A 70,708-nucleotide genomic window follows, 5' to 3' on the forward strand; every position below is an offset into this window, starting at 1 on the left:
CACTGCTGCCACACGGACTACAGTAGTGTAACGGGGGTGCTAGGATGATACACGACCGTGACTTCGATCTGACATAGAAAGGGTAAACGGGCAACGATGGATTCATTGGGCTCGTTCAATCGAAAGATGGAGTTTATTTGTTTGATCGTATTTGTAGTCTAAAAACTTAATAACTTTAAGGGGTCTCCTCGCTAGTAAAGATTCCATCACTCCCCGAGTTCAAACTGGGGGGCAACCGAGTACTTTTATCGAAGTTCCGCCCCCTTTTTTCCCGCTTTTTTTCTCCCTAGACCCTTCGTTTTTTCCCCTAGTCCGGGGACACCGCGACTTTTTTCTATGAGGGGCGAGAGGAGTTGCTGCCACCCCTCGGACGAACTTCCGCCCGAGTCAAATCACGCAATCTCTGCCAAGAGCTGGTCGGGATCCTAAGAACTAGCGGAAACAACCGACCAGATAGCAATTGCTTATTCAATTTGTTTTTAGAACAGATTTGGTGTTTTTGTTTAAAGCGAGGTTTGCTTTTAGTAGCTTGGGTCGTACTCCTACTCCCCCTCAAAGGTGCTCCGGGCTGAAACAGGAGGGTTCCGGCGGTTCGACGCTCCGGGGGTTATTTTTGGGGTCTAAAACGTGTTTATTTTGCAGTGTTTCCTCAACTCCGCAATCCGTTCATTCTACCACCCCAAATGGACCGGAGCATCGTCAGGATCCTTCCTGACGTGGTAAAGCATATTTTCCGAGCATCGGTTGCTAAGTTATTGCACCTCAAAAGTTGACTTCCAAGGTAGGGTAACTTATGTTTGGGGTTACCCTTCCGTATTTGGCATGCTCATCCTTCTGCTCTAGTTTTGGTCCAGTCGCCTAGCTTGACTTATAAGACTTCTTGCTCGCCAGGATCCCTACCCTTCATACCAATAGAGGTAGGGGTCATCTGCCCTTATCTTCACCCATCGATGAAGAACAAGTGGTGATTACCCTAGGGTCGTATGGCTTGACTGGTAGAACAGTTACTTTTGTAACAGCCCTACTGTGGCTCTGTTACAAGTAGGTTCCCTGGACCAACAATCGATCCATTTGTGTCTGCACTTGCCGCACTATTGCACAAGTCAGTCTATGCACTCTACCAATAGGGAGTACCGGAAGGTCATACCTTCAAGTATACTTCTGCTTTCGTTCTTTCTTCTAGGATATCCCCCGGGATACCCTTCAGTTCCACCGCTTTATCTTTGGAACTTGGTTCCTTCTGAGTTTTTGAGGAGCTTGCAGCTTCTCTCTTCCTCCTGGGGTGCCGTTCCTTCTCAGCAGGAAGATCCTTCTCGGTCCTGGCGGGTGTTTTCTCAGCTACTACCGTCTGGTACCTCTCATGGGTGTGCCCTAACTCTCTTAGAGCAGCTATCCGCTCCATCAAGGACTTTGGCTTGGGGGTAAAGAGGGCCCAACTCATGCCTAGGTCCGGAAGGAGGGAACTGAGGATCTTATCATCCACTAACTGACCCTCATAGCCAGTCTTCCACATCAGCTGAATAATACTATTCAGGAAGGAGTCTATTCCTCCCTTAGCTGTGTGGGTAAGTGCATTCCATTGGGCTACAGCATCATCCCTAGAGATGGCTTCAGCAAAAGTTGCTCTGAGAGCATCCACAAAAAAATCCCAACGCTTCCATCTCTCATCCAACACCACAGGCATCCCAGCTATCCGGTTGGCAGAAGCTTGGTCAATCGAGTTGTGGTAAGGTTCATACCACTAGACTGGAGCATCTCCTTCCATCAGCTTGCCAGCATAACGGATCCTAACCTCTTCGGAGGTAAAGGACTGGCTTTCAATGGAGAAGACATTTTCACATTGACGGATGAAGGTCTCCTCATTGCCTGCTTTGCCATTGAACTTGGCCGGAGGGGGTGCCTTGGGTTCTCGGGCCCTAGAGGCAGCGGAGGGGTGCGAGGGGGCCGGAGGTCTCATGAACTGGGCCATGGAGCTCAGCAGTTCTCTCTGCTGCTTCTACAACTTCTTTCTGAGGTATCTCCGCCATCCTCTTCTGTCTCCATCCTCTGGCTCCGAGTCTGAACTGTCTGAGTCCCCTCCTGGGTTGGGAGAGTCACCAACCGGGGGGACAATTCCGTCTCCTCCACCATTACGCGCCGATTCTTGTTTCTGGATTTCTCCACCAGGGTTTTTTTCTGGCTGGAGGTTCCTCCTAGGTGACTCCGAAGGTGGTGAGCCTCTGTGGGATTCTGGGGATAACCCCTGGTGGACCCAGGCTGAACGGAGACAACAGGGACTACTCCTGACCGGTGTCTGGGAGTAGTAGTCGTCGTCTCCTATTGGTTGTCGGGGGGGCCTGGCTAGGCCACCTGCCAAAGGGCTTGCTGGAGATCTTTGAGGAGGGAGAGGAGAGCCTCCAATAGCCGATGGCATCATCAAGGGAATAGTTCTCTGCCTGATAGACCTGACCGGAAACGCTGCAAAGTAGTTCACCCTTTGGTGGAATGTTCTCAGGGCCGCTCTGGATGAGGCCCTGGAGTTCTGCGGAGGAACAGGGTTGGGGACAGGTACTGGTGTTGGCATCCTGGTGATCGAGAGCCTTCCTTCATTGATGGCTCCCTGGATATCCTCCATGAAGTTTGGGGGCATCGCCGGGTTTGTCTACTCAACTTCCTCCATCTCATCCACTCCTAAGATATCTCTCCAGGCATAACTCTGGAGTTGGGCCTGGACTGGGGAGACTTGTTCCTGCATGTAGCCAAGTGCATCCCTAAGCAGGACTGCCTCCGCTTCTTGTCTTTCTTGCACCAAGGCTAGCGCATTGCCGGCTTTGATGATTTCCTGTTGCAGGCTGTGCTTGAGGTAGCGCTGCAACTCCGCAAAGAAGTCCTGCAAGGTGACTTTATCGGTATCTTGCCAGTTGGGCTCACATACAGGGATGTAGGACTGGAGCGCCGTCCTGGGCTTGTGGATCAACTGTGTCTGACCCTCCTGCAATTCTAAAGCTGCCGGTTGCCATTCAATTTGAAGAGGCACTTGGGGAGCCGGGAGGGCAGACATGTTGTAGGAGGAAGAATAATCTGAAGGTGATTTGAGCACTAAAAATTATCTGTAACGGGGGCAGTCTGTCTATGTATCGCTAGAATCCAATAGAATAGATGCGGCCATGCAAGATAGAAATCAGGTGCAGATTTATTCAAAGATACTATCGCTGGAACTCAATACTCTTTAAGGGCTCTGCTACCGATAACAGGAGATGATTCTCCAAAATGAAGATGAGGATTCGGACAGTTGGGCGGGAATGATCCTGAGTACTTATACTCCAAAGGACTCTATTCTCTGCTCCTCCTTCCTTACTAAGTTCCGGTGCTGCCTTCTAGCGGAAGGGAAGCAATACCATCGCTACCCAGCTTCTCTCTAAGCGTCAGCGAGTGCTTCCGGTTCCGAAGGCAACCACCCTTAGTCAAAGCCTTTTGTAACACCTGCAGTCTTGGTTGACGCACAACCGGTACCTGCATGAGTGAGCTGCCGCTCAGGTGTAAGCCTAATCATTGCTGTAGAGCCTTCGCTTATTGTAGACTTCCCAGGCATAGTCCCTTCCACTTCCGGCGGACTTCCAATGCTCAGAGGACGTAGAGGATCGCCGAGCACTCAGGGCTTCACTCTCCCTGGCCTTCTAGTCATTGGCGAGGCACAGACTCGTCAGTCATTGCTCCCATGAATAGATCCTCTTCCTAGCGCTCAGAATGTAGTTACTCTGACAGCTAGTAGCTAACCACACTGCCGGTACTTGCATGTCACTGTCCAACTGGCTTCTAACAATAACTCTCAGCATGTAACTGTGCCCTGTGTGTACTTATACTCCAGATAGTTGGAATGGCTCCGTTACAGTTGGTCTTCCTCCGAACTGATCTTTACTGAGGGTCTCCAAGATGGATCCGGCGGTGCATAGTCTTGTTGCCACTATCTTTTCAAGTACTTTGCTGAAGCATTGTAGCAGGGAGATGGGTCGCTAGGCTCTGGCCGATGAGTAGTCTGATTTTCCTGGTTTCGGGATTGGTATGCATTTTGCCACTTTCCATCGATCCGGTTGGACTCCATGTCGGAGCATGGCTGAGAACATGTCCTGGAAGAGTTGAGTGTTTGCCTTGATTGTTGCTTGTATGAAAGGATATGGGATGTTATCAGGGCCAGTGGCAGAGTGTGTTGGGCATGACTTGATTGCGGATGTGATTTCTTCTGTTGTTACCTCCTGAAAACCGTCACTGAGGTCAAAGGATGGGGGTCTGATTTGGAGTGGGGGGTTGTTGGGGCACGTCCAATTTGTGGGGAAGAGTTGGGCTCTTAGAGCTTGGCACTTCCCCGCAAACGTTTCTTCACCTTGAATAGTTGGGATTGTAGTGTCCCTTCTTTTCCCCGTGTTGATTAATTTCCAGATGGCACTTCCCTTGGGCTCCGTGAGTTCTTTTTCCCTCTGTTCCGCCTTGGCTTTCCGGATTGCTGCAGTCCATTTTCTGCTGGTTTTCCTGAAGGATTCACTGTCCTCGTTTTTTTGGGTGTTTCTGGCCTTTCTTTCTAGTGTGTTCAGGGTTGATTTGAGTTCTTTTAGCTCTGGGGTCCACCATTTCTTGGACTTGGGATGTCCTTGGCTCCATGGGGTGACTTGATCTATTAGGTTGTCTATATGTTCGAGTATGAAGTCGACCGATTGTTTTGTGTGGTTCTGGCATTCCCATGCTTCGGGGGGGAGGTGAAGGCCTGAGATATTTTTTTCCAATTTTCCCCAGTTCGTTCGGTGCCATAGTCTCCTGGGAGTGTGAGGGGGCTTCTCTATTCGTAGTTGTAGGATGGTCTTCCCATGATCGGAACCTGCTCCATGTCGGTCAATGTTCCAGCGGACGTCATGGTCCAGTATTGGTCCTTTGACTAGTGTCAAATCGATGATGATCGGTCTATTGTTATTTCTGGGGAAGTGTGTGAATTCGCCTGGTTCGTTAAGTAGAGATAGTCTTTGCCTGTCAATCCATCTTTTTAGTTTCCTGGATCCGGGCTTGTCTGTTCTGATGTTGTTGGTGTAATGGTGAGATCTATGTCCATACCAGAGTTAGTGGTGGCTGTCGAAGTCTCCCATTACAAGGCAGTTTTGGATTGTGGTTATCTGGCGAGAGATTTCTGCAAAGGGTCCGCTTTTCCCTGGTGAGTATATATTGAGGATCTGTGTTTTCTGGTTTTGGATTTCCACCGTGATGGAGACCAAAAAATTATTGTGGGTGTAGTGGTGTTTTGGTTTCAGGTTGGCGTGTTTCCTGATGTATGTGGCGGCTTTAGTGTCTTTGTTGCTGGCTGTAAATAGGTAGAAAAGAGGGGATTCCGGTGGGTGGCCGTCCTTGTTATTCCATGGTTCTTGTAACAAAAGAAAGAGTATGTTGTGGTCCTGTTCTGCTTCCTCCACTACTGACTTTGTTGTAAGCTCGTTTTTCGCGCAGTTCAGTTGCTGTGCGATAGCCGTGGTCTTTTTGGTGTGGCTCATTGGGTGTTATCCATGGCTGCATCTTCTTGTGGGGGGTCTTGGGCCTGGATAACTATGGGTATTGGTAGCGGGCTTGCGTTTGTGTCTGGTCCGAGTTTGTTTGTGATTCGTACCTTGGTTCGTTCTGGGCAGTTGGCGTCTGTTGCTTTATGGAGGGCCTTGCAATGGTAGCATCGGATGGGTGTGTGCGAGCATCTGAGGCCTCCGGCGCATTCTATGCATAGGTGATTTTTGGTTTGGTGTTCCTCGGCGCAGTGTCTGCATCTTCCATTGGTGTGGGAGCAGCGTTCTTGCCTGTGGCCGTACTCAAGGCATTTGGCACATTGGGTTTCTGGGTTTGCTGGGAGGTAACTGTCAATTTTGCAGTTCCTATCGAAGAGGGTGAGGTATCGGAGGCCGAGGTTCTCTTTGGTGAATTTTCCGGGGAGGGCGATGATCATGGAGGAGTGGGATTTTCCTATTCTGGCTTCTAATTTCGATAGCCATCTCGGGATTTGTGCCAGTTCGAAAGTGTTGCCGTAATTGTTTCTGATTTCCGAGTCTAGAAATTGTCCTGCGTCAAAGGCTTCACCTATAGAGGTAGGGATGCCGTGGAGGATGAATTTCGACCATCTGGAGTTGACCCGGATGTCGACGAAGGGTACTTTCAGTTCGTTCAGGGCGGTTTCGATTTCCTTTTTGTATTCAAGGACCTTTGTTGCTGGGGTTGCGAACTTTGATTCCAGGATGATGTTGTTCCTAGTTGTTTTTCGGGCGGCGATTAGTTGGCAGTCGGGGTCTTGGATTTTTGCATTTATCTTGGCTCTGATGTCCGATGGGGTAACTGGGAGTTCCTTGTTTGTTTCGATTACGATTTCCCGGTTGAGTTTGGTTATTTCAGGTTTGAACAGGGGGTCTGCTTTGGGTTTGGTTTTCTTCATGTTGGTGACAGTCGTGAATTCGGGATTGGTATTTCCTGCCACGACGGATGCATATGATTTCGGTGCTGGTGGGGTCGGTGTTTCCTTGGCTTTCCCTCTTGGTTGTTGAGCCTGGTTGGGGTTGTTGGTGGGTGTGGTGGGGGTGGTGATGTTGGCAGCGGCGACGGCGGCAATTGTGGCGGTTCTTCCTTCGGTAACTGCCTGGTTGCTGGGCCTGCTGACGGAGAGGTTGGTGAGCTGTTGTTGGAGGCGATGGAGTTTTTCGGATGTTTTGTCCTGGTTCTTTGTCATTTCAAACATTTGTTTGGCCAGGATGTCGACGGTGTGTTTGAGGGATTCGTTTTGGGTGGATAGGACTTCGATGGTGGTTTTTAAATCCTTATTGATTTGTTCAGTTGTTTGGTTGAGGGGTTCAAGTGCTACTGTAAGTGCGTTTCTGACTACCCAGGTGACGTAGTTTAGGTCCATTCTGGCGTGGGTTTCTTGGGGAATGATGCTGGGGTGAATATAATCGTATTTTGGTGCGTATATCTCGTTATATTGGGTATGTTCAGCGAAGATGGAGAAAGGTTCGTTGCCGAGTTGGGTCTGTTCTACCGTAGTAGACTGTGTTTGTTGGGTAGATTGGGTGTCAGGGAAGCGGGGGGGGGTGCGGGAGTTCCTGGTGCGGGGGCTCCTGCGAACCAGGAGCTCAGAGAGGCTTGTTGGGACATCACTGATGTTCCGGATAGAATTGGGTTGGGGAAGACTTCTGATAGAGTTCTCTTTCTGCCCGCGACGTTTGGTGGGTTGGGTGGGTTTGGTGAGGCCAGGTTGTTGTTTTCGCTGCGGTCGCGAGGCTTAAGCGAGGGTTGAGGGGTGGAGAGTTCACAACTCAGGAACTAGAGCGTGGATAACTTCGCGTACGAACAGATGTGCGATAAAATACCAATAGATTACGCGGTCTATTGACATACAGGATCGTGTTCGAGTAAAAGTTTTATAGGGAGTGCAGGCCAAAAGTTATTGTTGTTCGAAAGTTTTGGTGTTGCGAGGGTAAATACAAGATAGATAGATTTTATATTGCTTCGAAGTACATGACTTATCGCACACCGGTTCCTCCGCCATTAGACATAAGAAAAGACAAAAGGAAGAAGAAACGAAAAGAAAAAAGAAAAACCGCGCCGAAACATAGAGAGAGGAACAGAAACGGAAAAGGAAAGAAAGAGAGAAAGAAAGGGTCCGTCCGTCATTCTTCCAGGTCTTCTCCGTCCATTTCGTACCAGTCGAGCAGGTTAGTTTTTGCTGCAAATTGTAGGACCGAGTCTACGTTGAGGTTGGTGAATAACCAATTTTCCCAGGTGGGCGGTCCTGGGACTTTGTCCATGAATGGTCTTCGTATTTGTGTCCATCGGGGGCATTCGATCATGGTGTGTTTGGAGGATTGTTCCCACCCGCATTGGCAAGGTTCGGGTTCCGTGAATGCTGCGTGTCTGTCTATCCTAGTGACTTGGCATCGTATGCGGTGTATGAGTTTTGCTTTGGATCGGGAGAGTTTTGCTCGCTTGGGGTGGATCTTTAGCGTTCCTGGTTCGTGGTAGTTGGTGCATGGGATGGAGTTCCACTCTTCCAGCATGCGTTTGGTAAGGATGTCATTCTGGATCCATCGCACTCTGTGGTTGCCTGGTTCCTGAAAGGGTAGCATAAATAATGCGATCCGGTGTAGACCTGTGCCTTTGATATTTTTTAGTCTGGTGGGGAGGAGCTGTATGAGTTCTTCGTTGAGTGGATGGTCGGCAGGGTGGCAGAGGATGCGCGTCCCATATTTCAGTGATTTATAGTTGAGGAAGTGTTCGAGTGGGGGGAGTACTGCCTCGTTTAGCAGTCTTTCGGTTTTTGTCCAGCGGGGTAGGTCTGTTATTATCCTGTCGGCTTCATTATAGAGTCGGGATAGTGATCGGAGGATGTGGTCAGCTCCCGTCCACCATTCCTCTGATCCCCATAGGATGGTGGGGAGGAAGCCTTGGACGATGAGGTGGTGAATGGATTTTACTGTTGATCCGGGGAGGTATGCGATGTTTCTGATTCTGCTTAGGGCTTTGAGGCCTTTGGCGATGGTTTCTTCGATGTGTGGCCGGAAGGAGAGTTTTGAGTCCAGCCAGACTCCAACATATTTGAGTCTATCCTTGGGGTGGATTTCTTCTTTTGCGATTGTTACCGAGTTTTTGGGGTTCGGGGTGCTTGATGTTGTGGGTTTGAAGAAGACTAGGTCGGATTTTTGGGGTTCGTATTTGATGTTGAGGGGTTCTGCTTTCTTTATTCTTTCCTCCATCCTTTCGTTAAGTCTTTTGGTGATGAAGAGAGGGGACTTCGCGAGTTGTACGAGTGCATCGTCATCGATGTAGGTGGTATTGGTTTCCTTATGCGAGTTGGTGGGGTCTGTGATTACCCCTGCGTATATCATGAATAGTACTGGGGATAGGGGGGACCCCTGGGGCAGCCCCAAAGTATACGGTTGTGGTGGTTTTAGTTCGTGGTTGAATTGGAATTGGAGTGTCCGGTTGGTGTTGAATTCCTTGCACCAATTGGTTAGGTATGATGGGAATTTCTGTTGGGTCATAATCTCGGCGAGTAGGAGCTGGTCGACGCAGTTAAAGGCTCCTTGTATGTCATTTGTAAGGAGGGCTGATCTGTCTGGGGTCATTCCTGTAGTCCGTTTGATTAGGAGGTTCTGTTCGATAGGCGTGAAAGTCTGAATTAGGGCATCAATCGCTGAGATTGTTGGTCTTCCTCCGAACTGATCTTTACTGAGGGTCTCCAAGATGGATCCGGCGGTGCATAGTCTTGTTGCCACTATCTTTTCAAGTACTTTGCTGAAGCATTGTAGCAGGGAGATGGGTCGCTAGGCTCTGGCCGATGAGTAGTCGGATTTTCCTGGTTTCGGGATTGGTATGCATTTTGCCACTTTCCATCGATCCGGTTGGACTCCATGTCGGAGCATGGCTGAGAACATGTCCTGGAAGAGTTGAGTGTTTGCCTTGATTGTTGCTTGTATGAAAGGATATGGGATGTTATCAGGGCCAGTGGCAGAGTGTGTTGGGCATGACTTGATTGCGGATGTGATTTCTTCTGTTGTTACCTCCTGAAAACCGTCACTGAGGTCAAAGGATGGGGGTCTGATTTGGAGTGGGGGGTTGTTGGGGCACGTCCAATTTGTGGGGAAGAGTTGGGCTCTTAGAGCTTGGCACTTCCCCGCAAACGTTTCTTCACCTTGTATAGTTGGGATTGTGATGTCCCTTCTTTTCCCCGTGTTGATTAGTTTCCAGATGGCACTTCCCTTGGGCTCCGTGAGTTCTTTTTCCCTCTGTTCCGCCTTGGCTTTCCGGATTGCTGCAGTCCATTTTCTGCTGGTTTTCCTGAAGGATTCACTGTCCTCGTTTTTTTGGGTTTTTCTGGCCTTCCTTTCTAGTGTGTTCAGGGTTGATTTGAGTTCTTTTAGCTCTGGGGTCCACCATTTCTTGGACTTGGGATGTCCTTGGCTCCATGGGGTGACTTGATCTATTAGGTTGTCTATATGTTCGAGTATGAAGTCGACCGATTGTTTTGTGTGGTTCTGGCATTCCCATGCTTCGGGGGGGAGGTGAAGGCCTGAGATATTTTTTTCCAATTTTCCCCAGTTCGTTCGGTGCCATAGTCTCCTGGGGGTGTGGGGGGGCTTCTCTATTCATAGTTGTAGGATGGTCTTCCCATGATCGGAACCTGCTCCATGTCGGTCGATGTTCCAGCGGACGTCATGGTCCAGTACTGGTCCTTTGCCTAGTGTCAAATCGATGATGGTCGGTCTATTATTGTTTCTGGGGAAGTGTGTGAATTCGCCTGGTTCGTTAAGTAGAGATAGTCTTTGCTGGTCGATCCATCTTTTTAGTTTCCTGTATCCGGACTTGTCTGTTCTGATATTGTTAGTATAGTCGTGAGATCTATATGTAACGGAGCCATTTCAACTGTCTGGTGTATGAGTACACACAGGGCCCGGTTACATGCTGAGAGTTATTGTTAGAAGCCAGTTGCACAGTGACATGCAAGTACCGGCAGTGTGGTTAGTTACCAGCTGTTAGAGTAATTACATTCTGAGCGCTAGGAAGAGGATCTACTCATGGGAGCAATGACTGATGAGTCTGTGCCTCCCCAATGACTAGAAGGTCAGCCAGAGTGAAGCTCTGAGTGCTCGGCGATCCTCTACATCCTCTGAGCATTGGAAGTCCGCCGGAAGTGGAAGGGACTATGCCTGGGAAGTCTACAATAAGCGAAAGCTCTACAGCAATGATTAAGCTTACACCTGAGCGGTAGCTCATTCATGCAGGTCCCGGTTGTGTGAGAACCAACACTGCAGGTGTTACAGAAGACTTTGACTAAGGGTGGTTGCCTTCGGAAGAGGAAACATCCGCTAAGGCTTAGAGAGAAGTGGGTTAGGGGTGGTATTGTTTCCTTTCCGCTAGAAGGAACCACCGGAAGTTAGTAAGGAAGTAGGAGCAGTGGAACGGAATCCTTTGGAGTATAAGTACTCAGGATCCTTCCCGCCCGACTATACAATTTCTCCAGTCTTCATCAGAACTATCAAGTGTTTTTTACTCGGTAGCAGAGCACTTAAAGATTATTGAGTTTTATGGGAAAGAATCATTGAATAATCTAAACCTGATTTCTATCTTGCACGGCCAAATCTTTCTATCGGATTCTAGCGATACGAGGAAAGACTGTCCCCGTTACATGTTCTATTCCCAAGCGATGATATAGTAAATATATTGTGTTGTAGTCTCGCAGGGTTCGGAAGTGTCTTGTAGCAAATGTAACTTTGGCAGAGCACTTACAGACCAGCTGTTTCGGGTCATAAACCCATCCTCAGTGTGCTTGGAAACAATCAAATAGGCGGGAAACACAATAGTTTATTCAAGAGAAACAAAGAAACAAGTCCCGAAAGAAAACTAGTAAACATAGACTCTAACAGACACATTTTCTATCAGATGATTTCATTGTCCGAGTCTTGCTTAGGCTGCACGACGGAATCTTCTGTAACCTCTGGGAGTACAACAAGTGATTCCTCTGCTGTAACAGCAGCTACTTTAGCCTTCTTCTGAGGATTGGGCTTGACCTTTCCTCGTTTCCGCTTTTGTACCCGTACTGCTTCCACTCGGACTATAGTAGGTTCCCTGTATGAACAATCGGTCCATTTGTTTCTGGACTTGCCGCACTATTTGCACAAGTCAGTCTATCCACTCTACCAATAGGGAGTACCGGAAGGTCATACCTTCAAGCATACTTCTGCTTTCCTTCTTTCTTCTAGGATATCCCCTGCAATACCCTGCAGTTCCACCGCTTTATCTTTGGAACCTGCTTCCTTCTGAGGTTTTGAGGAGCTTGCAGCTTCTCTCCTCCTCTTGGGGTGCCGTTCCTTCTCAGCAGGAAGATCCTTCTTGGTCCTGGCGGGTGCTCTCTCAGCTACTACCGTCTGGTACCTCTCATGGGTGTGTCCTAGCTCTCTTAGAGCAGCTATCCGCTCCATCAAGGACTTTGACTTGGGGGTAAAGAGGGCCCAACTCATGCCTAGGTCCGGAAGGAGGGAACTAAGGATCTTATCATCCACTAACTGACCCTCATAGCCAGTCTTCCACATCAGCTGAATAATACTATTCAGGAAGGAGTCTATTCCTCCCTTGGCTGTGTGGGTGAGGGTGTTCCACTGGGCTACAGCATCATCCCTAGAGATGGCTTCGTCAAAGGCTGCTCTGAGAGCATCCACAAAGGAATCCCAGCGCTTCCATCTCTCATCCAACACCACAGGCATCCCAGCTATCCGGTTGGCAGAAGCTTGATCAATGGAGTTGTGGTAAGCTTCATACCACTTGACCGGAGCATCTCCTTCCATCGGGTTACCAGCATAACGTATCCTAACCTCTTCAGAGGTGAAGGAGTATCTCTCAATAGAGAAGACATTCTCACATTGCCGGATAAAGGTCGCCACATTGTCTGCTTTGCCATTGAACTTGGTCAGAGGGGGTGCCTTGGGTTTTCGGGCCCTAGAGGCAGCGGAGGGGTGCGAAGGGGCTGGAGGTCTCATGAACTGAGACATGGAGGCCAGACGCTCCTTCTGCTGCTTCTCTAACTTCTTCCTGAGGTATCTCCGCCATCCTCTTCTGTCACCATGCTCAGGCTCCGAGTCTGAGCTGTCTGAGTCCCCTCCTGGGTTGGGAGCGCCGCCAACCGGGGGGACTATTCCATCTCCCCCACCATTACCCGCTGGTTCTGGGTTCTGGTTTTCTCCACCAGGGTTTCCTTCTGGCTGGAGGTTCCTCCTAGGTGGCTCCGGGGGTGGTGAGCATCTGTGGCATTCTGGGGATAACCCCTGGCGAACCCAGGCTAGGGGGAGCCCAGAAGGACCACTCCTAACCGGTGTCTGTGAGTAATAGTCATCGTCTCCTATAGGTTGACGGGGGGGCCTAGCCAGGCCTCCTGCCAAAGGGCTTGCTGTAGCTCTTTGAGGAGGCAGAGGTGAGCCTCCAATAGCCGATGGCATCATCAGGGGAAGAGTCCTCTGCCTGATAGACCTGACCGGATACGCTGCAAAGTGGTTCACCCTCTGGTGGAGGGTTCTCAGGGCCGCTCTGGATGAGGCCCTGGAGTTCTGCGGAGGAACGGGGTTGGGGACAGGTACTAGTGTGGGCATCCTGGTGATCGAGAGCCTTCCTTCATTGATGGCTCTCTGAATTTCTTCTAGGAAATTCGGAGGCATTACCGGGATTGTCCACTCGATATCCTCCATTTCGTCCGTTCCTAGGCCATCCCTCTGGGCATAGTTCTGAAACTGTGCCTGGACTGAGGAGACCTGTTCTAGCATGTAGCCGGAGGCATCCCTGAACAGGACTGCCTCCGCTTCTTGTTTTTCTTGCACCAAGGCTAGCGCATTGCCAGCCTTGATGACTTCCTGTTGCACGCTGTGCTTAAGGTAGCTCTGCAATTCCGCAAAGAAGTCCTGTAGGGTGACTTCGTCGGTATCTTGCCAAGTGGGCTCACATCCTGGGATGTAGGACTGGAGCGCCGTCCTAGGCTTGTGGATCAACTGTGTCTGACCCTCTTGGAATTCTAAAGCTGCCGGTTGCCATTCAATCTGAAGGGGCACTTGGGGAACCGGGAGGGCAGACATGTCGTAAGAGGAAGAATAATCTGAAAGTGACTTGAGCCTTCAAGATTATCTGTAATGGGGACCGTCTTTCTACGTATCGCTAGAATCCGATAGAAAGATGTGGACATGCCAGTGCATGATAGAAATCAGGTTTAGATTATTCAAAGATTCTTTCACTTAAAACTCAATAATCTTTAAGGGCTCTGCTATCGAGGAGAAAAATACTTAATAGATTCGATGAAGACTTGGGAGAAACGGATAGTTGGGCAGGAAGGATCCTGAGTACTTATACTCCAAAGCATTCCGTGCAGCTGTTCCTACTTCCTCACTAAGTTCCGGTGATGCCTTCCAGTGGAAGGGAAGCAATACCACCGCTACCGCGCTTCTCTCTAAGCGTTAGCGGATGCTTCTGGTTCCGAAGGCAACCACCCTTAGTCAAAGCCTTTTGTAACACCTGCAGTCTTGGTTGACGCACAACCGGTACCTGCATGAATGAGCTGCCGCTCAGGTGTAAGCTTAATCGTTGCTGTAGAGCGCTTTGTTTATTGTAGACTTCCCAGGCATAGTCCGTGCCACTTCCGGCGCACTTATCATGCTCAGAGGATATAGAGGATCGCTGAGCATTCAGAGCTTCACTCTGGCTGGCCTTCTAGTCATTGGCGGGGCATAGACTCGTCAGTCATTATTTCCATGAATAGATCCTCTTCCTAGCGCTCAGACTGTAGTTACTCTGACAGCTGGTAGCTAACCACACTGCCGGTACTTGCATGTCACTGTGCAACTGGCTTCTAACAATAACTCTCAGCATGTAACCGGGCCCTGTGTGTACTCATATACCAGACAGTTGAAGTGACTCCGTTACATGTGAAGAGAAAAGGAAAGAAAAGGAATCAAGAAATAGCAAAGGACAACACCCCATTATATATCCAATACCCTTGTCCGATGGTGACTCATACTTCTGCGTAACAAAAACTGAAAGAACATACTAGAAATATTCATTACAAATCCTAATCCCCCTGCGCAATACCTCCTCTTCATATTCCAATATATTGCCTAGCCGAACTACATAGCTGCCGTTACAGACAGTTGGATTGGCTCCGTTACAAAACCGGTTTTTTGCTGGCTGATGTACTCAAATTTCTCATTTGATACCCATAACATTTTAATTTCGAGTGACCATAAGTGGCAAACATGGAGATGGTAATGATAGAAACCAACTAAAAACATCCAAATTTGAAAGTGGCCTCCTGCAATGGTATTTTAGCTGTAGGTACTGTCATTACTGAGGAACCCATATATTAGACTCTTTTTCTCTATATCCTTGTGTTTGCGGAGAAATAAGAGTTTAAAGTTGCACTCTCATACATGTTTTGGTTGCAACGTTAATGTTCGCTTACTTATGGAGACCAATAATCAATAATCAATGCCGCTTTGATATTGGTTCTACATTTTTTTTTTCCGACTGGTTCCCCTGAACACTGGGGGTATCATTACGGGAAGAAACACGCACTGATTTCCGCTATTTTATCTATCTATCTCTTATTATTAACACCATGTGAATTCGATATCCCATTTCTGTTTTAACAATTGTTCCCACCTGTGGTTCTTTAGTGCTCCTATCAACTTTTGCCGCTCTCTTTTCCTTGTAACTCTTGCGCCTGGCAGGAAACGTCTATTTTCACCCGCAATACACAACAAACCTCACTTAAAATCCCTGAAATCTAGCATCACATATATCATTATAGAAATAGTTGAAGGCTGAGAACTCTAATAAGAGTTAGGTACTTGAAAATAGCTCAACTAAACATACCGAAACTAACCAAAATTCCACCCTATTAGAGCTCTTTATCTTAGCTGCGTGGCATTTGGCCGTATTTCTACAAATTAGTGACCAGTTTCCAGAGCCCACCGAATGTCCTTTTCCAGGTCTCTCCATAAGCTAACTCGATCAAGCCTATTTATAAGATGTAAGTACGCAGCTAAAACAAAGGGTTGTGAGCATAAAAATAACGCACCTGTAGTGAAGTTCAAACCTCTATCTCCATTTCTAATAGGATAATCCACCACCGGTGGAATCGCAGTACTCAACAAACCAGGGAATATGTCCTCGCAAACTGCCTTCAGATTACAAACCGCCCGTAAACCTTCCTCGCCGGCAAATCGTCCATAACCAGAGCCTTTAACTCCGCCGAATGGGAGTGACTGGTTAAGATAATAAACTCCAAAATCGTTTACTGATACCATTCCGCTTTTCATTTCTTGTACAACCTTTTGGAGATCCCTCTTGTTTCTTCCAAAGACAGACCCGCCAAGACCAAATTCCGTCCCATTCGCGATATCTATGGCATCATGAACATCACCAGCCTTCATTAGCACGAAAACTGGGGCAAATGTCTCATTTTGTGCAATCAACATGTCAGGAGTTACGTCGATGAGAAGTGTAGGTGAAAAGTAATGTCCTTTAGGGTGTTTGGGATGCAAGTATCGTTTCCCTCCTACAAGACACTTTGCACCCTTTTGAACAGCGTCGTGTATCCATTCTTCAAGTTTATCAAAGCCGGCCGATGATATCATTGCACCGCAATCCACTTCATCGCCGTCTAAGATCGATCCGGGCCGGAGAAGCTTTATTCTCTCTTCTAAGATATTAACAAGCCGAGGATAGACCTTTGGGAGTGCGATCACCCGCTCGATACCCACACAGTTCTGAGAAGCACTCTGGAATACACCACGCATGAGGATTGAAGAGAGAATATTCACATTCGGAATATCGTCAAGGATAATAGCCGCATCCTTTCCGCCAAGTTCAATGCAGAGAGGTATTAATGATTTCGAGGCCGAGGCAGCCACGTGGTGAGCCACCGGGCGTGATCCGATAAATGTTATATGGGATATTCCAGAGTGAGATGTGAGATGCGGAGCCACGTCAGGCCAACATGTAATAGACTTACGTAGCATAAGTCAACTGATGATTGTGTCAAATACATAAGGCTTGCGTATATTACCTCTACCAGATCTGAATTGTGTCCGCAAGCTTCAAGCGCACCCTTTACAATTGAGATAAAATAATGGGAACTCCATGCTGTATTTTCACTTCCTTTGACTGTATTCCTTGTTATTTCACAGACCCTTGAAGTACTCGATACAAGAGAACTTACCAATTATTCCATTACCAGCAAAAATAGAACTGACAATAGGACAAAGCAAGTTATGGAACTGCACGTGAGTTAGATACTCCAACGGTTCTAACTATACGTCTAGTGTAAAAACTCACCGGATAACTAAGTGCAAATAGCATGTTAGAGCTAACTCCAGTGGTTATATGTGATATAATAGCATGACTGATCTATTATGAAATATGAAAGAAACGTACTTCCAGGAAACGCAAGCACAGACAACTCCCAAAGGCTCATAACGTACTTCTGCCTTCTTATAGCACATCAGTGGCCATGAAACGGACCTTCTCTCGGGTTTCAATGCGCTCTCTCCGTAACCTAATATCCACTTGATTTTCTCAACTAAAACCAAGATCTCACCCAAGGATGCATCGATACGCGTCTTGCCTGAATCAAGACACGCTGCTTTGATGATTATATCCCTGTTTGAAAGTATATACCTACCGATCCATTAGATTATCAAATACCCAGTAATATATGGATTTAGCTGCTCTATAGACTTACTTTTGGAGTGTCCTGAGGACTCTTTTCCGTTCTTCAAATGATGTTCTGGCCCATTGTTTCTGAGCTACAGCGGATTTTGCAATCGCGTTGTCAATATCTTCTGGAGATGCCGGTGTAACCTCTCCCAGAAACTTTCCATTAGCGGGACAGTAGCAATTGATGTTGTTATCTGTAGTGGTCTTTTATTCGTAAGTTTTGGTAACGTCATCCGGGAACGAGCTTCACTGACCCTTATAGAAGGATTGTCCAGGATATCACCTGTCCATTCTTCGCTGCATTGCTTTGGTATTGGAATTTCGTAGGATACTGCTGCATACTTAAGAGATCGCCAATAGCGAAATACCAAAATCGACGTAATTATAGTGATAACTGAGACTGCGAGAGACTGGGTCGAAAGCAAGGAGTCATCGAAGGAAGATAACGAGAAATTATCCCGTGAGATTGAACAGCCAACCGTGAATCCACTGACGAGAAAGTCGAAAGAGACTCTCATGTTCATTGATTTCTGTATCCTGTGAAAGTACTTTTTCTTGAGCTTAGCTAGACTATCCGTTCTTCATTTAGTACGTGTATGCCGCTAGCTTTGAACCCTGCATCTGGTCCCATAGTTTTCCGGGTAATGTTATGTGTTTAATTACCCTCTTGCTACAATCGAGGAGAAGATCGAACCACTCCAGAAGAACCCTAACCCCTCCTTGATACCTATCGTTACTATCTAGACCAACAACAAGCGATCCCGAACTATACGATAAGGATACAACGCAACGTGAACTTGCCTGCGCATCGAGAACGTGCCTTAGAACTTCATGGATGATGATCTTGCTCGCCGCCTGGCAGCGTTGAGGCACTCTCTGGAGTCAGAGTAAGTAATTGCATACAATACATTATATTACTATTGCTAGCACAATCCTAAAAAGAGTGGGACGCCAATCAATTCCTTTATTAATGAATATTTATAATATAGAAATACCGCTGCACCCATCACTCGGGATTCTGAATCACAATCAAATAATGATCATGACGTCGATGTGTTGGTCATGCGTTTCGAGAAAATGTCCCAGAAACCACCAGTCTCTCGAAGGAGCAAGGGCCTATCGGAAAAGATCGCAAGCGATAGATACTATGGATTTAATAAGGAGTTACCCATACAGGTTTGAGTACCAATTCAGAGAGAATTTGAAGACCTGACACTCTAATCTCTAACCCACCACCCATCACATTCAGGAACTTATCAACGCATTGAGTTCGGAAAGTGAATCATGGACATTGGATGAAATCGATGAGAAGAAGATTGAACAGCTACTCGCGGATATAAAGACACCGACCTCTATACCAGAAGTTAGGAGTAGAAAGGAAGCTAGCGTTGAGGTGGTACCAACTTGGCTGCAAAGCAACATATCTGAAGAAGGCATTAAAAGCGATACAAACGCGGAGGAGGATATTTTGAAAATGATCAAAGATGAGATAGAGTTTGAAAGGGCACACGGAATCAGCATGAATGACTTTGATGAGGAGAGATCGCAAACGCGCGACCGGGAGAGACCCCCTACCCCGAAAAAGACCGAACTTGATGAGGATCTTCTCAAGCGATTTGAAGCTCTGGGGGGGTTGGAACTCCCGCCTGCCCCTAGAATGGATCCGAGAACGAAGCAAAGGTTCGATGTAGACCCAGTCCTGGTGGAATCTGATACATGGTGCTGTAAGTCTTTTCGCTATTCCATATTACAACAGTAATAGGCTTTAAAGGATTCTCACCATATATTTTCTAAATTTGCAGGTATATGTAATGAAGACGGAGAGTATCGGTGCTCAGGCTGCGAAAATGATATATATTGTGCGAGTTGCCTATATGAAGGTACCGCACACGTGGACACCTTGGTGGTCTCCCTACAAATTTATTTTACTCACATGACATGTTTGTAGCACACACAGGGCCGAACGCTGGCTACGAGGAAAGAAAGCACAAATGGACCAAATACACAAAGCCAAAAAAACTCGCACCTTGCTAGCTCTACCCTCACCTAACCGTGGCACCCATTGTAATCCTTCCATCACCTGTCAATCTCCATCTTTTTTCCATTCTAATTTTTAGCCATTGACCAATATGTCGATCATATCACCTCACACGAGATACGTGAACCCCAACCCTAATAAATATACTGGAAGTAAACAAAAAATTCTCTTAATCATATCTATGCGCACACCATCACAACGAAGGTTCGTTGATTATTTTTGCATGTATTCTGTGTGTAATCAGTCATAACTATCATACCAAGTACATCTAGATTGATTTATTAAGCGGGGATTGAAGATTTGGTTGACTGCAATTTGTGTAACAGCCAAAATAATAATGTGTCTCTATAAAAATAAGGAAATTATGAAAAAGGGAGATGCAAATTGATCTTGTTTTGCCGCACAAGTTCGAACAATATGTCAAGTTCCGACTTATGTAGTTATAGACTGGTTCTGGTAGTACCAACCTAGCTATCTTTTTCTAGAAAACCGATTCTTTGTACATGTGGAAGTACATAACTACATTTACCTCGTATAGCTTCTTAGATGCACACTTATGGACCCTTTACCAGGTGCTGAGACATGCATCTTAATATAAGCTTGTCTTATCTCAAACAGCAACAGCAGCACATACGTGCAGGAGGGTACATATTTCTCACCCATACACGTACATACATGTGTCTCGAGACGTTCTATTGATCTGTTTCTAAGTTGCACGGGTCCTAACATATTGAAAGCTCCAACCAAGCCAAATATAATGCGATCATGGATATAAGCAAAATTTGAGCTACATAATTAATTACAGATAGTACTGGCGGTTTGGATGGATCTAGAGGAAAATGGGGTGATTGATTCATTTCAAGGGATCGGGGGACGGCTTGCAAGTATAATTTCTATTATTACGATCGGTCCACGGGGGCGAACGCTAGCGTCCTCGTGTCTTTGCCCCGAGGACATCGCCTCGGGGGTATATATACACGGCCAGTATTCTATGAGGTGGATTTAATACCACCAAGACCAGTATACTGTCACGAGCACTGTGGTTGGACAAGATTTCATTTTGACACTTTTTTGTGAGAACAGGGTGCTCCTGACGCTGACGAAATGCTGGACAAGACAAAAAAATGACTGACAAATACATTTTAAAATGGGACAAACTCTGCTGTGAGTTTTTTCTTTAACCACCGGATTGATCGCTTGCCTAATGAAGGTACAGAGGGCGTACGAGACGGAACGCAGGAGAAAATCCCTAGCCATGCACCCATGAGTGTCAAATATAATGGATTTCCCTAATCCTAACTACTGACAAAGGAGTTGGGGGACACAAAAAATATGGGACAGACCCCCGCTAACACTGACGAAAGACCTGAAAGTCTAAGACAATCTGAGGTCGCTGACAACTGACGTCCCAACCACAGTGCTCATGACAGTATATGCCCTATACATGGCCAGAGACTTTGTGTTTTTGCTAATCATAATATTAATGTTTAGAAATTGTCATATGGACAATATGGATTAGGCCCTTGGAAGAGAACAAGATCATGCTATGTACTAAGCTAAGATCAAATCTACTGGGAATTCTCTATCAACAGCGTGCTTCCATAACTTAATCAATCCCCAGTTTGTAATATTCATAAACTCAATATACAGGTCAGCCTCAAGAAATAACGGCAATAAAACAAAATGCAAACGCTAGGGGATTTGAACTAGAGTCAATCTCACTCAATATCCTATTATGCAATTAATGAATTAAACAAAATCAATATCCTATTTATTTACTACGTCATCACTTCCAGAGATCAATGATTAGTATTGCAAGATATTCCGGATCTTCTACCAAGTCAACGCAGCACGTGACCCACAAAATTGTCGGCATTGCTAGTATCAAGTCGCAATTCGAGCTTACTTATAGGCCGCCTGGAATTTCGGTCACGTGTAGGTGAAATAATGAGAACAGAACAGTTAATTGTCTTGGCGCCCGGACCGAGTGATCAATTCGGCTTGACTCCGAGCTCTCGAGACTTTCCCCAAGCTACATTACCAAAAAAGCGGGTGGATCCAGTACCATATCTGGCAAAAACCGTAGGGTTACGGTATTGTTGTGGTATTACTACGGTATATAATATTTAGTACTCCGATTTAACTCGGAAGTTTACATAATTCCAAGTACTATAAGCAATTGGGATCGCCTAAAGATCGCGATGCTTGATTTGATTGTCTTTGCTTGTAATTTTATACAAGTCCTATCAGAATTCAGACAATATAGAAATTAATTCCGGATTCTTATATAATATAAGTACTTTTTATATATATCAACTATAAGCTATAAAAGAATACATTGAAAAAGTTTTGCTAAAACCTAACCCTACACCTAGCGCCCTCACTACTAATTAGATTCAATGGATACAGCAGGTATCAATCTCATGGGTAACATACAAAAAGGATAGGTGAGGTAGCCTCGGAGCTGATGGGAACGTCTGCTTCCATAAGGGCCCGGGCATCTGTACTCATGTTGTAGGAAATCAATCACATGCACAGGTACTAGAAGGGATCTGAATTCTGCTCCTCGTATATATATGCATACGTACCTATGGACCGGGTCCTGGCATATGGTCCGACAGCGATCTCCCAGAGCTATTGTGAGATATTCTTCATTCACTGGCAATTAGAATTACAAAGATCGGCTCTGTGTGGTGTCTGCCTTGTACGAATTGTGAGGTCTATAAATCACTTAGAGCTAGCGGAGCTACCACATATTGGAACATCTAGGTACGGTATATACATGTAGTACCGATATTTCTGGGATATACGCCCATGGGCTTAAAGCAAAGTGGTAGGAAGAAAGTCAAGGAAAACCGGTGGTGTATGCATATTCCCGTGACTTAGGCCAATCAGCAAGCATTTTTCGACCAGTACTTTGCTTTAAGCCCACGGGCGTATATCCCAGAAATATCGGTACTCAAATATTGTATCCGGTTTTGAAGTTACCCGGGCGGGGTCTTCAAGCTAGCCTAGATCGTGTATGGAAATTATGAATTATAATTAGAATGTGCTAATCTCATTGTCGAACCAAAACCCAAGACCGGACCCCATATGACCTGGGAAATACCGGTATGTCAAATCTTATTCCTGGGATTCGTAGTCTTGACATGCAGTGGCTTCTTCGGCGTTTACTTCCTCTTGCGGCAACAAGCATCAACAGTGGCAATTCTTTGCATGCAGCGGTACGGAATTAAACAGGATGAACCAGCACCTCGGTACCTAAGAGATCTGGTACTACTCGACAGGGCTGATAAAACTCGATCGGATGTAGCCTTATGGAAAATGATGAACGGCCCCCAACTGTTTTCGAGTGGGGGCGCCGAATGCTTCACGGACATGGTCGATTAATTGGGCCCCTCATTCAAGGGGAGTACTATGATTACTACATGCTATTTTCCATTGAACCTAATATAAATATCACAATGTTATCATTCGACCCTCCAGATAACTATACCCTATTATAAATAGCCACTCATTTTAAGTAAAAAAAAAAAAAAAAAAAAAAAAAAAATAAGACATAAAAAGATCTTTCATTAATGCCGATCCCCAACAATCCACAAAAGTTTGAGAAATAAAAAAAGAAAGAAAGCCGGGAGGATCAAGGGAAAAATATTCTTATAACGATCAGACAAACTAGCCCCCTTAAGAGAAAAAAGCGAAAAGGATTACCCCATATAGTAAGATCTGGCGCTCGAGCAAGCAAAGAGAAGGAAAAATCATTCCAGTAACTGAAAATGGAGAATAACAAACCAAAAAATCAAGGTCCACATAAAAAAAACACCTTCCAAAAATACATGTTTATACACACAGCCAGCACGCCAAACGCAATGGAAATCGAGCAAAAGGAAATAAGAAATGGAAATATCAGTGTTGCGGTCACCGCATATTGGGATTCAAAGGTAAAGAGGGATTTAGGAGACAACTTATGAGATTTGTTTCAAGTTCCTCGATAATGTGTAAGGATACCTGTGAAGCATTTGGCATACTACCACATCTTGGTTTGGTGAAGATCTCGAAGTCGTCGATGCTCGTTATTTCGGGGGTTAACGACTTCTTCGGCCGGCCTCTGACCGCAGGGCTGTCGATGGTGGTACAGTCTCAGGTCGGTCTTGCGACGGTCCTGGAGTGTTCCATACAGTTTCCCCGCCAAACGGGAACGGTCGTTTGTTTGAATCGCTGAAAACGGCGGCCGCAGCTACAGAATCTTGCCACATACCAGGGGACACGAATGAGTGCGAAACCCCTACAGTTGTAGGCACATAGGAGCTTGATGAAGGTGGACGCCCACCGCCAAGCGGATCAACCAACCCACTTTCATGATGATGTCCGGCTATACCAGAAGGTATAGCTGACACGGAACCATTTATCCCAAACGCAGTATTCCAATTACTAAGAAACCATCAGTATCCTACAACAGTCATCTTTTTTAGGGGAACGAACTCGAATAGTCTAGAAGGATTCCACCCCATGTTGTCTACGATCGCGGGGGGGTTCTGAGTTCCTTGACCTGCTGCTAACATCACTAATGACTGGACAGCTGCCGGGGATTCCCCTTTTGACTCGCCGTCGCCTGTGGAATGTGGTGGAGACAAAGGATGCGAATAATTCGCTGGGCCACCGGCTGTAAGGGTCGAGTGTGGGCTTTCCCCTTGAGTGTAAGCTCGAGTGATACTTGGATCAACTGCTGCTGAAACGCCTGGGTAAAAAGGAAAATTTGGATTCAAAACAAAAGGTCGACTTAGGTCGAGTGAAAAAGCTTGACGCAAAGTCTCAATTTGACCTTTAACCTCAGATGAGGCCGAGCTATCAATGCAGTTTTCTAAGATCCTCATTGTTCTCGTGAAATAATCTTTCGCATCTGAGTTGAATTCTGGGTCCGGGCACGTGGCCGCGATCTGTTAAGGAAGGTCAGCCAAGACATTGGAAGAGCCTATAATGGAATTTCAATTCACCAGATGTATCATAGCACAAGTGAGCAAAGCATATATGGTGAAATTGACACCCCGGAGCATGCATTGTAACCCCAGCATCCCATACTGCTCAAAGACTGTTTCTTCCAATCTAAGCATAGATTTCGCTGCGTTCGTACATATCATCATGTGTGTCTTCCACTCTCCACCCAAAGAGAAAGTCTTTCCGAAGGCCAGCGCGGGACGATGGAGCATTATCCGAGCTAAATGATAATAAATCTGAAGATTTCCTGTGAAGTGGGAGTCGATCTGAGGACCAGGGTGACTAAGATCAGTGACTACCACCACATGAAGATTCGGTGGGAGCTCATAAGCCCAGGTATCCAGGCTTGGTCCGGAATCTAAGAATTGAGGGTCATTCCTCCAGTTTGGTGTAGCCTTAAGCTTTGCATGCACATCATTCATCCGACGAATATTCTTGATAAGCCACACAAAGTATATAAAGTTGCGATATATAGTTACTTCATTCTCATCCAAATCTGGTGAGCCAAGTGGTGTGGTGAGATCAATGCTTTCAGGACTGATCTGCATAATGTCACGGCCTGTCGAGTTGTGAGAAAATGACGGTCCGAATCAAAAATCAAGGGCATACCTTGCGGAGCGCAAATCATAAGTTCGAAAACGAAGCATGCTTGCCAGACACGAGTTCGCGTCATGCAATCGAGGGGGCTCTCTCCGCATCCTACTCCATGCTTATGCAAATCACTGTGTCTATCAAGGCCGAGATCACGAGCCATCGCTATTATACTGACTACGCTCATCCAGGAGCGGAAGAAATAACCTCTTTGCGGCGCAGATTCTCTTGCTTTGAGCAGAAGCAACAAAGCTTGAACCGTACTAAGCCGCGGTACATCGAAAAAACAGTCAACATGTCCTGGACACAGAAGGGTGAGCAATTCGCCTCCCATCTAATTACAAGGATTAGAAACCAACTTGTTGCCATGCTTATCCACTTGAGTCCCTTTGCTGGATCTGTTGTCAATCTGCCAGCACATGCAAAGATTGTTTCAAGAAGTAAAGGTGATATTGAGTCACGCGATGCACTCCATTGTCGATAAAATGCTGCCTTATTGACGATCGGTATGTACGGGTGTATGTGGTTAAAGAATATGCCAAACATTTCCATAGCCTCATCGTCAGTAGGCATGTCTTCAGGCCTTATCTTGACTGCAAATTCATGCTGTCCAGGCATAAACGACGGATTCGGCTCAATTTCCTCCGTCCATGGTTCATATGCAGGTGTCTCCGCAAGTCTTCTTCCTTGGGCCGATATGTAGTTTGCTGATCCGGATTTAGTGTTACACGATCACTCTTTTAAACCAGAAAGACGTAACATACCCACACCGCTATCGTCAATTTTGAGCTGCCCCAATACTCCACTGACATGGGCAGCAGATGCATAGTCGCTCTCGGCCGCCCATTGGTCTTGCTGCCTCATCACGGGCTGTGTCTGGTAAACAGGAGCTTGAAAATGAAGTGGTTCTACAACCTCCCCACCTGTGATTCCCGGATACGCGAGCGTATTCGATGGTCTATGCGATGGTCCATGGTGTTCAGAGGGTGAAAGTGTTCGAAAGGCGGTGTTTCCGTCTCTACTGTGATATCCGGGGACAGTTGTCCTGCTTGTCTTCCTTACGATATGCCCCGAGGCATGTTGCATAAGGTCTTCTTCGCCGCTCGCACTTGAATTCTCAAAATCCCCGTTGGTTTCTTGTTCCATAACAACCTGACTGGGTGCGAAATCGCGATCATACTGTACCATGGGCGGAACGCAGTGAAGTTTCAAGCGTACACAAGCTGAGCAAGGCCATGTATTCGTTGTAGCAGCATCGCATTTAATTTTTCGGCGTCGACATCCTTCGCATGCTCGCATAACTAAACTCTTGGGTTAGTTTTACGAGTCAAATATCTTAATATCAATTGAACGCTAACCCTTGAGCCTTTTGTGTCGGTTGTGTTCATCAACAAAAACATAGTCTTTGGTAATAGTGATAGTTAGCTAATGACCAAAGACACCGACCCTTCTCTCTTTTCAAGAAATTTTTAAATTATATTATTTTTATGTTTGAAGGGGTGAACGGAAAATTATCCAGGGGGAACATACTCCTGTGGTTCTCCCTTTGACCGCCGAGGTCCGTCGGGGAGAGATTTATGCTTTGCTGCATGCTCATTGCTTGTTGAGGTAATAGTCGCCGGGGAACAGAATCGACAGCCACTTGAGGCAACATAGACCGCGAGTATGGAGGATGAGCGTGAGTGAGATGAGTAGGATTGGGGCGACGCAGTGAGGTTCACTCAGTAGAAGGGGAAAGTTCGCGATGCGTTTGAAGCCGATGACTGGCGGGGGGGAGGGGGGGGTGGTGGGAGAGCGGGATTGTAGAGGGCAGGATGCGCAATTGTGCGACAGAGACAGACAGATGTCTAAATGTCCAAATTCTAAGAACGGACAGCTTCAGCAGCGCGGGAACGGAACAAGGAGTACCCTCAGCGGTTGTTTTGCTGTTGCGTTATAAGTTATAAGTACCTCCGTACCACGGACCACACAAGCCAAAAATCTTCAGGATTCCCCACCTCAACAAGAGTGCTTGTGGTACCCGTGATCTAATATGTGCTATGTGCAGTGAAAGTTCCTGCGCGTAGATCAGTGTGACGCACTAGAGACGAGGCAAAGTGCGGATAGTCTGGATGGATGGATGAATGGTTAAGTTGCTTGCTTGAACTCTCTCCAAATGGGAACGTCGGGCTTGTCAGGGTCTCGGGGGGAAGGAATTGCAATTGTAGGAGGGGGGAATTGTTTTGTTATTGGGGTTTTGCCTGTGTTATGGGTTTCTTTTCTTTTTTACTTTTTTCTTCGTTCTGTTTTTTTTTCCTTTCTTTCTTTTCTTTCCTTTCCCGTTTCTCTGTCCCTTTTAATTATAGATTTTCTGAATTGATTTTCTCTTCCCGAAAAACAAAGGAAGGAAGAAAACCGCAAAACAAGTACTTAAGAATTGGGTCGAATAGACGCTTTGGGCAGGAGGGGAGAGCAACACGAGCACCACCACTACTACCACCGCCGTCGTGAGCTGGGTGTTTGATAATGGCAGATCGAATGGCGGGCCCGCCGGAGATGGCAAGAAGAGGATATCAGTTGAACGAATTTGCACGTTTACCAGGTTTGTGCGTATTTCTGTTTCTGCTTGCCGCCGTTGTGCTGCCTCTCCTTGCCCTTCTTCTCCTTCTCCTTCTCCCTCTTCTATGCCTGGGAAAGGGGAAGGGTAACGGGGAAAGGGGACGGATAGAGTGTATATCCGTGGGGGAAAGGCCTTCATGGCCAACCAGTCCTATGAGATCTTGCAGGGAATCAATCTCTCTTTTTCCACTGGCAACCCCCGTCACTTTTCAACCATGCAGTTATGTACATCTGTACTCACATTAAAATGTACATACCTGATTAAGCCGTAACACTGGGCGCTGGCTTCATCCTTCTCTCCTGTCTTTTCCGGGTTCCCATTTATAACTCACCATCCCCCCTCCCTCACCCCCAATTGTTTCTCACAATGCATACATGCCCGTCAATCGCGAAAGGGAGGTACGCCCGCGGGCGATATTCTTCGAGAGGAAGGCTAGTGGGAAAGGCCGTGGGATATTTAAGACAACATTGAAGTTGTCCAGGGCCTGGACATGTATGTACATAAAAGATAATTATTTCCCCATTTGTCCAACAAAGTCCCAAGTTGAATTCAAGAACACCAACGAGACAGTACATAAGAACACTAGATATCAATGGAGGTACAACTCCAGAGGAGACGGTGAATCAATGACCAAACATTTGGGCAAGTGAGTGAAGCGGCGATCTCTCACGTCCGGGGATTTGTCTAAGTATGTAGATACACATACAAGACTGTTCTAGGAAGAGCGCTTTGTCATTGGAGGGTGTGTGTGTGTGTGCGTGTGTGTGTGTGTGTGTGTGTGTAAACTTCAAAGCCCAAGTAGATAGCTGCATAACACGTTGTTTTCATAATTCAAGTCCTTATTATAGCTAGAGCGTTAAGAGTACAGTCGCAACTCGATATGCCGGATTGCCAAGATTCGAAGGATTTCATACGGGATAGCAAAAAATCCGGGATAGCAAATTGATTTTGCAGTAAAAAAAAACCAAAACCCCAGAGGATTTCGTACGGGATAGCAAGGGATCCGGCGTATTGAGATCCGGCATATCGAGTTGCGACTATAGTGTTGTGTTATATCCACTAGTAGCGAACTTAGTACCTATCATAATTCCACCCCCTCGAAACTCCATGTTCGGAGGGAACAAAACCTGTGGTTCGCTAACAAATACCTCTCTCCAAGTTCCATCCCCCCGATAATTCTAGTAGAGCTCGGCCATCGTGGGTGTGGAATTATGATAGGTTTTGCTGTAGATGTACTAACATGTATCTATTCTATCCTCTATCGTACTTTACCTGGCGATTGCATGGCAGTAATTATGAATGTTTACCTGTGCTTACAGGTATATTGAGGTACTTATATAGTGAGAAGAGGCTCTGTTGGATTCTCGTCATGCTCGTCATCAAACATTACTCGACGTAAATGGGGCTCTAAACGAGGAAAACCACGGAGATTTCCACTTGCCGTGTGATGCAAATCTACTTACGAATGTGTACTAAAGGCGTAGTATGTGTATGTAGTAGGAGTAGAGTAGGTACTTTGTAGGTACATACATGTATAGGTACTCTGCTCTCACCTACAACACTACGGGCCACCACCTGCCTCTCCAGAAAACCCTTGTGAATGATCAACGCCCTGTCAATTTTCGTAAGCCTTATGGGTCCGGACCATGGATGAAGGAAACGCATCAGATATGGTAACAGCTAAATTAGCGAATCTGAAGCCAGACCCGAACATGGCGAGGAGGGACTTGGGTGCTACTTAGCCCGAAGTCGACCAGGAAGGACTGGGATAAATACATGCTCAGTAGCCGTGCACGGACTTACTGAGAAGCGGTACTGGGAGGTGGCAGTTGCATAATCGTCTGTGCTTACTTCCCACACTTACCGCAAGCTTTAACTACATGCTGATGGTTGTGGTTGTACCGGGTGGGCTGCGCGTTTGTGGCACGGGGCGATCGAGGGGAAACAAATTAACTCTCCTAGCCTACTGACCCCTAACATTACAGTATCAATTAGTAGAGCACCTACTTCAATTCTACCCTGTATATAGAGTACTTCACTTATCGTACTGTACTGCTACTCTACCATACATACTCTACATGTATCTATATATCGTATCGGTGATATTGTACGGGACACTATCCCAAGTCGCAATGAACGCCAGGAGTCAAGGGATGTCCATATCCTCAGCTAACACTTCAACGTTCACAATGCATACCAGGATGGCTGTCATCATGATCACCATCTTCTTTTCTTAATATTATTCCTCCTTTCTTGCATGCTTTCTTCGCGTGCACTTTTCTAAATTAGAAACCGGGAACATATAGAAGAAGTAAATTATACAGGGTCTGCCTGCCTGCCTGCCTTTATGTTTGCCTACGTACTAGGAAGCCTGAGCGATTTTTGTGGCCACATGAAAATGAGAGCGAGAGGGAAAGAAATAGAGATCGGAGTCAAGGGATCACGCCAACACTTTTATCCCGGCACACTGAAGCATCTCAAGCTGGTTCTAAACACATAATATTATAGTTGGTGGGTAGGCAGAATTAAACTACCCAGGGAGGTGACTTCTCAACCTCACACCCTAACCCACTCACCGAAAGCCCGGCGAAGGGTCCACCAGGCGCTAGCAAAAGTACCGCTAACACCAGCCAGACGAAAGTGTGGGGATCTCGACAACGGATACACTGGAGTTTCTCCGGCATGTATGCGCTTGAACTCTACGAGCTTCCGTTTGAGCTGTCAGACATCCCCTCAACTGATTTGAGCTGGTGCCGTCATATTAGGGGCTTGTATGCGACGTGTCCCCATCACCTATTCATGTATAATGATGAGGGTAACACATGCACCTCGTTATTAAAATTCTTATTATTACATACAGTAGTTTTATACGGTGTCGGACAGCCAAAACCAGCCGGCCAGAGCAACCACCGACTCCCCTTCACCCCATCGACTTTCAACAACGCAACACTTGTCCAGAAATAATGTTCTTTTGTAAAATGGGTCTAATCATAGTTGTAAACATCCCCATAAAAGGGGATTTAAAATAATTAAGACTGGCTGCACTATGACCCCTCAAACATTTGGTGCAATCTGCCCGAAAAAAACATAGGTGTGAAATAATAACTTTAATAGCTTTATGCCAAGGCGGCCACATTAATTTTGGGATAATTCTTACCATATTGGGATAATTAGATGATCATTATTACCCGATTAGGACTAGTTTCTGGCTTGAAAAGAACATGAGGGTTGATTTTGACTGTCCGGCGCTGTACCTATTTATTCCATGTGAATTCATGACTCTGGATATATGCGGTGTGCTAATACACGTATATACTTACATACATCCTGAGTGTCGATACTCATGTACAGCAGTGTGTAATAAGTCATCAGACGACCTAGCCACAATTTTGCCTGCAAACGCGTATTTTGGTGGCGTTCCGTCTGATGACTTATTACCCACCTGTACGTACTGCTGTTATTTACAAAGTGATAATATAATGGTCGCGAATTGCGGGTTTCGTTCACCCCGATAAATCCCAGACTCTAGGGCTACCAGTACAGCAGCCGCTATAGTTTCAAATTGCACGTTGCAGCCCTAGCTTGGGGCACATTTTTATCCCTCTAAAGCTCTTACGAAGATCACGGCGGATATTCCATAGCGGCTGGTACTCGTACGCGTAGTCGAGTTAGATAAGCTTTTGCATACATGCAGACATTCTTGATCTGATCTCGAATCTCGAGCTCCCTTTCAACGATATTCACCTCAAAATAGAAAACACGATCAACAGAAAAAACCACCTAGCTCCACTAGTCTTATTCCATGATCCACCAGTGACTATTTGCACATGTCAACAGCTTATACTCTGCGAACCCTTATAAATACCTCTTGTAATATCTATGTACAGCCGCATTCGAAAAGTACTGGCATCCTACTATATATATTGAGTCGTTCACGAATTGTAGCCACCAACAACCATGGCACTCGCGCATACTCAACTTATTGATAGGTATGACCGCAATAGAGACATTGCAGCTCTCTCTGGCAACTGTCTCGAATATGAGAATTGAAAAGTAGAAAGGACTGCCTCGTGAGTTTGGCTCGGAGGTGCCAATACTTTTTAAATGCGGCTGTATATACTACTAGTATTTACATATATATGTAGGGCGTTTTGTTATCGATAAGGCCGATAGACATATGTACATTTACACGTTAAAACCATATAAATATACATATAGGGGCGCATTGAATACTATTTTACTCATCAATACATGGTGTAGAGTAGTTACACGCACGCCTTATTTAAACAGAAACCTTGTCAAGCAATAACATATAATATCAAAAGCAGGTACTCAGTATTGTATCTACATGTAGTGGCAGATCTGCAGAATACCACGAGGCTGAGCTGCGACACTGAAAACTTCACACAACTCCATAAAATTTACGGTGCCCGTATTTATATCCTCTGGAAAGTCTTCAGGTTTAATTATCGGTCATTTATCAATTTTACCGGTCGCGGGTTCATCTGCACTTCCCCGGTCAAATATCTCCAGGCTGAATGGAGGCTGGAGTGCGTGTAACATGTACACAAGACCTTCCATTTAGATATTCTTTGTTTTTATAATTTAATTTTGGCTTCTTGCCTTTGGGCATTAATACATGTACATAATATCATGAATATTGATCGATCACACTTGCCACAAATAATTACAGGGAATAAATAGTCTCAATCGTGGCGCCGCCCATGCCCTATATTATTATGGTATGGAAATTGTAGTACATGTAGTATGTAGTACACCGGCCTAGCTTAGGTATATATACATATAATTATATAATCTATATATCATATCATCAACAATTATACTAGACAATCTAGATACATGCGTACATACATGTATGTACGTAATATACATACATACATATATACATGTATCGACCACAGTTAAATAGTCGATTTAAACGTGGGCATGGCCGTTTATAGATCTATAGAGTACTTTATATAGCTATAATTATATTACATACCTACATGACGTGCGTTGTTTACATCTCATTTTCCTGTCTAGTAGCTAGTAGCACGCATCTATAGCTATATATACATGTAGTTTAGGAGTACATACGTACATGTATCATTATTGGTCTTTTAGGTACTACATGTAGTCTGATATTGATATAAATCGCAATTGAGGTAAGGCCGGAGAGTACCTTGCTCCAGAGGAGGGGTTATAACCACGGGATTTAATTCTCCTGATATACCTATTCGCTATAATATATATATACATATGCATTAATTAAACATTTATCACATAAGTAATCCATTTTCACGATGCATTTCCCGTCTCGAGTTTTGGAAATTCGAAATGCATCAGCTGATGCACTAGTTCCTGATGCCATTACCTACATATATACTCGCGTCAGGGAGAAAGAACCAGAACATGCAAGTGAGAAAGCAGGGATTATTTGTATGGAGTGGCGCTGAGCTGCCATACAAACTAGGTATTTGCATGTTCTGGTTCTTTATCCTAGCCGCGAGTAGGGGACGATAGATCAACCGCTGAGATAAGCATCTCGGGATCTAGAGTACCAAAAGCGCATTCCCTGATATATGCACCCTTCTTTTTTTTTTTCTTTCTTTTTTTCGATGCATCCCCGATCAGCGCGGTAAAAAGATGTCTTTCCTGTCCTGTAAAATATATCATCAGCCCACTAACATGCGACGCCAACCAGGCTGCGTAATGTTTATAGGTCAGCTGCTGCGCAGCACCTGCCGTTGGGAACGTTTGATCGGCCATATGGCCATTGTGTGCATTAGATATATATATATATATATATATTCACACGCGCACGTACGTCGTACTAGCTAAATCAATGTCGCAAGATAAACTAGCCCAGTGCATTTATTACATACGTGTAGTATATACCTGTGATCTGATGTGTGACTTCAACACGTGTATAATATAATACTATAACTTGTATATATATGTACGTCGTATATAAATGTTAGCCATATTATTCGACCGTGATTATAAATGTTGAAATATAATAGTTATTCCGTAACGTACGCTATATAGAATAGGTGACTAAGGCAACTCATATTTGAGGGCAATCCCGAGCGCATTTCTACTGGGAGTACATGTATATATATAGCAGCCTCACATCAATACATGTAATTTATAATATATATGTCCTGTATGTAGGTGCATGTAGCCTTAATTAATATAAAGTATCAACCATAATCTACAATATCGTAGGATTGAATTAGCAAGCTACACATATATATTACATACACTTACCTATATATATGTAATTGTAGTGGATACTTACATGTAATTACATGTATAATTTAAGTAGGTACATGTCTCTATGAGCCCAATTGTCTAAAGCAGAAGCTTGATGAGCTAAACAACCCCAAATACTCATACGTTCACTTCGACCAATCGAATGACTAATGGCGGTATGTTCCGAGTAGCCCTAGCTAGCAGCCCAGGTCACCGAAGGCATATGCATGCATGTTATGATTCACTTTGTCGACGGGATGAGCAGGAGGTGGGGAACGGACAGATGTTACGCTTTCGGGAAGTAAGTCCGCATGTGCTCCATGTCCAAGGCAACCCATGTGAGTGTAGAATAGAGAAACTTCGAAATATGAGTTCTTCAATTATGTGGGTAGTACCGGTTGTCTTCATCCTACATCACTATCTTGTGTTGAGCTCAGGCATAGGTTTCTTAAGTTAACAGTGACCAGACTGTACATACATTACTCGATAAATTTACCACATCGATATATGTTTTGTTAATGTTTCACGCGTACGTACGTAGGGTACAGTCGAGCACTGGGTGAAGACGAACCAGGGTTCTCAATATGGCAAGAAACAGCCAAGCTGCCAAAAATCCTTGTTCGTCTACACCCAGTGTTCGTCCTCACCCTGTGAACGACTGTACTACATGTACAGCTCGTACTTGGTATATAGTTAACTCCCGGGAAATCAATGCGTGATCTAGGAAGTGCCGGAATGATGGCCGCTGTAGGTACCCATGCACTGCGGAGTGGTCATTCCCCACGTGCACCCCCATCATGTCATGGCCGGAAAGCCACGTGCGTTTAATTGACCTTCAGATCTTCTCTAATTTTCCCAAGATATGCTCATGTTCTCGGCCTTTATATTTAATTAAGCCTTGCACACAATTCGGTTTTGGCGCCATTAATTCGAGAAATTGTATTTATCCTTATAATTAATTATAATTATATATAAGCTTATAATTATATATAAGCTTATAATTATACTCATTAAATTCACGATGTTTAAGTACATCTAGTTAATTGGGTTTAAGCATTTCTAGCTGTCATGTTTAATTATTCCGAATTCCGACTAGTGAGATTTAGATGGCTTCAAATTTACCACATGTATTTAGTTATAATTACACGCATGTACCAATTCTGTATACACTTACAGCATGTGTCGTATATAATATGTATCCGCTTTATCATCACTAGATGGAAACAAAATCGGAGACATACAGTATCTGGTAAAATTATTGCGAAAGTGGGTTCTCCGTGACCCGATAGTCCTATTGGCCCTTAAAAGGTTTTTTGCTGCGAGCACAGACCAACAAATCCACTCCTTTAGCTCTGACTTTTGCAATAATTCTACCGGATACTGTATTAGGCCCGCGACGGCGTGGTGATACTCAAAAACCCTAGCTACCTACAGACTGTGGAGACACCTGAAAAAGGTATAGGAGGGGTCACAGAAGGTGACTTTACAGCAAAAGGCTCACGGAATGAGGGTTAGGTTTATTACCGAGTAAAAGCTGCCCATTAGCGCCTGGTCGTGAAAATACACGAAGGGATGTAGATACGACATCTACGCGTACGTACCATGACATTGAAGACACCTTAATCACATCTGATCATGATGCGCGAATGCTTATATAACATACCTGTAACTCGAGTGTGTTTAATTAAGATCAATAATATCATAATATATATCTGTGCTTAACATATATGGGCGCACTAGCGCCGCCGTCTTGCACAACTACATGTACATCTAGTACATGAACGAACCTTTGGTAAAGGTACGTCCATCCCGTATATATATACCGCTGCGCTAATATTACTACATCATGTACGTAGGCCTTAATTAACTCACAAAGTGAGCTTAGCACATGGCAACAAGCAAGGCCTTGTAAGCTGGCCACATTATAGATTAGCTAGAAACATCGCTTTATAATAATCTAATTAATCACATGTGTGCAATATCAATATATCACGATATGATGCATATATGCGCATACAAGTACCTGTATGTATGTGATATTCCTAGCTTCCCATTCCACAATTATAATTATTACTCGGTCGATGAAGATACATGTATCTACCGCGTCGCGTATTAAGGTGATAGGTGTGCTCATTGTAGCCCTAGATCATACATAGTACATGTACTTGATCTACCTGGAGTACTTGTCTGGGGTGTCCGGAGGGAGCAGAGCTGGAGCTCGACTGGACAAGCCTTTCTAGCCAGCTGAGCATATGTATAGCGGGGCCCTGTATATGTTCTCGTCGTTACAATTGTACAAGTCCCATATAACTTTTACAAACAAAAAATAACACCGATACTAGCTTTGTTTGCCAGAATTAAAAGTAAGGGCTACCTTCCACTCACGCTCTTCAGACTCTAAAAGATGTTAAAAAGTTATTGCATGATATAGATTATATATATATAAACCACATGTAGATATCTTCACATCATATCACCGGGAGGCATCTGATTGTCTTTTACAGTCAACCACAATGATACAATTGTACATGAAGTCAAACTGAAGTCGTAAATTCACGGGTCGGCGTCTCTGATCATTATATTCACGGTTATCAGCACGTCCTCGATCATGATTGCCTCATTAAACCTAAAGTACTCACACTTAATCAGTTAATGTGATAAACACCATGATCAGCTCGTCCTGCGCTGCTATTGAGAGGGTATCCGCAGTATTTGCGCTAGGAAATTAACAATTAACCCTCCATACTTCTGGACTATAGGGAACAAGTAATACATATATGATTCAATATATGTCCTTTGCTAGATATTCTTGGGTAGCTACAGTGGAGTCTCGATAGTAGCATATATATGGTCGGGAACGGATTTTCGTGTGCTACTATCGCGATCGAGAATTTGCGCCTTGCATCAATTAAGATACAAATTTGCGCCCCGTATATACTGACTCACTTAAGACTAGCCAACTATATGCTACAATTGAGTATATGCTATTATCGAGAATACCACTATAGCTATCGGGAGTCCAATGTATAAGCTAATTGGGATTTAACGAGCGCTTCGAACCTAAGCTTATATTATTACGAGCCATGCGCCAGCTCGAGACAAACCCAAATCCCAGCTTGCACCAGCTCGTGGGGCGCAATAAAAACAATAAATACAACTATCTAGTGAGCTATTGGTCGATCTCGTGCGGTCCTCCCAGGCCTGAACCAGCTCAAATTTATAGATAGGCTCCGCTGATCATGGACCACAACACTGTATATAGTCGCCATGCTATAGAATCATCATTACTACATGTGGTAGTATATATATACGTATACTAGCATATATGTAATTAGTTATAATTAACGAGTCATATTACCATTGTAAGGCCGGGTATATAGTATCGAGTACTTTATCGTACTAGTATATTCAGTCAACAAGTCAATCCCTCGATCATATACATCTCACTCTCAACCGTATCTTAATCTCCCGGCCCCATACCAACTCAAAAGATCAGGGATGGAAGTGGGATTCGAGTGATTGTATATGATGGAGCTCGACCATGTTAATTCATTGACTGTATGCAACATGTAGCTCGACTAATTTGATTAATTTATTGATTCGTTTACCGCAGTAATTCTTCTCAGCGGACAGTTACACAGACGTCGAAGTTGCCTTTTACAGCGCGTATGAGGGAAGATTAGGGGGGCGTTTTCAAGACAAATGACCAGAACAAGTAATTTCAACGTCAATGTGAGTGTCCGTTGAGACGAATTACTGCGGTAGTATATACTCAATGTCTAGTGTGGTTAATTGACTGGCTCTTGATTCATCTAGTACATGCAGCCTTCTGCTTATATTATGGTACTGTTCTATGGGGCGGTAAATGTGCCAAAAGTAATTTTACCACTGGTGGTATAAGCATTGAATTTCAGCCCTTGTGCCAGTATCAACACTGAATTTCAGTCTTTATACTGTGCTATACTACATAAGTAAATGTTCAAAAAACTTATGAAAATTTCCCACTGGTGGTGAAATTCCCCACCGGTGGACAATGTTCATATATAGTGGCATTATATGATCCCTTCTGGCCATATATTGGCATTCTATGGCCCCTAGTTCTGGCCATATATTGACGTTCTATGGCCCCTTTTGGCCAAAAGGTCTGTGCTTTTATCATAAAAGTTTGTATTATTTTCACCACCGGTGGTAAAATAATTTACTACCGTTGGTAAAATTACTTTTGATACATTTACCGCTCCATACACATTTACCGCTCCATACTCCATACTGTTCTCTCCTATATCGATCTAGCTAGCTAGCTGCATATAGGTATTTGCAAGGTTTCACCAATGGGTTTGTGTTACAGGAACTACGGAACACTGTTCTAGAGGCTTAGGACAATGAGGGATACGAGTGACGGGCTGTGATGCGAGGACGGTCGGGTAACGAAAGGACAAGCATAGAAAGGTATCGGGTAGTGTGGGAGCACGCGATGTTACCACACTAGTGTTATACTATTATGACGGCACGTTTACTATTGGGTGTCTCACCCGGAATAGAATAGGAAGCGGGGCTTACGGCTGTAGGCTGTTCTACTTAGGGAAGTAGGTCTAGGATAATAGTATGGTACAACCCGATGACTGGCAATTGCAAGGTTCATGGTTACGTGTCGGAATTAGAATGGAGGACGGGACTATGCGGGGGCGCTTTTCTATCTGGGTTATCTTCGGGAGCGTTATCTTATTCTATTATCGTTGTATCAGTTAGTATTAGAAAGCGGGCCTTGGCATAGGTTCCAACATGTATAAATAGGGCTTGATTCTGCGAAGACTTGAGGGTATCATCAACCATCAAAGTCAAGGGAATCCGGTTTACAATATCATCAGTTTAAACGCTACAGAATTATCGCTTAGCACTGGCCATTTCCCCAAACACTATATTGTACCTTATCCCTAGCTTTTACTCTTTACCTATCACATACACTACCAGAAGTCTCGATAAGACAGCTACTCGCTTAAACCAATACTCTGAGTATTTTGCTTAGTGGCGGATAGTCACCGTGCTCTCAGTAGAAGAATAAGCGCTTAGTCTATTAGAAAAGACCAAAGTACTATATGCACCCCGAGCAGCAACCGCAGCCATCAATAACGACCTTTGCGCTACATCCTTCATCGTTCGAAGAGGAAGCGCCGAACATCTATACTGCGGATACCTTCACTACTCAGGTTTCTTCGCGGAAGCAGGAACTACCACTACTTTCGAAGAACACGACCCCGAAATCCTCAACTACCCAGAACTCTTCCCGATCAAGATCACTCTCTCCCAACGATCTTTCGGACTTGCCCACCCGGCCCCCTGGTTCATTGCTCAACCCTGGTGCATAAGGCAACCACAGCTCAAACTCGAGCAACTTAGCAATGTCAAGGGCTCATCAGCAACGGTCGGAGGAAGACTACAACATGGAGAGTTCAATCGCCTTGAGAGATCGAGGTATATTAGAAACCCAGGCGAAGAGGCGCCACAGGAAAGAGAGAGATGTGCCGATAGGCTCCCTCTTCACATCGACGAGGCAGGAAGAATCCTATGGGCAGGCGAGGAGGCGGCAGGTAGACCACCGGGAGTTCTCCCCATACGTCACCCCAATCAGAGAGAGATCCTCTACTCAGAGGCCCTCGGTGCCTCGGGTAATGGACGACGACGAGGATACCAACATGGACGTAGAGGAACGGCGGGTGGAGAATCCTTTTGGCGACCTTATTGGGCAAGAAGTCCAGCGACAAGGGGCCCCCGTGGTACAACAGCTCAGCCGCGGGATCGAGGAACTCAGCATGCACGTGCGGGATATCCCCATACTCAGGGAACTCACCCGGCAACAGCAGGAGTATACCAACAAGATCGTCGAGGACCTCCACGCCAAGTTCGCTGGGGACAGAGCCGAGCGCGACAATCAGCTCAACCAGGTCATGGCTCAACTGCGGGCAAATCCACCGCCGCTACCAGCAACCTCGGTCAGGTTCTTGGGGCAGATCGTCGAAGCAACTAGGGCGCATCAGGAAAGGCAGGAACGACAGGATCAGCACATAAATGCGTTGACCAACTTCGTCCAGCAACTCCCAAAGGATGGCCCAGTGCAGATACCCGCGGAGGTTATGGCTGCCCTCGAGAAGGATGGAACGGGACAGACAAGCTGCGATGGAAGACCAGTTCGCAGGTACGAAAGAAGAACCTGGAAGGAGATAATTGAGCAGATGCGGGTAGCAGCCAATAGAACGGCAGCAGGCCCCCGAAGGCTCAGGAGGCGGAGGCGTAGTACCCCCCCAACCCCCTCAGAACCCCCCTAGCAATTCCGGAGAGAGACCGGAAGGATCAGGGAACCAACCCCCCGTACCCCCTCGCTCCGAAGGCAAGAGAAAGCCAGCAAAGTGAGCAAGGTAGGCAGGGGAGGCGATGGCAATAACGGCAACGGCGGAAACCGCGCAAAACCACGAGACCCATCCCCCTCAGACTCATCCAGCTCCTCTGATTCAGAGGACGATCGTCGAGCAAGCGAACGAAGGCAGAGAAAACGGGAGGAGCGAAGACGCCGTAACAGGCAGCAAGAGGTAGATCTCATGCACCCCCCTCGCACCACCCTGGGAGATACGCCAAAATAAACAAAAATCCCCTTCTCCGGTAAAAGCCGACGAAGACGTGCGACACTGGATCGACCAAATGGAAGTCTTAATTGAACTTCAGGAGGAAAGTCCGGTGGGACGACCAAAACCAAGATCCTGTGGGCATCCCTGAAACTTATCGGGAGTGTGGCAAAATTCTGGCGAAACTTTGTGGAGCGACTATCGGTAGACCCCAGCATCGGAATATGGGAAAATTTCAAAAACGAGTTACGGATTCAATATGGAAATCGGACCAGTCAAGAACAAGCCAAGCAGAAGATGGATAAGCTCCGTCAAACTGGCATGATCGATGACTACATCAATGAGATGCAGAATCTGTAATGGGACGCGAAGGTTGGACCCATCGTAATGAAATCCATGATCCTAACAGGAATAAACTCCTCGCTGGAACAACGCCTCTCGAACGCGATCGAGGAACCAGAAGATTTCGCTGAATGGCTAGCCTGGGTTAGGAAGGTCGGACGTAAGGATCACGAGGTGAAGGCCCGGAAAGAGATCTTACGTGGCAAGGATGTCGTGAAACCTCGTGAGGAAAAGTCGGAACGGCGAAAATCGCGCAACCCCGCACCTTCGGAAAACTTTTTTCCGCACCAGCACACAACTCAAGGCCTCGGATGACTTAGGGTGTCACCAAGGACGAAAAAGGAGAAGTGGCAAAAAGGAAGGAAAGTGTTTCCGTTGTGGTAGAGATAACCACTTCGCGAAAGATTGCGTGGCGACGAGTAAGGTCAGGTTAACCGACCTGAAGAGGAAACGGTATCCTTCCGGAGGAAAGGACCACGGAAGGGAGGGTGAAAAGAAGCGGAAATTGGGCCCCCAGAATGAGGCATTTAGGTCAAGGATTACAACTTTGGAGGATCAAAATTGATTGGGTATTTCTATTTTTCGTATCTCATGTTGCGATTACGGGTTTCTTTCTACTTTGGGTTATGGAAACAAGGGTTTTATGTATTACGGTTATTTTTATGGGTTGGCCACGAGATTTTCTATATTTGTTTCGTTATACGCGCGGAAATTCAATTTTCTTTACACACACTCTGAGGATGGGGTTACACCCCGAAACGCCTGGTGCGTAAGTGTTCTACCATGATCTTCATCAAACACTCGAACTCTCTATATAAACCCCCTTACCCCGCGCTCAACAAGGAAAACCATCGAAAACCACACCCAGAACCAATACAAAACCTTTATCAAACCAACATACAAACATGTCTTCCAACACACAAGAAACCCGCCTCGAGATCGAGATCTCTTGGGATCACCCCGCAACCAGTACCAAACATGTCGCAACAGTCAACGCACTCTTGGACAGTGGCACAGAGGACTGGATCATGTCCTGGGACTGTATCCACCGCGCGAAAATACCCACTCAACCTCGACCAAAGCCTCTCATCATCAGACAGGCCGACGGTACCCCTATGCCCAATTCCGGCACTCACATCACTCAACCCCTTACCCTCCGCATCGGCAACCATCTAGACAGGGCTATCACCTGTGAGGTTGGCTCGTTCGCAGGAGAGGACCTCGTCATAACACATCGATGGCTCAAAGAGCATCAACCAACTATCCATTGGGGACGCAACAGTGTCAGCTTCCATAGCAACAACTGTATAGTCCATGGATGCTTCGTATCAGTCGAAGACATATACGATCAAGACCCAGAAGAGCTGGTCATTAGGCTGTTGAGGGCGTCACCCAAGAAGCAGATGACGATCGAGCAACACCCCTTTTGGGCAAGAGCATCGGTAACCGAGGCTCTCGTTAGTGCTATACCGGTGGAGTTTCAGGAATATGCCGACGTGTTCTCCAAGGAAGGAGCCGCTCGACTACCTGATCACTCTGAATGGGATCATACCATTCCTCTTATGGAAGGAAAGCAGCCGCCGTGGGGACCAATCTATTCGCTCTCCCCACCTGAGGATAAGGCACTCCGGGAGTATTTGGACGAGAACTTGCCCTCCGGCAAAGTAGTTCCCTCCACTAGCCCAGCAGCGGCACCCGTCCTGTTCGTTCCGAAAGCTAATGGTAAACTTCGGTTATGTGTCGATTTTCGCGGCTTGAATGGAATCACAATCAAGAACCGTTATCCACTGCCGCTCATGAACGAGCTGGCCGACGCAAACGAAAGGAGCACTCTACTTCACGAAAAATAGACCTGAAAAATGGCTATAATCTGATTAGGATTGCTAAGGGCGAAGAATGAAAAACCGCTTTCCGAACGAAATACGGCCTCTTCGAATATAGGGTAATGCCTTTTGGCTTGACCAACGCTCCTGCGTCGTTTCAGGTCATGGTCAATACCATATTCAAGGATCTTCTAGATCAAGGCGTAGTAGTCTACTTGGATGACATCTTAATGTATTCGAAGACTAGAGAAAGAGCATACGACTCTTGTACGGGAAGTTTTGGAGCGACTGCGACGACACCATCTATACGGAAACCTCGAGAAAACGGAATGGTATCAACAGGAGGTAGAATTCCTGGGATTTATACTATCAGGAAAAGGGAACCGAGTATCACCAAAGAAAGTCCAGGCGATCGAAGGTTGGTTAGCCCCAACCAAGGTCAAGGAACTTCAATGCTTCCTCGGCTTCGCCAATTTCCTAAGACGGTTCATCCACCGATACTCCGAGGTTTGCAGACCTATGACCGACCTCCTGAAGAAAGGTTCCGTATGGAAATGGGGCAGGGAACAGCAAGATGCGTTCGACGAGCTCAAAAGGAGATTTACGTCTGCTCCAATACTCCGACACTATGACGAACACCGCGAAGCAATCGTGGAAACTGATGCGAGTGACTGGGCTGAGGCCGCAGTACTCTCTCAGGTGTTCGAGGACGGTATTCTACATCCGGTAGCTTACCACTCTCGCAAGTTCAACGAGGCAGAGGTTAACTATGAGATCTACGACAAGGAGATGCTCGCAATAGTTTCTGCCCTCTTGACTTGGAGACATTGGCTGGAAGGGACGGACATCCCTATCCAGATACATTCGGATCACCAAAACCTGCAGTATTTCACAACGACCAAGAAGTTGTCGAGAAGACAAGCCAGATGGGCCGAGAAGATAGCACCTTTTCGCTTCAAGATCCATTACCGACCAGGCGAAAAGAACGGCAAGCCAGATGCACTTACAAGGCGTCCGGAGTTCGCAATGGAAGGGGGAGTAATGCGTGAGCAGCCCGTAAAACAGCTACTCAGCGCAGAACAGTTTGTCAGAAAATCACGGACCAGCGTAGAAACTGGGTCCGAAGTGGTTGGCAACCCCGAAGAGGAATGGAATCAGTTGGATCAGTGGTACGACATACCAAGCGTAGAGCTGCCTCAGCCACTACAGGGTTGGTATGAACAGGAAAGACGCTGGGTTCGGAGGACGGTTCCGGATGAACACCTCCCTGACTCAAACCTGGAGATCTTTGGACCACCGGAGGCTGCTATCGTAAAGTTAGAGCCTGCCGCTGAATGGAGTCCCGATTCGAATGACCCCACCCACGATGGTCGATGGGTAGTACCGGGCTACGCGGTCAAGCAGGTCATTGAGGAACATCATGATCGACCCGTAGCGGGGCATCTAGGAAGGGATAAAACCCTCGAGTTGATTGATAGGAACTACTGGTGGCCAGGAATGTCCACGGATGTAGCCAACTTCGTCAAGACTTGCGATGTATGCCAGAGAGCCAAGCAACGTCGGAGACACTTGTCACTCCCTCAACCCCTAGAGTTAGCCACCACACCTTGGACTGATATCTCAATGGATTTCGTAGTAGAAATGCCTAAGGAGAAATCAGGATTCCGCAACGTATTGGTAGTCGTGGACCATTTTACGAAGATGGCTCACTTCATTCCAATGACGGGAATCAACGCGGAACAAACCGCCAACGCATTCGTCAAAGACATCTGGCGTTTCCACGGACTTCCTAGGAGCATCGTCTCAGACAGAGGAACGCAGTTCGTGTCAGCATTCTGGGCGGCAATTACGGACAGACTGGGGATTCGTAGAAGACTCTCCACCTCATTCCACCCCCAAACCGACGGCCAAACAGAGCGGACCAACCAACACATGGAAGGTTATATTCGGGCATATACGGCAGGATCAGGCAAGAAATGGAAGGACCTGTTACCTATCTGTGAATACGCCTACAACAATGCGAAGCATAAGTCGACGGGGCAATCGCCGTTCTACTGCAATTATGGCTTCCACCCTCGAACGGATTGGCCTACGGATGCAGAGATCGAACGATTAGACGCCAACGGGAACAACTACTTGGATGAGATCATTACGGCTCATGAGTTAGCGAGGGATACGCTACAGAAGACCTTTGATAGGATGGCGTCAAAGCCAGGACCGGCAGTACAGCGGTTCACTATCGGTCAGAAAGTCTTGCTGGATACTCGGAACCTTGGAGGGTACTCCAAGTGGTCAGACAAGTTTACAGGGCCATTCACAGTGTCGGCAGTGGTGGGCAATCGGGCTTACCGCCTGGAGCTTCCAGTAGAATGGAAGGTTCATGATGTCTTTCACGAGATGTTGCTGCGACCCTATCGTGAGGACCCAGACCCCACCCGAAAACAGAATACACGAAAGCGACTGGCAACACCCGAGCCACAGGAGGCATTGGCAGACAAGAACTTCCAGCCAACCTCGAACATACGACCCCATACGCGAAGTCAAGACCCAGCAATCGATAATGACCGGGCTCATAAACGACAACGGAACAGGCGAGACTAAGCTCGATACCTTTCCCTACTCTACGACTTTTCCCACAGGGTTTTTATCATAGAAAGGGTTTTAACGGTCGAGGGCGACGTCTAGGAAGGGGGAGTAGTGTTACAGGAACTACGGAAGCACTGTTCTACAGGCTTAGGACAGTGAGAAATACGAGTGACGGGTTGTGATGCAAGGCCGGTCGGGTAACGGAAGGGCAAGCATAGAAAGGTATCGGGTAGTGTGGGGGCACGCGGTGTCACCACGCTAGGCCATACTATTATGACGGCACGCTTACTGTTGGGTGTCTCACCCAAAATAGAATAGTAAGCGGGGCTTACGGCTGTAGGCTGTTCTACTTAGAGAAGTAGGTCTAGGATAATAGTATGGTACAACCCGATGACTGGCAATTGCAAGGTTCATGGTTACGTGTCGGAATTAGAATGGAGGACGGGACTATGCGGGGGCGCTTTTCTATCTGGGTTATCTTCGGGAGCGTTATCTTATTCTATTATCGTTGTATCAGTTAGTATTAGAAAGCGGGCCTTGGCATAGGTTCCAACATGTATAAATAGGGCTTGATTCTGCGAAGACTTGAGGGTATCATCAACCATCAAGTCAAGGGAATCCGGTTTACAATATCATCAGTTTAAACGCTACAGAATTATCGCTTAGCACTGGCCATTTCCCCAAACAAAAGTAATATAAACTCACATAATCCGTTCGATTAGAAATCATCCAAAACTCTCTGTTCTGTTAGGAAAACCTAACCCTGCGCCCGGCCGCGGAAGCACATCCGGCGTGAGTGATAATGTAGAGTGAATTTTCTATGTATGATGGGAGAAGAGGTGAAGCTTCTAGATCTCCGTGTCATCACACCTGTCTGCAGACCACATATCCCGGGGGTCTTGAGAACATCGTCGCTGTACATAGATGCTATAGCTGGCCAGGACAGGGAGTACAGTGCTCATATGCCGCTAGCGTATAGATAACAGCGACCTTTAGAAACACGTTTCACGATACCTGTACCTTCATCCCGGGGGTGCCGGTGCCACATTTCCTCCGGGGGGGTTCGGTCGTTCCCGTGGGGTTAATAATCGATCATGGACGTGTGTACAGAAGTGCTGAAAGATGCCGAGCCTGCCCCGGCAATGGCTGCAAGATTAACAACCAAAGAGCGGAGAGGAATATCGGTCCGGGCTATTGCATGGAATCAATTGCGAAGCTTCGTACTGTTTCAAACTGACTGGTGCAAGTGTTGCCAGCACCAAGCTAGGATCAAGTCCTAGCCTATCACAGCGTCGTGATACAATTACAGAGCCTCACAACCGCGCCAATCACACCTCGCACCACCACCCCTCACCCCAATCTCACCCCCTCCATCTCCACCTCACCCCCCCCCCCATAGCTCCCACCCAGCCAAAAAGAGCCATGTCCCACCCCCCGCACCCAACCCCCTACCACACCCCCACCCACACCCCCTCCACGCCCCCCACCTGGTCCCCCACCCTCCCCACCCTCACCGCCCTCACAACGCACACCCACCCCGCCACGCTCCTCCCCACAACACACCCCACAACCCTGCACGCCCTAACCCTCTCGGCCGCCGCAACCCTGCGCTCTGCCGCGACGCAGTCGGAGCTGCACCAGGCCGCGGCTATCGCGGTGGCACTGGAGGAGGTCGTCGCTGTACACCGTGTGGTGAGGGGGTGGATGGCGGCCAGGGGGGCGGATGCTGATGCGGTATGTTGGCCTGTTCCTGGGGGGGGGGGTGTGGTAGGGGAGGAAGGGTGGGTGATTGGGTGATGTGATGTGATGGCTGACGGGGGGAGGAGACAGGTGTTTGCAGGCGGCGATGAGGCAGCGTGTGTAGTGTGTCTGACGGCCCTGGCAGACGTGCTGATGTTGCCGTGTCAGCATCTTGTTCTCTGCAGCGTAAGTGCTCCCCCGGGGGGGGGGGGGGGGTGGCGTTGTGATGTGGCACTGACGAAGAGGCGCGGAGCCAGGCGTGCTGCACGAAGATGGAAGAAGTCGGCCTTGGACGGCGGCGGACGTGGTCTGAGAGCCGGAGGAGGGCGAGCGTGGGGGGTGGGGAGGAGGCGAGAGACGCGGCGTGTCCGGTTTGTAGGGGGAGGGTGACGGAGAAGGTATGTTTCTTTCCTAGGGGAAGGGGGATGGATGGGTATATGGGGGTGGAGGGGTGGATGGTGGATGGGATGGGGGCTGATTGTGCGGGGGTGTAGGTTACGGTGAAGAGGTGCTAGTTGTACGTTAGGTGGTTGGATTGTAAGGGAAGGGGGGGAGGGTATGGGAAGGGGGGGGGGGGGGAGGGTACGGGAAGGCGGGGCGGGAGAAGTGGGGGGGGGGGGGGGAGTGATGCGGAGGTGGACAGGGACTAGCTGGGAAAAGGATGGGGATAAGGATAGGGATGAGGGTGTTGTCATTGATATCACCATGGAAAAAGAATGTATAAGCACGATCGACATACATAAACGCAGCATAATTGAAGATGACACACAACAAACGTCTGAATCTATTCCTTGCATGTAGTAATGAGCTCGCCCGTACCTATACTCTCAATTATATACGCCGAAGTCCATCGATCCGCCCTACCCAGCAGCATCCCGTCCGGGAGAAGACATTATATTGGCCGGGATTAGAGAGACATGTAGATTAAGGACCATCTGGGGTTTAAGTGTAACGCAACCACTTCACTTGATTTCCACCAACTACATGTAGTAGTACATAGATAAGCTGTCACGACCAATTGAGGAGTCGATGGTCACTGGTTTTTACCAGCCGCACTGTAGAAGGCGCGTATAAGCATCACTTTGTGCACGCACCTTACCACGTGGGTGTCGGATTAGATCGATGCCATGCACCGCTGGCCGGGGGTGGGGTGGGGTGGGGTGGGGTGGGGTGGTACAAAGCGGCTTTACAGACCTACAGTGATCAGAGTAGTACTTGTTCACGGAGGTTCTTGCTTGATAGTGCTGAACTCCGCGCCCAGACAAAAAATGCGGAGATGGGGTTCTGGCTAATTACGGTTGTAAAGTACTAGTTTGATCCCCGCCTCAGTGAGTGCTGATGATGTATATGCAATTACCACCCCCGCGCCACGTAAATGTCGATATGCATGGATGTGTATGAATGAACTGGTGTGGTGCTGTTATGCTTTCCGTGAGTTCGAGTCTAATTAAATTAATGAATTGAACCAAAAAAAAAAGAAGAGTTCGAGTTCATGGGTTATCACTCGATAGAGCTATGTAACGTCAATGTGTGCTGTGTTCGTTTTGGCGCTGGCTAGCTTGTAGGCCTCAACCGAGAATGTTTGTATGTGCCTGTATGTGTATATATGGGCAGGAGGAGGAGGAGGAGGAGTCGGTGGTGGTGGTGGTGGTGGTGGTGGTGGTGGTGGTGGTGGTGGTACGTAAATAGTTATGACAAAGGCTATCTTGGTTTTACCCGCACAGGCTACGTGGGCTGCAATTATCTGTGGACATTTAGGAAATTATAATGCCATACAAACTACCTATATGGAAATCCTATCGACGCATCACCCCATCTTCCTTGTTACATATCCCAGTCGATCCTTAAGCTTACTGACTCTTATCTTTAGTTTTTGGGTGGTAGAGTGCGCAGCGCAGTGATAGACGGAAGAGGATACGGGGCCAGATGGAACTGAACTAGGATTATCAACTTTGCTACTACATAAAGATACGTCCCGTGGGACGGAGATACTAAAGATAACGCTCCCTTGATGGTATTACGGGGGCCCTGGAACAAAAGCACCTGCACCACAGAAAATCCGGGGTCCAGATAGACCCTACTCCTCGTCCCCCTTTGCCGACAACGCCACAAGTACATCCACCATATCCCTCACCTGCCTATTCTCCCTCTGCTCCGGCGACCTACACACCACCGTCAGCACACACGCCCCATCACGTCTCTTCTGCCCGACTCCCAGCCCCATCTAGACAACTCACATAGCCGCAAACAGCTGCTCCTTCATCCCCCTCTCCTTTATCGCCAGCCTCTCGAACCACGCATCATCCCTCCTCTGCCTCTCCAAGAACCCCTCCTCCCACCCCGGCGCAAACAGCCTCTCCCCCAACATCTCCACCACCGCCGCCACCATCTCCCCCCTCACATCCTCATACCTCTCCTCGAACCCCACATCCTCCCACACCTCACCCAGTCTCACCACCAGCACATCCCCGCGGTAGAACAGCCTGTCCTCGACCCTCACCCCCGAGCGCTCGATGGCGTCGCGCACAGAAGGCATGTCCAGGATCGTCTTGTTGGCGGGCTTGTCGGCGCTGGTGGAGTAGTAGATGATGAACTCGCCGTCGAGCATGGGCTGCGGGTGCGAGCGCACGATGAAGCGCCGGAAGCGCCGGTCTTGGTAGTCGCCGCTCCAGTAGGGGCGTAGGTCAGGGACGAGCTGGAAGGCGCGGTTGTCGAAGAGGGCGGAGTCGTCGTCTTTGGGGAAGGTGCTGGGGGCGACGGTAATGTAGGGGACGAGGGAGACGGGGGCGCCGGAGGCGGGGAGGAGGAGGCTTTGGTAGGTTGCGTGTAGGGCCATGGTGCCTTTTGGTGGATTGTGGATAGATGGTAGGTGGTTGTGGGTGGAGTGGGCCGGAGGTAGGTGGTATGTAGGAGATGAGGGGTTTCAGGCGACCCATTAATTAGTACCCTATATGACAGTCAGGCCCCCCATTGATTCGAAGTAATGACATCACTGTTCAGAAATTAGAGAAGATCGACACCACCGGAGGTGGGGTGATATAGGTCTGTTCTATATATAGTATCGACCCTGTAGAAATAGGGCATTGCGACATCGGTTATGTATGGAATTACTCATGTATAAGGGATGACTCATAGAAGGAACAGGGATTCAGACAAGGCTTAGTGTCAGGGATTATGTAATCAGGGGATCACGTGGTATTAGAATATCTGTATATATAGAGCGCTCAAACACCCACATTGTCGCTGGAACTTCAGCGGCGCAATAGTATCTTCTTCGCACTACAAAACACATCCTCCTTCAAGGTCACGTGTACAAACCACACTTAAGTCATTTTCTCCCATACTCCAAAAACTTCAGGTTATGAGCCCGGGTTTTGCCAAATAAAATCCGCACAACACTCGCCACATTCGGTTAACTCAATTACACTTCATACAACATCATGTCTGACGCTGGTGAATCATCCAAGGCCGTGGAGGTTAAGTCCTCAGACAACACGAGTCCCAGTAACATTCGCATCAAGTTTGATGGACTCCCAAAATTAAAGGGACAATCCAACTACCAAACTTGGGCGTCTGCCTGGAGGATTACATTCGATGCAGCAGACTGGTGGGAAGCATTGAGCATCGAAAACCCCTCAGAAGATGACACAGACCTCACCAAGGCCGAAATTAAAAAGGCCCGAAAACAAATGCACAGCCTTCTCATCGGAGCTGTAGCCGAAGACATACAACCAACAGTCGTCTCCGCCGAAAATGCATACCACGCATGGAAGGCGCTCAAAGACCTCTACGATCGCGTATCACCAAACACGACGATCACCCTCCTCAGCCGTGTTCTAGACACGAAGATGCAAGACAACGGTAACTTAACCGAGCATCTCGAAACCTTCAACACGAACTGGAACACTCTCAAAACCAAGTGTCAGAGCGGCGACCACAAACTCGCTCAGGCCCTGCTACCCCTCACCAAATCCAACGAAGCAATGGCAGCATTCCTACTTGCCTCACTGCCGAAGTCGATGAACAACGTCGTCGATAACATCCAGACCAAACAGGATGTTACATACGAAGATGTACGCCAACGGCTACAAAACCTACAAGAGGAAACCCCTCTCACTGGCAACAACAGGGTACTTCATACCAGGAGTACCCCAACACCAAACGGCAAGGAATGCACCTGGTGCAAGAAACGGAATAACCCGTACCAGGGCCACGAGTACAAGGAGTGTAGAAAGCTCAAAGAACAGAACAAGACAAGGGATTCAAACAGAAAGGAGACCAGGCAGAGATAACTCAGCGTCGGTAGTTATCAACGAATCATCATCACAACACAACAGTATGCATGGTACGCACCGATACTTCACCCTCTCTGCCCCTTACCTGGATCCTTGATTCTGGAGCTACTTCTCACGTAACACCTTTCAAAGACCAACTCTTCAACATCCGTTCTCACACCAGCACAGTCCGAACAGCCGACGGCACCATCCACGCTGTCACCGGATTGGGAAGCGCTAGTTTCGAATGCTACCTTCCCAATGGAGATAGATCCACCGTTGTCCTCACAGACGTGCTGCTGGTCCCAACCATGGGAAATGTGGGATTGGTCTCAGAAACAATACTCGACGAAAAGGGGTTTAGAACAGAGTCAGGAGGAGGAAACAAATTGGTCACGAAAGAAAAGAAAGGAATAATTTGGGCGAAATTGGATAAGGGACTTTGGAATGTACAAGTAGTTTAGCAATACAGTTCGCTTGACCACTTACTCTGAATGGCATCAAGCACTAGGCCACCCTGCGACACTAGAAAACTTGTACGAAGACATCCATAAGCTACCCCCCAAACCAGAAACATTCCATTGCAGGCAATGCGCACTATCAAAAAGTGTGCACAAGAAACCTGCACCAATTAGTACAAGATCCCAGCGAGCATTCGAACTAATCCACTCTGACCTATCTGGAAAATTCGGCACACAATCGCAAGGAAAAGCCCTCTACTATATGTCCTTCATTGACGACTATACCCGCTTCGCCTGGATATATCTGCTAAAACAGAAAGACGATGCGATAAAAGCCATCAAAGACTACGTCACGAAAATCGAGAAACAGTACAATACAACAATACTAAGATTTAGAACGGACGGTGGTAGTGAATACGTCAACAAAGACACAATGGATTACTTCAACCTACAAGGAATAGTCCACGAACAGACTCCCCCATACACTCCTGAATCAAATGGAGTTGCAGAACGATTCAACAGGACGATAAGAACAATGGTCAGGTGCATGATCATGGACCATCCTAAATCGTTATGGGGTGAAGCATACTCAACAGCTGTCTACCTTAAAAATAGGCTACCCCACAGTACGCTAAAGGGAAAGACCCCCTTCGAAGCCCTGAAAGGTTCAAAGCCGAGTATCCAACACCTTCAACCATTCGGAAAGAAATGCTATGTCCACATCCCAGAAAACTCTAGGCCAGCAGGAAGCAAACTAGCACCCCGAGCACACGAAGGAATCATCGTCGGATACTCAGACAGTACCAAACATTACCGCACCTGGATAGGATCACAAAATAGGTTAGTTGTAAGTCGAGATGTCACATTCCCCCCTCCTGAATCAGGGGAAGTCTCCGTGGAACTCGACTACACCCCTATCCTGAAACCAGAAGCGGCACCTGCACCAACAGACGACGGATATGAATCAGAAGACAGGCCTGATCAAGAACCCGAATCGTCAGCACTCGAAGAAGACCTTGAAACAGACGCAAGTAGACTGGGGGCCGGGCTTACGAGGCCCACTCCTGGACGTCACTTGGAACAAAGTAATAAACAGGAAGCTAATCAGGAAAACACAGAAACACCTCCCCCGGAACCACCAAGGAAATCGAAACCTTGGAAACCAACAACTGAAAAGGAGAAAGAATCTGAAGTCCCGCATCCTTGTAACGGCAATATTATCTGTTAGCTAGGATGATCGATTGGATTGTGGAGGGAAGGTATTGCGCAGTTGTATTAGGATTTGTAATGGGGTTTCTGTTATGTTCTTTGGGTTTCCGTTACGCGAGGTATGAGTCATCAATGGACTAGAGCCTGGATATATAAAGGGGTGTTGTCTCGTGCCTTTTCATGTTTTCCTTCCTTTTCCTTTTCTCTTCACGGAACTTCTTGTACTTATTCCACGAATACTACTTTGTTCTACACCTCGTTATAGGGCTTAACTAGTTAGTCATACTAGGCAAAGCCACTCCATAGTCCACAGTCTCGAATACCTATTACTACGTCCTCCCCTCGGTTGTATTCCTTGGCATCATAGTCCCTACGTCCATAGACCCCCGTTACACCAAGTTCCGTCCTCTATTGCCAACCAATACAACACCATAGTCTACCATGGCGGCAAATCTCCCTATTGATTATCAACAGCTAAGCGATGCCCTTCAGACCTTCTTTCAACAACATCCAGAGGTGGATGGCAATGTCGGAATAGAAGCCTATGCACTTCTTCAACGAGCACAACATGGCCTTGCTCAGTATGCAACGGACTTACAGGAGGTGGAGAGGGAGGCTGGAAATGCAAGGGAGATGTTCGAACGAGATCTAGCCGCTGCCAGGGCCCACCGAGTCGCTGTTGAGGTGGTTGCCCCTGATGAAGAACCAATTGGAGAAGATAATGCCCCACCGGTACCTCCAGTTCCACCTGTTCCAGTGGTCACCCAACGGTCGGAAAAACTCCCAGACCCTGAAGTATTTAAGGGAGATCGCGATCGAGAAAGACTACACCTATTCAAGCAACAGATGAAAATCAAGTTATTGGGAAATGCCGACCGCTTTCCCACACTACAGTCCAAATTATCCTATGCATTCAGCCGATTGGAGGGTGTCGCCGCCAATCAGTTCTTACAATACGTTGGGGAAGAAGGCATCGCTTTGCCTTCCATGTTACGGTTTTATGAAATCTTAGATACTGCTTTTGGGGATCCTGATCGAATGCGTACAGCTAGGAGGAACCTTAGGAACATCCGTCAACGAAACAGAACCTTTGCTGATTACTTTGCCGATTTCCAACGGTATGCTGCCGAGTCAGGGATGGATGAAGTCTCTCGGATTGAGGCTTTAATGGAGGGTATTAATGCGGAACTCGATGAATCGATGATACACCATGAAACTCCTGCGACAGTAGATGCCTGCGCGACACTTTTGCAACGGTTAGATAATCGACGACGAGCGGCAGAGGCTAAGCGAGGAAATAAAAAGCCTTGGAATGCTACTGCTGCTCCGACCCCTCGCCCCCCCACCAGGGAATTCTGCCCTATTCCTCGCGCTGCCGCCCCAGCTATCAATGCACCTGCCTCTGAGAACCATCCCTCATTCCGCCCGGGAGGTGATGTACCGATGGATCTGTCCGGGGGACGTCGTCGCCCCACCCCCGCCGAAAGAAATGCCCGCTTAGCTGAGGGCCGATGTTTCTATTGCGGAGGAGTCGGACATATGGTTAGGGATTGTCCCCAAGCAAGGACAATTGGAAATCAACCAAGGAGACCGGTGATGAGTGGAGCGGCGTTGAGGGTGGAGGAAATTGATGGAAGCGATAACGAGTCGGCAAAAGATTTGTCCCTGCACTAAGTGGCTTAGCCCAGGGACCATTTAAGGATTTTTCTAGGATGCATATTTCTGGGTTTTCGGTATCTGAGGAGGAAATGGATAGGAACCAATTTGTAGTAACTTGTTCAATTTCACAGAATAAAAATACTTTCGTACCCACCTACGCCCTTATTGATACCGGAGCCTCAGGATATGCTTTCATCGATGAATCTTTTGCACGCCACAACAATCTTACCATGACCTCACTCAAAATCCCACGACATGTAGACGTTATAGACGGCAGACCTATCAAGTCAGGGAAGATTACTCATATTGTTGATGTCTCGTTAGACATTCATGGCCATCGAGAGACTGCGTCATGTTTTGTGACAAAGTTGGGACATTATCCGATTGTGATGGGGATACCTTGGATGCGACGCCATGATGTTACGATTCGACCAAAAGAAAATTTGCTTATCTTCGACTCTCAAAGCTGCCGTCAATATTGCTCGCTTAGTGGAACTACAATTACGGTTCATGGTAATATATCAATCCCCCTACCGGAAACTCATACCGTCACCGTCGCAGCGACCGAGAAACCTACTATCGATATTAACAAACTAATACCGAAGGAGTTCCACCGCTATATCCATATGTTTGAAGAATATGATGCTTTAGCGCTTCCACCACATCGACCGTTCCATGATATGAAGATAGTATTAGAAGAAGGCAAACAACCACCATGGGGACCAATATATGCTTTATCCCAAACGGAGTTGAAGGCACTTTGGGACTATCTTCAAGAGAACCTACCTAAGGGGATTATCCGTCATAGTGAATCACCAGCGGGGGCACCTATCCTATTTGTCAAGAAAGCCGATGGAACTCTTCGTTTATGTGTCGACTATCGGGGCCTCAATGCAATTACGATTAAGAATCGTTATCCATTACCGTTATTGAAGGAAACTTTGGCCAAATTGTCAAGAGCAAAAATACTACACCAAGTTAGATTTACGTTGGGGGTACAATCAAATCAGAATAGCGGAAGGAGACGAATGGAAAACGGCATTCCGGACTCGGTACGGACATTTTGAATATACAGTGATGCCCTTTGGATTAGCGAATGCTCCTGCTACGTTCCAACATTGGATCAATGATATCCTACGTCCCTATTTGGATCAATTCGTGACAGCTTATTTGGATGATATCCTTATCTATTCCGAGTCTCTTATAGAACATAAGGATCATATTCGAAAAGTTCTAAAAGTACTTGATGAAAATCATGTTCATCTCAAAACCCGAAAAATGCGAATTCATGGTTCAAGAAACAAAATACCTGGGCCTGATCCTCACTCCGAATGGTAATCGAATGGATCCGAAGAAAGTTATTGATGTTTTAGAATGGTCCACACCGATGAATCTCCATGATGTGCAAGTATTTTTGGGATTTGCAAACTTTTATCGACGGTTCATCTTAGGATATTCAAAGATTGTTGCCCCACTTACAGCCCTAACAAAGAAAAATGTTAAATTCGAATGGACGGATGAAAGGGAGGAAGCATTTCAAACCTTAAAGAAGATGTTCACAACAGCACCTATACTAGTTCATTTCGACCCGGATCGAAAGATTGTGGTGGAAACCGATGCATCTGATTATGTCTCAGCAGGGATCCTCTCACAACGCGATGATGAAGGAGTTTTACATCCAGTCGCTTTCTTTTCCAAGAAACATTCCCCTGCGGAATGTAACTATGAAATCTATGATAAAGAACTTCTAGCGATTGTTCGATGCTTCGAAGAATGGCGACATCATCTAGAAGGAGCACAATTCCCCATTGAAGTTTTCAGCGATCATCGAAACCTGGAATATTTCATGACGACAAAATTATTAAATCGTCGACAAGCCCGTTGGTCTGAATTTCTTTCACGTTTTGATTTTATTATACAATTTCGACCGGGAAAACAAGGAGCAAAACCCGATGCATTAACTAGAAGGTCAGGTGACCTACCTAAAGAGGGGGATGAAAGGTTGACGCATCAGAGCCAAGTGGTTCTGAAGCGAAAAAATTTGGATACAAAGCTAAGTTTGTTCGCGGGTTCTTTATCAAATGAATCCGCTGAAGGAATGTCTACTGTGGAGGAGTTATTTTCAAAAGCTTACCAAGTTGATAGTTTCCCAAACGAGATTCTTGTTATGCTCCGGAGCGACGTTCGACATTCAAACAAAATTTCACTTGCCGAATGTATGGAAGACAACAACGGTCGGCTACTTTATCGAGGTGCACTCTACGTACCAAATGACAGTGACCTCCGACTGAGACTACTAAAAGAACATCACGATAAACCATCAGCAGGCCACCCGGGTAGAGCAAAGACATTGGAACTCTTAAATCGGGAGTATTATTGGCCACAAATGCGAAAGTATGTCGATCGATATGTCAGAAATTGTAATGTGTGCGCCCGTAGCAAGGCACCACGCAATGCACCCTATGGAGTACTTCGCCCCATGCCAATACCCGATGGACCATGGACGGATGTCTCGATGGATTTTGTTACACGACCTTCCGGAGAGTGAGGGATTTACAATGCGATTCTAGTTGTTGTTGATAGACTTAACCAAAATGCGACACCTAATACCAACAACTAAAGAGGTGGATTCGAAGGAAGTAGCAATGACTTATATATCGATAATGTTTGGAAATTACATGGACTACCTGATACGGTTTGTGTCCGATAGAGGAACGCAATTTGTCGCGGAATTTTGGAAATCACTTTGCAAACGTCTGGAAATATCCTCCACGATTCTCCACCGCCATTTTCATCCTCAAACCGATGGACAAACTGAAAGGATCAATGCCGTAATGGAACAGTATCTTCGAAGTTATGTTTCTTATCAACAAGATGATTGGACCCGATTATTGGCAATGGCGGAGTTTGCAGCAAACAATCATGTGTCGGAAACAACCAAGGTTTCCCCTTTCTATGCCAATTCGGGAAGGAATCCACGGATGACTTTTGGCCCCTTGGAACATGGCAAAACGACAGCGGAAGATCAGGCCAATAGCATCGCAAAAGAAATGAAGGATATGGTGGAATTTCTGAAAAGCGAAATGTTTCGGTCACAAAGGATACAAGAGGAATCAGCTAATCTCAATCGTTCTCCTGCCTCCTCGCTATTGTATAGGAGATAAAGTTTTCTTATCGACCACGCCAATGTTCTAACAAAGCGACCCTCCAAGAAGTTTGATTGGAAACGGATTGGTCCTTATAGCATCAAACGAATCGTCAATCCCTATGCTTATGAACTAGAACTTCCCCGTTCTATGAAGATCCATCCAGTATTCCACATGTTTCATTGTTGTCACCCCGAAGCAGGCAATCCATTACCCATGGACAACAACTAGTCACCACCACCCCCAGTTCGAGATCGAACGGGGAGGAAGAATGGGAAGTTCGAAGATATTTTGGATTCTAGGAAACGCAAGGGAAAGTTTGAGTACCTGGTACGGTACACAGGATATGACGATGCCTCCGTGGCAAGCCGTTATCGGACCTTAAACATTCACCCGACATCGTTCGACAATTCCATGAACGTTATCCACGGAAACCTAAGCCTACCAGGAGATAGGCCTTAGAGGGGGGCGTAATCTGTAACGGTCAATATTACCTGTTAGCTAGGAATGATCGATTGGATTGTGGAGGGAAGGTATTGCGCAGTTGAATTAGGATTTGTAATGGGGTTTCTGTTATGTTCTTTTGGGGTTTCCGTTACGCGAGGTATGAGTCATCAATGGACTAGAGCCTGGATATATAAAGGGGTGTTGTCTCGTGCCTTTTCATGTTTTCCTTCCTTTTCCTTTTCTCTTCACGGAACTTCTTGTACTTATTCCACGAATACTACTTTGTTCTACACCTCGTTATAGGGCTTAACTAGTTAGTCATACTAGGCAAAGCCACTCCATAGTCCACAGTCTCGAATACCTATTACTACGTCCTCCCCTCGGTTGTATTCCTTGGCATCATAGTCCCTACGTCCATAGACCCCCGTTACAATCCTGTCACAACAAGAAGATCGAATCGCATCCGTGAAAGAACGGAGAAACAAGCAGCACTTGATATCGAAGGGAAAAGGAAGGAAATCCGACTGAAAATATCGGAATTAGGAACCACCTATGACAAGGAGGTATCAGAGATACTAGCCGATGAAGATATGGACGAACAAACCAAGCAACTAGCAATGGAAGGAGCCAGTCTAGACCACAAAAAGGTCAAAGCAAAGCTCCAAAGCCAGTACGACAACCTGGATTCCACCATACATCGGGTACACCTAGTAACTGAACCTACCACCTTCAATCAAGCAATGAAAAGCGATGATCAACACCTATGGAAGAAGGCAATACAGACAGAGAAAGACGCCCTCGACAAAGCCCACACCTGGGACATTGTCGACAGACCAACCAACCGAGCAGTAGTCAGAGGAAAAATGGTTATTTAAAGGTAAAACACAACGCGGACGGAACAATCGAAAGATACAAAGCTAGATACGTCGCCAAAGGCTTCACCCAAGTACAGTATCAAGACTATGATGAAACCTTCGCCCCCGTTGCCCGATACGATTCCCTAAGACTCCTACTAGCACTAGCCGCACACACAACGGTTGGATACCACAACAAATGGACGTCAAGTCAGCCTTCCTATATGGTATACTTAAGGAGGAAATCTACATGGAACTACCTGAAGGCTACAGGCAGGACCACAAGGTTTGTAAACTTCGAAAATGCATATATGGACTAAAACAATCACCCCGTGAATGGTACGCTTGCCTAGCAGACTCCCTTCAACGGAAAGGATTTGTCCCCAGCCAAATTCGACCCATGTGTCTTTCATACATAAAGAAACACCAACTTTACATATCGGTGTATGTTGACGACATCATGATATTCGGACCCGACTCCCCATTCAGAAACGAAATCAGACAACTACTTAAGGCAGATTTCGAATGTACGGATCTCGGTAATGTGAAATTCCTACTGGGAATAGAAATAACGGTAACAAAGAACGGTATCACGTTGTCACAACTAGCATACATCAACAAAATCCTAGACAAATTTGGAATGAATAACTGCAAACCAGTTGGGACACCACTCGAACCAAATCTGAGTCTTCGTAAAGGAGAACCAGAAGATCAAATCGAGAAACCAACTGAGTATCAATCCATAATTGGATCACTCATGTACGCCAGCATAGCAACCAGACCTGATATCACCCATACCGTTACTGCCCTCTCTCAGTACTCCTCATGCCCAACTGAGGACCACCTACGAGCAGCCAAACGAACTCTCCGATACCCTCAACGGAACCAAAGACTGGAACCTGTTCTACCCGAAAGGAAACACTAGAACACTCGATGGTTTCTCATACAGTTCCTACGCTTCAGACTTAGATGACAGAAAATCGTTCTCAGGATACGTGTTCAGACTAGGAAAATCAGCCATAAGCTGGAGAAGCTGGAAGCAGAAATCAGTCGCAGTCTCAACAACAGAAGCCGAATATATGGCTCTGTCCCTAACAGCTCGACAACTGGTATGGATTCGCAACGCCTTATGCGAACTCCAACAACAATACCAATACAACATCCACGCCGACAACACAGGGTCCATCGAACTCTGTCGGAACCCACGTATCCACGACCGGTCCAAACACATCGACGTTCACTATCACTACACACGTGAACAACTCGAAGCCGAAACCTTCAAACTCCTCTATGTCCCAACCGAAGACAATGTTGCAGACATAATGACCAAAGGACTACCGAAACCAGCTCACCAAAAATTGTCAGAATTGATACGATGTGGCAAGTGAGGGGAAGTGTAGAAATAGGGCATTGCGACATCGGTTATGTATGGAATTACTCATGTATAAGGGATGACTCATAGAAGGAACAGGGATTCAGACAAGGCTTAGTGTCAGGGATTATGTAATCAGGGGATCACGTGGTATTAGAATATCTGTATATATAGAGCGCTCAAACACCCACATTGTCGCTGGAACTTCAGCGGCGCAATAGTATCTTCTTCGCACTACAAAACACATCCTCCTTCAAGGTCACGTGTACAAACCACACTTAAGTCATTTTCTCCCATACTCCAAAAACTTCAGACCCCAGTGAGCTACGAGGTCTTTGTTCTGCGGCCTCAAGCGTAAATCTGTATCTATATTTCTCCATCTATAAACCGGCGCAGTGATGCTCCGGTTCATGGTCGATCACTCGATCAACCCAGTTCCGTCCTTCACATGTGGCGCGGGCCCTGGGCTACTACTTGGCTTACAGATATATGCTTCGATGTGCACGCGTACTTGTAGTTAGTTACTCTGCAGTCACAGGAGGAGGAGGAGGCTCTATCACCAACTAGTCACGATAATCGTTATCTAACTGGGGACCTCTGACAATCAATATATAGCTAAGTGGCGCGCATGACCTATATTACCTGTCCTCAATAATATAATGCCGCGTAAAGCCCAAGTCCTCTCAACACACACATTTATCCCCCAATTATATCCTCCCTCTCATCCGTCCGAGCTTGGTCCCGCCACGCCATCCTTGCGTGTTTACTGCATGCCTCCTTCCGGAAAGGTAAGCAAGCAAGTTTTGTATGTACAGCGCGATGCCATAAATCATCGGAAGGTGTGAGGTCGCCACGCCGCAACGCCTGACTGCAATGCCTGACCACAAATCCTTTCCACAACCACCGATGGCGCCCAGAGACAGTGTACCCCATGCTCCTACAACTATTAAGTTTGTAAAGGTATACACCACAACCCTTGCAACTCAGCGGTTGGAGGAGTGTGGGGTAGATGTTCTAGAGGACTAGCTTACCTATTCCACTAACTTAAATCCCATTGAACATGTTTGAGTACATCTCAAGAAGCTTTACCATCAACACTACCCCCATTTGGGATATGATACTAGATCACCTTAAGTATTGAAGCCCCTCGTGGAGGAAGGTCTAATTCATTGCTGGGAACTGTTACCTGATGATTTATTCTCTAGAGATTTGGTAGCTAGTTGAGAGCATGCATAGGAGAATAGAGCTGTTATAAAGGCAAAGGGTTGGTATACAAGATATTAAATGTCCAATTATCTTTATTTAGCTACTATTGAACAACTATACAAAAAAACAGCTCTCCAAAGGGCCAATTGTGGTTGCGTCCAGGTAGCTGCGGGGATCAATAGTGCCCTTCTCACCGCAGGATTGAAGTTATCCTACAGTTTATAAATTTAACAGCCTATATGATCGATACATACTTACTGACCTGACGCTCATGGAGGAAAAGGAATGATCACACAAAACGTTAGGTAAACAACTAGGATTGTCAATTTCGCTACATAACCATACCAGACGAAGGTGCCAAATGTTTCCTCCTCTGCACGTGACTGGAATAAATAAAAGCACAACCATAGAAACATACATAGATACCCAAGTCGTCCACAGGCACACAGTTCATAGGTGTGTCGACCTTACTCCTCATCCTCGCCTTCCGGCGACGGCACCGCAGTCGGCTGCTTGCCCCACTCCCTCTTGCGCCCCTTCCGACTGTCCTTCTTATGCCCCTGTCCTGCCTCCCTTTTCCGCCCTTTCCCTCCTTTCCTCTTCCGCCCCTTCCCTCACTCCTTCTCGCGTCCCTGTCGCCCACCCCCCTCCCTCTTCCTCTTGTTCGGTAACATGGGAATCTTATCCTCCACCTCCTCCACCTCCTCCACCTCCTGTACCTCCCGTACCCCCTCCACCTCCTCCTTCCACTCCGGATTCGTCTTCATCTCCGACAACCTCATTATATCCTCACTAAGCGTCCTCACCCAATTCACCGTCAACAGAACCATCTTTATCCCCCTCACCCTCTCCTCCTCCCCCACGCTCCCAAAACACTCATTCTGCTCGTTCTGATATACCAAAATACCCCTCCCCCAATCCGTCACCACCAGCACCTCCACCATCGCCATCAGCCCCCTCACCACCCCCTCCTCCTCACACATCCACAAACACCGCCCCACACCCCGCATCCATCCACTCCCGCCCCAGCCTCACCACAAACACATCCCCGCAGTAGAACATGCTGTCAAAGATGCCGCCCTCGCCCAGCGCCTCGTCAAGCACCGCACGCACAACCGGCATGCGCAGCAGCGTCTTGTTGGCCGGCTTGCCCGCGCCCGTCGAGTAGTAGAGAATGAGCTCGCCGCCAATGTACGGCGGAAGCACGCACCGCTGGATTAGCCGGTCTTGGTAGGTGCCGGGCCAGTAGGGGCGCAGGTCGGCGACGTCGTCGAAGCCCTAGTCGTCGCCCGGGGGGAGGGTGCATGTTTTGGCGGGGGTGTAGGGAAGGCGCTGGACGGGGGAGCCGTCGGCGGGGAGGCGGAGGCAGTGGTAGGTGCGTGGTGGGGGCATGGTGGTTTGGTGGTGGGCGGGGATGGAGGGGGAGGGGGGGGGAGATGGGCATCCCGTGGCGTCAGGCTTGGTGGCGGGACTTCGGATGTGATGCGGGGTGCAGGCAGCAGGGGTAATGGCAGGGGTGGCCGGGTGTAAGCGAGCGTCACGTGGGGGGGTGGGTGGTAATGATAATTTTACCTGAGACCTGCGACTGGACACTGACGAGCGCAGGAAGAATCCATTCCCGCTCGCGAGATTTTTTCAAGCTCAACTTCTCGCTAAGCCTTCTCAGCGCATCATCGCACCACCAGCCGTCCAGACCCCATCTTTGTTTCTATGTTTAGTTTATTAGCTTCGACCCAGAATTTTAAATTGATCACCGAAAAACTCCACAAAATTCTCAGTATGAAGACATCTATATCGTCTTAGGCAAATTTATTAATGAATTATCAACCAATCAATATCCCGCTTTAGGCGCGGCGGAAAAGACCCGCGATTACAAACCCCGGAGCCCTCGGCAAGACCGACCCTGCTATATTGACAATTACAAAACATAAACCTTACTATGACAAGACGAGACGAGACTATGCTCTAATCTCGTCTCGTCTCGTCTTGTGCTGTCCTGTGCCCATCACTAATTATAAGCGGATCTTTGTGTCGATTAGAGAAAAGAATCGACGATAAAGCACCCCCGCAGAAGTTTTTACAGAAACCAGATAACACACACATGCATAGGGGAGGATTCCAGCATACAATACCGAGCCCGCTGCAGCATTCGACCACCCCGCCCCCGAAGAAAACCCCCCCCCCAAAACAAAAACCACCCCCGGAAAAGCCACCCCCTACCTTAAACCCCTTCTCATGTAACCCAACCACATCTTAGTCCACATACTCTCACCCAGAACTCAGCTAGCGGATAAGGCAGCAAGACAACGTGGCCGAGCGGTTAAGGCGTCAGACTGGAATTCTTCATTCTATTCCGTCATCTGATTCCTTCGGGAGCGTAGGTTCAAGTCCTGCCGTTGTCGTTTCTTTTTTTTACTTTTTTTCCATTTCTATATGGAAATCGGAGTAGCAGAATTTTAATTTTTGTGGGTTAGGGTTTGGAGTTGGTTAGGGTTATCACTGGAATAGGGCAGTCGAAGTGCGTAACTGAGCGGGGGAGGAGTGCGGGGATGCCTCTAGCACGTTGAGGTGTCCAGCTACGACTAGAAGGAGTCGTTAATGCGGTAATGGCGGTAATTATAATTTCTTTTCCTGGCGGTATTAGTAGAGAGGGCGGGCGGGCTTCCACTAAATTCAGCACCAAAACTGCGGGCCCTGAGAACATTATCCGCCAGAACCATACGTAAGCAAGCAGTACACGAAGACCTCGCAAGTCGCGGCGAACAGCTTCGGTGAAGATTAAGCCAGGATTTTCCATAGCACACAATACGTTTCCAACAGCGACTACATATATATCTTCGCTATAATGAAAGAAGCAGTGCTAGTAGACCAGATATGTGAGAGAACGGACGGGCACATACTGAAATCGAGGATTGAGCAGGTTAATTCTGCCGGCGGTGATTGTTAGAAAAGCTTTCCGCTGATAAATGCGGTTGATCAGTATGTGATATTTGCTACTTTTTTACTTTTTCTTTTTCTGTTGATTTTTTCTTTTTTTTTTCAGCGCACTTGGCGATATATATGTACAGATATATTAACTAATTTTGTTTCTATACCTCTAATTTGCAGTCATTCGATGAGTATGTACCTGTGTTACCCCTTGTACCTTTTCTCACCCATTCTCTTTTCCGCCCCCCCCCCTTTCATCTTTTGTTTCTTTGCCTTTTATCTCGACGTACCCCCCCCCCGCGCCCCCACTCTCTTGCACTCTATGATGACATGCTCCCGTGGCTAATCGGAGTTGTATGTCAGGGGGGTTCGATTCTTGTAGACGATGAAGTCTGGTTTTCCACCGGCCCTTTTTTGCTCAGCACCTGTTTGGGGAAATGGCCAGTGCTAAGCGATATTTCTGTAGCGTTTAAACTTGTAATATTGTGGACCGGATTCCCTTGACTTTGTTGGCTGATGATGCCTTCAAGTCTACAGAGAATCCTACCCTATTTATGCATGTTGGAACCTATGCCAAGGCCCGCTTTCTCATACTATCTAGTACTACGATGATAGAATAACATAACAGCCCAAAGATAACAAAGATAGAAAAGTGCCCCTGCATAGTCCCATCCTCCATTCTAATTCCGATACGTAACCATGAACCTTGCAATTGACAGTCATCGGGCTGTATCATACTATTGTCCTAGACCTACTTCCCTAAGCAGAACAGCCTGTAGCTGTACGCCCCACTTCTATTCTGTTCTGGGTGAGACACCCAATAGTAAGCATGCTGTCACAATAGCCTATTACAAGTGTGGTAACACCGCGTGCTCCCACACTACCCGATACCTTCTATGCTTGTCCTTCTATTACCCCACCGTTCTCGCATCATGACTCATCACTCATCTGCCTCACTGTCCTTCGATTTAGGACAGTGTTCCGTGATTTCTGTAACAGCACCGTTGTAAGCTTAAGGTTATGTCATTTTCCTACGAACGTTAGAAGTTAGTGTTAAGTAGAGAAGTGTAGGGAGGGTTAAAAGTATAGTATAGTAGAGTGGTTAAAGAATGGGAATAAGATTAGATTATACCTTCGATATAGAGTATAAACTGAATCTATAGAGTAGGGAGATGTCGGGAGTTGAAGGCGATGAACGGTCATCTTCATAACGTCGGCTATCTTCTTTGACTTCTTGCATGATATATAGCGTGTTTTATTGAGCGCAAATCGTGCTGTTCAACAATAGACAAGTTGATGTGGAAGAGGTATAGGTTTAAGAATGGAATAAGATAATACCCCCGATCGATAACAAGAGTATAAAGTGGAGTTGGGAGAAGTCGGAGATTGGATGCGGTGGTGAAGCATGTGGCATCAATTGCCTGCATGCAGCTGGTGGAAGGAATGCGATCGAGCCGGAACATGCCAGAGAATTGAATGCGATAAAACAATGTGGTATCGAGCGGTCTGGTGGGGAGAATGGGGAGTCTTTAGATACCTTTTGGAACAGTCGAAAAACAAGCTTCTCCTTCATGGCTGTTTACTATCATTTCGGTGACATTATTCGCTGAGGGGCCGGGCTGTGCTTATCTTGACCCCATCGGGACTACCTACCGCCCAAACTCGAAAAATTGGCTATCTCCGGCCAGGGATTATCGCTCTAGTGGTTGGTTGAATGGCATCTGCATCAGAAGTTTCTCATATAAGTATGGCGCGAGAAGGCCTAAAGGGCAGGTGTGTCAACTTCAGAGGAATTTCGTTTGTATGGGAATCTGAGAAAATGCCAAGGTTAGTCTAGGCGCTAGTACCATTATGGCCAATTTCTATAAGTTTGATTGGCTGGTTCTTTAAAAAAACGCCGAAGTTTACACACCTACCCCCGATAGCTTCTCGAGCCATAGTTATGGCGGTACCGCTAAATCTCGAGTTATTCGGGGGGTTGCCAAGCTCAGGTGCTAAACTACATTTAGTTTAGATCCTGCAGAAGAGGGCTGTTTTATTGAAGATCTCTGCCTCTAAAGGTGAAGATCCTCAGCTTTTTGCCTTGGCAACCCCCCGAATAACTCGAGATTTAGCGGTATATATGCTTGCCTTACAATCTTAAAGATGACATGTCAGTTTGGTGGATCAGGCTTGGCGGACTAGTGCTGCAACGACGATCAACGACGGGCCGGGCCGACAATGTAGGCTTTTACCCGCACTCACTGCTGAGTCGATATACAACGCCCTATGTGTATCCTGCCAAAACTCAAAAAATTCACTTTCTCCGTCTAGAGATTATCTCACGCACGATTGGCTGGATAGGGTCGTTCATTAACAGATATCGCTGATTGGCATGCAGGGTTAGGGTTGCGATCTCTCGGCCAATCGGATTCCAGGCACTTATTTTTGATGAAATTCTCGATTCCAAACTCGCAGAATAATAGGTAGTAGCGGCCGCCTGACGTACTCATAGTAATTTAGATGAACTAAGCTAGTCAACCATCTATCTTTTGATGGCGGTATTATCTGGTGTATGTGTGGCCTAGTATGAATATCAACCAAGAACGACTTATCTCGTCCGCTAGTATGCCTTGCGTTGAATTAATATTGCGCGTAATAATAATGCCTCATTCCTAATAGTCTTTCTAGAATTTAGAGTTTTGGGACGGGGAGGGGTGCAAGAAATATCTATAGGTTCCTATTAGTTCCGAATGAAAATATATTCGGTCCTCCTGGAAACAAGGGATGAACCACTGAAGCTGACCTGGGTTAATATAGATGGATCATGGCAATGAATGTAGTTGTGCTTTGTTGTATGTGATTCGGAGATTGAATCAACTTTATCCTCAAGGCTCCGCTAACTTCGGCATCAATCCACCCACCAATACAAATTGTAACAAGAATCATCATCACTAAAAGAAGCTATATTATCGTCGTGATCTAACAGATATTTAGTCGGATATCTTCTGGAACGTAAGACATCCATCTGCCCCGGTCAACCATGGGTTCGACAAAGTGCTGATCGCCGTCGGCCTATCCTGCGGACCCCCAGCGAGAAGCCCCTTTACAAATTCGATCGCATCGTCTTGTATATTTGAACTCCTCAGAGTCTGCGTCGGGAAATCCAGCTTGTCCTGGCAGTACTGGATCAACGAGGCCAAATCGGTCCTACGGTTCGGTAGCATATGCGCAACAAGCCCGGAGTACTCCTCTGTCGGGTTGGATGACTCGAGGATGGTAAAGGGTAGCTCTGATGTCAAAAGCTCACAAACCAGTATTCCGAATGGCATATATCTAAGACAAAATCGGGGAACTTTGGTTGATTTAGGCCGCTGGATATAATGCCGATTGTCTCGGGTGCGCTGTATAGTGCGGTTCCACAACGAGTGGTCAAAAAGGTTCCAAGCGCTTGTTTCGATACCCCAAAATCGGTAATTTTGACTAAGATAGGATTAAGGCATGCAACTAGAATATTCTTCGGGCTTGAGTGAGTATATATTACGGAAGTAATACTCTAGAATGGTACGAACACCTACCTGTGGCTTTATATCGCGATGATATATATGCTTACTATACATGACTTCGAGCCCCTCCAAGGTTTGAATCGCTATGCTTTTGGCGCTTGACAGGGACACGCCATGTTGATGAATATAGACCCTTAGATCTCCGCATTCCATGTATGCCATCACCAAAACATGAACATGCGTCCTAGATCCATATACCAACCAAGGAATTGGACGAAAAGATGGTCGTACTGGAGTAGAAAATTTAGCATATGTACGTGGAAACGTGCTGATATGATGAGAATAACCTAAATAAGATCAATTAATGCCTTCAATTCTTGAGACCCTTCCTTCGGTGGTTGTACCGCTTTAACAGCTCGCAAAGTTCCCCTCTCACATTCCCGTTGCAGATAAACACCTCCTGCTGACCCCCGTTCAATCTCCCCTTTCAAGTCCCAAGTTGATTTCCTCCTAAAACCGCTTGACAGCTCTTCTTCGTGTACCACATAACCATTGAAATGTTCCGTGTTCATTCTATAACTTTCAATATCTCCATCTGCGTTTGGGAAAAGTGGCTCCCTCGCGCTTTGTTTCTCAGCGAGGTGGGCAAGAGGATATATATGTAACAACGAATCAAGACCTTCCCCGGACATATCCGGCTCTTCCTACCCTTCCGAAGATTGAATAAAGGGTGACTGTGAGGCTTCTGTTGGGGTGTGAGGCGAGAGAGCGGTTGGTCCGAAGGTGCTGCCTTTGTTCATTGAGTTCAACAAATGCTTCAAGAACTCAAGCTGTATGCGTATGTCACTCATCTCCCGGGTAGGGAGACCAATGGTAACCCTGGCGACTACGTCATTCTATGTAAGAGAAGCACACACTCTGAGGGAGACTCACATGGGTTCGAAAGCACTTCGTAAATTCTTTACGTGTTGGTCAATCCAGTTATTACGTTCCTCATTGAAATTGATTCTGGATCTGAGTGCTCTAAGTCCCTCGGGGTCTCTCTTTAAGGGTGTCAAATACTGTAGCAGGTACTCCGATGCAAACCTAGACGACCCCCCAGAAAGATCATGGTTCATGAACAATTCTTCGATGATCATAAGTTGACGATTGAGCTCCTGAATACGCCGTGGAATCAAGACCCCCGCAGGAGTGTCTGTCTCTACGAGTTGTAGGAGAATTGACTGAATGCCTGACGTATGCTCTCTCAGTAAAGTACTGGTATCCATGGGGGGCGGTGTGTGTGTATCTTAGAACTGGTGGTGTTCGTAATTGCGAAGAGATGATCTACTGATGACGTTGTCCCCTTAAGCTTTCACAAGGATCTTTGTCTTGGTTAGCAAACACTGCAGCCTTGGGTGGCCCATACGCCCCAGGTCCAAGGCGTTATCTTTTAACCACAAGGACAAAAATATTTAGAAACAAGGGAGGTAAGTAGACGGCTACATACTTATCGTATTAATTGGAGAGAAACTATGTATACCGACACTACGAGTGCATGAGTTCTATCATAGTCTCTAGTAGCGCTGGGTAACGAATCAGGTAATGAATCGTTTTTATCACGTAACGGTTGTGTAGGAAATGTGTGCTGGGAAAGTGGCCATCTGGGCCATAGGCTATGTCCCGAAGAAATGAATCCGAGTTACCTGTAGAAAGGCATCCGAGAAATGAATCGATAGTCTCGTTGGACACCTTTCTTGACCAGTTTCTTGACCAGTTTCTTGACACAAAAACCGTCTCATATTGCCAAAAGTGGTAGCCATATGCGGTACTACCTGGTGTCTACAGCGTAAGTAAATGAATCATTTAGATTGGGTGGTTAATGACATCGGGAAATGTCACGTTTTTACTATGTGTTAACGAATCAGTAAATGAATCCCTGAGTTTAATATGCCCCTTTATTTGACACATTAAATAATGATTAAACACATTGCCAAAAAGCAATAACAACGCTGCTGGCAGTGGGGATCGAACTCAAGCAATTAAGTAACACTTGCTACAGTATACCACTTACGCCACATAAGACAGAATAATTAGAGGTTCATGCATAAATAACCGGAACATAGTGGAAATGTGCAAAGAAAATACTACTTTAATGCATTTTGAAAAGTCACTCTGTAAATGCATCACTTGGGGTTGTAAATGAATCACTTGTGTCATTTACCAACGACGTCCTCGGTAAACAAATCAATTGATCCATTACCCTATTCGCTTTGGTAGGTAATGCATCAATTGATTCATTTACATTGCTATTAGAGTGTAAAAAAACGAAAAATAGAGGAACTGAACCTAGGTTATTCTATTCAGCTAACAAAACCTAGAATCTATCACTTGAGCTATGAATAATTATAGTTCCTACCTATCTGTGCTTATATAGACTGAAATCATGCGACTTCATCAGGATTTCACTGAATTTCACCAAGTCCGGATTAATGCATCATAGAAATGCGTTATGCGAATGCATCATGGAAATGCATCAAACGGCCCTGGAAATGCATCCCCCGTCCCATTTCCAACCGATCCCGTTGAGAAACGAATCAAACGATTCGTTTCCCAAATCTTCCTTGCAGGGAAAGGCATCGTTTGATTCATTCCCCGACCTACTAGAGAGTGGAATTAGAAGCCGTCCAGCAAATGCAGCTTCGTAGAACACGCCAAGACATGGACTAAAAACTTGCTTAACCTGATTATTCTGGAAAGCACCACTGACTTTGTTACAGTAATAAGGCCTGAAGAGCTTCGAGTACACGATAGAGATGTATCAACTATTTACAGAAAATATAGGATTCTGGCCGCACCATAAC

At 46.6% G+C, this 70,708-nt stretch overlaps 6 protein-coding genes across 6 annotated transcripts; 2 read left to right on the top strand and 4 right to left on the bottom strand.

The window, feature by feature from the left end:
* Nucleotides 1-15,284: 15,284 nt before the first annotated feature.
* LAJ45_11195 (uncharacterized protein) lies at nt 15,285-17,762 on the bottom strand (the record flags this gene model as incomplete). Its single annotated transcript, XM_046120705.1, has 10 exons — nt 15,285-15,350; nt 15,404-15,415; nt 15,476-15,537; nt 15,599-16,529; nt 16,589-16,686; nt 16,742-16,799; nt 16,858-16,864; nt 16,957-17,199; nt 17,264-17,442; nt 17,493-17,762. 10 exons carry the CDS (start codon nt 17,760-17,762, stop codon nt 15,285-15,287), a joined length of 1,926 nt encoding a protein of 641 aa, XP_045966103.1.
* A 553-nt stretch (nt 17,763-18,315) lies between these two features.
* LAJ45_11196 (uncharacterized protein) lies at nt 18,316-19,272 on the top strand (the record flags this gene model as incomplete). The annotated part of the gene is made up of 4 exons (XM_046120706.1): nt 18,316-18,414; nt 18,488-18,962; nt 19,041-19,118; nt 19,187-19,272. The coding sequence occupies 4 exons, from the start codon at nt 18,316-18,318 to the stop codon at nt 19,270-19,272; spliced, it is 738 nt and encodes a 245-aa protein (XP_045966104.1).
* A 4,089-nt stretch (nt 19,273-23,361) lies between these two features.
* LAJ45_11197 (uncharacterized protein) lies at nt 23,362-27,599 on the bottom strand (the record flags this gene model as incomplete). Its single annotated transcript, XM_046120707.1, has 14 exons — nt 23,362-23,707; nt 23,759-24,213; nt 24,271-24,830; nt 24,881-25,162; nt 25,222-25,569; nt 25,627-25,970; nt 26,043-26,163; nt 26,221-26,265; nt 26,393-26,461; nt 26,521-26,709; nt 26,771-26,787; nt 26,860-26,918; nt 27,132-27,194; nt 27,258-27,599. 14 exons carry the CDS (start codon nt 27,597-27,599, stop codon nt 23,362-23,364), a joined length of 3,240 nt encoding a protein of 1,079 aa, XP_045966105.1.
* Nucleotides 27,600-46,506: 18,907 nt separating this feature from the next.
* Nucleotides 46,507-47,339, top strand: LAJ45_11198 (uncharacterized protein; the record flags this gene model as incomplete). Its single annotated transcript, XM_046120708.1, has 4 exons — nt 46,507-46,818; nt 46,915-47,010; nt 47,082-47,222; nt 47,319-47,339. 4 exons carry the CDS (start codon nt 46,507-46,509, stop codon nt 47,337-47,339), a joined length of 570 nt encoding a protein of 189 aa, XP_045966106.1.
* Nucleotides 47,340-48,901: 1,562 nt separating this feature from the next.
* Nucleotides 48,902-49,660, bottom strand: LAJ45_11199 (uncharacterized protein; the record flags this gene model as incomplete). The annotated part of the gene is made up of 2 exons (XM_046120709.1): nt 48,902-48,986; nt 49,062-49,660. The coding sequence occupies 2 exons, from the start codon at nt 49,658-49,660 to the stop codon at nt 48,902-48,904; spliced, it is 684 nt and encodes a 227-aa protein (XP_045966107.1).
* Nucleotides 49,661-67,352: 17,692 nt separating this feature from the next.
* Nucleotides 67,353-69,133, bottom strand: LAJ45_11200 (uncharacterized protein; the record flags this gene model as incomplete). The annotated part of the gene is made up of 7 exons (XM_046120710.1): nt 67,353-67,569; nt 67,674-67,876; nt 67,938-68,022; nt 68,124-68,212; nt 68,270-68,489; nt 68,574-68,744; nt 68,799-69,133. The coding sequence occupies 7 exons, from the start codon at nt 69,131-69,133 to the stop codon at nt 67,353-67,355; spliced, it is 1,320 nt and encodes a 439-aa protein (XP_045966108.1).
* Between the last annotated feature and the right edge of the window lie 1,575 nt (nt 69,134-70,708).

Source organism: Morchella importuna, assembly GCF_003444635.1.
Source record: "Morchella importuna strain M04M26 chromosome Unknown Morimp01GS059, whole genome shotgun sequence".
In the NCBI taxonomy this organism is placed as follows: domain Eukaryota; kingdom Fungi; phylum Ascomycota; class Pezizomycetes; order Pezizales; family Morchellaceae; genus Morchella; species Morchella importuna.